This window comes from Microtus ochrogaster, linkage group LG4 (genome assembly GCF_000317375.1).
Source record: "Microtus ochrogaster isolate Prairie Vole_2 linkage group LG4, MicOch1.0, whole genome shotgun sequence".
NCBI classification, from domain to species: Eukaryota; Metazoa; Chordata; class Mammalia; order Rodentia; family Cricetidae; genus Microtus; species Microtus ochrogaster.
The window spans coordinates 7,391,478-7,458,398 of record NC_022030.1 but is presented as its reverse complement, the minus strand read 5'-3'; the positions used below and the strand labels follow the sequence as shown (position 1 = coordinate 7,458,398).

The window sequence follows — 66,921 nt, the reverse complement described above, 5'->3', positions numbered from 1 at the left end:
CACTAAGCAAGTGTTTTGATATTGAAGTATGCCCCCCACCCCTCTCTCCACATATACCCAAATCCACACAAACATCCCATTAGCTCTGTTTCCCTGAAGATCCCTGGCATATCCAAATATGCTTAATACATCACAAATTTAGAAAATTGGCAATTTCATGGACTTAGCTACTATTAATATTTCCCTAAACCTCAGAAATCTCTTCTGAACAGGTTGGTTGGCCTTCCCCTGCTGCGTGGCCCTCAGGAGGTTACAACCTTCACACCAAGGGAAACAATGATGGTAATTCACGTGAAAGCGGCTGCTTTCCCTCAGTTTCCATCCTCAGGAAAAGCGGTTGTAATTTTTGTGGATAATGCCCATCTTTTGATGGCAGCAGGAAGGGGAAGTCTCATGACTCTGTTGCTTCAGCAACCCAACTTGTGATCATGGGGAAGTCAGCCTTCAGACGAGGAAGGACAGAGAAGCATGGGAAAAGCACATAAATATCTGTGAACAGGAACGTCCTTATTCCTTATAGCAAATCCCTGGAGCAAATCCTGTCTAATGTCCAACAGTTCTTTCCAAGGAGTGGTGTGTCTCAACACAGACTTAGTCTCACTGTGCCCTTTGCTTTGCAGCCTGACACCACTGTTCTCTGCAGCCAGTGTTACCTACCCCCAAACTTCCGTCCTCTCAAGTCTTGCCAGAACTAGAGCACTGTCCGACACAATGGACACTTAGCAGGGTGGTTTCAAACCCTGACTGGCCTGGTCAACAGCAAAGGCAACAGAATCCCTCCACTCCCACTCTCCGGCCCCTGACGTCGTGCTGTTGTCTACCGGACAGCATGTGAGATAGATTCCTAGAACTGGAGATACTGCTTTGCCATGGGTAATTTTCCTGGCACCTGCCAGTGTTCTTATTTCCCTCGAAAGCCAACTCTGCAGCGTATTTCAGCCTAACATTCTGTCTGGCTTTTCCAGCTGAAGACCCACTACATTGTTAGTGCAACACTTTGGGCGGTGACATGTGGGACTGTGCAGGTCTAAAGCTGGGAGACCTTTAAAGAGAGGTGGTGGTACGTTGTTGAAGGAGGAAGAAAACGATGGTGATCACATGATCTGGACCACCACTGTTAATCAACAGAATTGCAATTTTTCTACAACTTACCAACTTACTTTCTCCTTCCTTCCTTCCTTCCTTCCTTCCTTCCTTCCTTCCTTCCTTTCTTTTTTCTTCCTTCCCTCCTTCCTTCCTTTCTTTCCTTTCTTCCTTCTTTTTCTTTCTTTATTTTCTTTCCCTTCTTCCCTTCATCCCTCCTTCTTTCCTTCCTTCTTTTCTTCCTTTCTTTTTTTTTAAACCAGGAAATACACTAATTCTATTAGAACAATAGCAACCCAAAGTTTCCAATTTCTCAGAAGGAAACTAACATGCAGCCAGGGCCACCTGGAAATTGTCACAAGACATCTCGTGTCACATTACTGTTCTGATGGCTCCAGGCAACACCAAAGGTCAATCAAGGACAACTACCACCAGGAATGCTGAGAAGCCAGGTTTTTCACTGGGGGCAGCTTCATTGTCAAGGCCTCAGCCTGAAGACCGAGAGTATGCAAGTTGTGTTTTGAAGCCTTTGCTGCAGAAAGACTATATATCAAGGCAAGGGCAGAACCTCGCTTCTCCAATTTAAAACAACAAAAGAAAAAAAAAAACCAACCACAATTATGAATTAATCTAGGACTATTTCTTCCATAGTCTGCCTGGGTGCTCTATAAAGGACCATTTTTTTCATCCCTACCCTCCTGGTGAAGGAAAGAACGGCTAACAAGAGGGTAGGACACTAACATCTGGTCCTGGTGACACTCTGGGGCTCCTTCATGCTCTTTCTGCCTGAGCAATAGGTTGTAGCATGATCAATAAAAACCCAGAGACAGAAATTGGGGTTCAACCTGAAGATCAGCGGCTTGCCTGATGTTCAGAGACCAGCTACACTGGTCGGCCTTACAGACGAGGCAGGGGTGACACACACCTTTTATCCCAGTAGCCACACTAGTTTGCCGCCGTAGAAACTGGGTGGTACATGCCTTTAATTCCACGGGCGCATGCCTTTAACCCCAGCCCTAGAGACGAATATAGACAGGAGGAGACAGCTCTCACACACTGTCTCGTTCTAAGATTCCTAGAGGCGGGACAGCCAATTCAGACTAGGGTAGAGCTAAGAGTCAGTGGCTGGCTGTTTTGTTTTTCTGACCTCCAGGCAAGCTTTATTTATTAAAACACAAATGAAATATCTTTACAGTAGGTATCTATTTTGGTGGCTGCAGCAAGTTGAAGGGGAAGAGATGGTGTTTATAGAACAGATCTGTCCTAGGTTTCCCCAAATTGACAAGCCTCTCTCCTTCCCCTGAATGGTGAATCAGAGACTGTGGGATTTCCACAGATCCCGGAGCAGCTGTCTCAAGATCCACAGTTACCCTCATCACAATTGTGCACCAGGGTGCAGGGCTCATGAACCACGCCTTTGCCATCACCTTTTCAGTTTTCCGGCAGCTGGCACAGATGGTACAGGCAGCCGTCTCCACTAAGTTTGGCACCTATCAAGAAACCGAGGCACTTGCCAGGACACCGAACACAGGGGAGTCTTGGAAATACAGTATCTGTTTATCTTAATTCCACCTTAATCAAGCAAAATTTAAGGAGCAGTCAAGGTGCATCCAGAGGCGGATTTTCCATCATGAACGGTACCCGCCGTTCACATCTAATCGGTCACAGCAGAGGCTGCTGGCGTGGGAATGCAGCCGAGTTAGTGGCCTACCAGTGGCCCGTCAGCGCCTTCCATCTCGTATGGTAGAAGAACCACTCGCTCTCAGCAATGGACAGCCCAGTCTTCACCTAAGGGTAGGCTGCCTGCAGACTTTGCTCTCTTTGTTACTTCTCTGGCTATCACTAGGTGGATCTCAGAAGTCTTTGCTCCTCCCTGCTGTAAACCTTATCAGTTTCCATAATACGTTCCACGTTCAGACAGAGCTGTTGGTTTCAAGGGGTGCCCCAGTGATTGGGGCTTTGGGCTTATGACTCAGAGCCAGTTTAAGACTGCTGACCTGTTTATGGTAGGCAGGAAATGCTCTATTACCAGGTTGGTGGCCTTGGCCTGTCACAGAGGTCTCCATTCCTTTCTGTAGCAGGTGGCTTTGCCCAATAGCATTCGTCAGAATCTCATCTTGAGTGATGAATGTTGAGCTTAGGTAGACAACAAAGGAGGGGGCTATGGAGAAAGTGTGCTGGGACCTAGAGCTGGAAGAAAGTGACTGAAGCTATGACCAGCCGATGTAGTGGCCGTGATTTTTCAGCACTTTCTCTCTCCCAGATTGGCTCTCATTTTTTTTTTTTGGTTTTTCGAGACAGGGTTTTTCTGATCTACGAAGGCAGAGCACAGCGACTGAGCAGGAGGCTCCACAGAGGTGGACCAAGGCCACACAGTCGTCAAATGGTGGACCTGCGATTGGAATCCAGATAACGTTTCCCTCGCTGTTGGTTAACGCCTGTGTTCTGTGGCAAAGAAACTACGCAAATACCTCATTAGGAAATGACACCCCTTATCTTGGACCTTTTAGAGACACAATGGGCATTTTTGCATCCCCAAATGATACATTTTTTTTTTTGCACTTACAAAATAAAAAGAGAAAACTCCAAATCACTCCTTTTCTTTTTGTGTAGGGTTGTTGTTGCTGTTGTTTTTAAATGCTATGGTCGCATTTAAATTGTTCCTCCATATTTTTTTCTTTTGGCCTAAAAAGAGAGAACTCAAGCACACATGCACACACACACACACACACACACACATACACACACGCACACACGCACATGCCCCATGCGCATTTTGCTTTATTTTGAGAGAGGACTTTGCTATTCTGGTTAAGTATGAATTCCTGGACTCTCTTCCAATCTCAGCCTCCGGACCAGCTTCAAGTCGACATCACCACACCCAACTGTAGTCCTCTACCAAACTATGAATGTATTCTATCCCGAAATGAATGACTGAGGAGCTCTGTGGAGGGACGGTGCTTGCTGGGTGAGCCAATACAGGAGTTGCCAAAGACAGAAGCAGAAAGCATATCCTGCTGGCGCCTTATCATTTGCAGTAAACCGAAATGTTGAGCGGCAAGCATGCTTTGCAAATAAAGGAAGCACACAGTTAAAAAGACCCCGTCTTCTCTGCCACGGTTTGGCAGTTGCAAGGTGAGAGGAGAAACTAGTTTCAAGATTAAGTTCAAAGGTCCCTTCCTATGCAAAGGATTTCCTGACTGCTCCCAGCCCACTGCGTTAGAACTGACAATACCCTGTAGAGATCTCACCAGAGGTGCGGGCAGTGTCTACTGTAATTCATAAAGTTGCAGCAAATCTTACTCTTTATAAATAGCCCCTCCCCAAAGACTGTCTTGTAGTCTCTTGAATGACAGCCAGAATTGCCATCACTGTGTTAATGTCTTTTTCCCACAAGATACGTGTCTATGAAACAAATGCTTTCAGCATCGTATAGACATGGCCTTCTCACTGCCCTCTGATTTCGGGTAAAAAGTTATGTAAGAAATATAGGTTCACACACACTCAATGTAGTAATTCTCTCATAAAGGTTTATGTGTTGATATATACACATTCTCAGATCTTCTACAAACTTAGAGGTTGGTTTGGTGGCAGTACTGTGTATGTGGGGGGAGGGGGGAGTGTCTTTTCCTGCCCACTATATGTCTCATAAGAACCCTCAGTAGGAAAGAATAAACTATGGAAACTGGAGCCTGGGTGTTCTTATGCTGTTTGCTGACATGGGTGGTTGGATAGCAGTGTTGTAAGAGTAATAAAATGGGAGGGATATAACAATGTCTGGTCATTTGTCCCTGTGCCTGCAGATTCAAGCAGAGTCTTTTCCAGCAGACAACAAACATTGAACAATGAGAGACCACATCATTGGTGACAGTTCAAAGATTGCTTTGCTCAGGGAAAAATGAATTAATTTCTGCTTTCTTTTTAAGACTCCCACTGGCCAACACCATTTCTGAAAATTCATATTGCAGTTGATTAAGAACTATTTTAGGGTCAATGCATTTATTTGGAGTGTTAGTCCCAAACTGATCAAATACTGATGTCCATAAACTAATTTGTTAATCATGCCCCAAAGCCAAGTTAAAAAAAAAATCTGCCTAGATGTAGGTGAAAGGGAAGAGTGGAGAGAAATTTTAAAGCTTTGCAAATCAGAGCAGCTCTAGCTAGGAGGAGGCTCTTTGTCTGCAAGCAGTGAGAGAAAGAGAACAACGCCAGGCACAGGAGTGCTGAGTTCCCTTTCTGAAGTGGAGAGGGGATGGGGGGTTGAGGGTGATGTGCACTAAAACAGGAAGTAATGGGACACAGGGGACAGACTGTTTGCTTCTTTAGGTCACTCAGTTCTTTGTCACAACACTTTTTTTCAACCCACTATTTTGACCCATGCAGGGAATAGTCTCGAAGCGCATGGGAGCTATCCTTTTGGAAGATTGACCACATGGCTGCAAATCATGCTCACAGCGCTCTTGAAACTGCGAAGCTCCAACACTCCAGGTGCCCGGGGATGTTACAAAGACATAAGGGAAAGCCAGAAGAAAAAATAACCAGAGAACTAGTCTCAGGGAGTTCAGAGTACACAGCAGGTTCGCAGAGCCTTCCAGCCCACCGCAGCTAGGACACCTTGACAAGGCCTTGTTCTTGCCCCCCGGCCCCCGCCCCACATCCCACCCAAACCAGGGATCTTCTTTGCTTGCTAATTTTCTACCCTCTGTGCTTGAGTGGTAGCCTCTGCTTCTGTATTTTCTTTTTCTGCAATGTGGTTTATATCCCAACTCTTTCTCTGAAAGAGAACTTACTTAGGATGGCCTGACACAGAGTGAGAAAAAATTTGGCACAATGAATGGAAAATCAACTTGACAATGGCTTCAACCAATAAACATTTGTTTGTCAGAGACCAGCTTTGACAAGTATACCACTTACCAGGGTAGGGGCATGAGAATTAGAAAAGTTAGTAAAGTGTATAAAGACAAGAGCGGAAATAATAAAACAGAAAACATAGGATAGTACCGGGAGTTCCAGTGAGTACTGAAATCGCCCATGTTTAATTTTCATTTGCTTAAAATACCCCTGACCCCAAAAGGTAAGAGCATAATAAAAAACTGTGTTAACATGATACAAGGAAATGAACATCTGTTGCTATAACAAAACAAGTCATGCTCACACCCTAGACCAAAACATTCTGTAGGTAGGTAGAATCCATTGTTATCTCCTTAAGGGAGTAGGAACTTAGTTGGCTCCTTAGACTTTGTTTGGGGTAGAAACATTTATTTTCTTCTCTGTGGCGTGGCAAATGTGCATATGTGAATGGTCATAGACATTGACACAATGCTCAATACTAACACTGATGACTCAGGCTTCCAGTATCCACAGTCTTCCATTTTTGTACTTGGTGTGTCGGGGGGCGGGGGGTAAGGATGCATAAGTGCATGCATGTTGCAATGGTAAAAGTAAAATTCTGCGGATTCCCAAGTGAGTGCAGCTGGCAGCAAGCCCTGAGACCACGCAGCAGCTCCCTGAAGTGGTGGCAGGGGGCCACGAGTCCCAGGCAGGGGCCACGTGGTGGGTGAGAACCTCGACGGGGCAGCCAGTTCTACAAGGAGAGACAGACAGATGAGCATGCCACAAGACCATGGTCTCCAAAGCGGCTGGTTCCAGGCAGAGAGCCATATAGCTGGCGAGAGACACATAGATAGCCATGCCATGCAGAGTGAGGTTGGATATTTATTTAGTGGGGAATCGAAGGAAAGGGGAGAAGGGGGAAAAGCAAAGAGGGACGGGGCGAGAGAGGAGAGAAGTGGGGAGAAGGGAAAGATAAAAGCTGCCTCTTGGAGAGGGAAACTGAAAAGGAAGGGACTCAGGCTGGAAGCTGAAGATCAGCTTGCCTCAGTGGATGGGGGTGAGGGGTGGGCATGGCTTGTCTCTTAAAGGGACAGAGCAGACCATTACACATGTATATGCTCATTTGGGTGTGCAAGTGAGCATGCATGGTGTTCACTGGCATAAGGAAGCCAGAGGTAGATTGTAAAGTCTTCATCAATTATTCTCCATGATATCTTTTGAGACAGTGTTTCCCATTAAATCTGGAGCTCATCAGTTTGGCTAGAATGACTAGCCAATGAACTCCAAGGATCAGCTCCATCACTGATGCTACAGACAATTTGCTGACTGCGAAACATGGGTGCTGCAGATCTGAATCAGGCCCTCACGCTTATGTGGCAGACACTTTACCAACTAAGCCATCAACCCAGCTGCACTTCCATTTTAGCTGTGGATTTGTTTTCTCCTCAGACTTATTGCAGGAGGGTTGCCCATTGCCACTGCCCAGTAGATATGACTGTGTGGATCAAGCTAGCATGTTCTCTTGTTACGTCTGTTCTTATAAAGCTCTCCAGTCATGCAATACAGACTCTTGCTTACAGATCATTGAGCAAAATGAAGTCATAGGGCTATATTTTCCTACCCCTAAGGCTGGAAAAGGAACATTGAGCTTTTAGAGCCACAGTATCAAGACAGCTGTGAGGACAGGAGATTGAAATAACTTAATGAGATACGCCTGACATGTGCCACAAGGCACACAGCAACTCTTCATGTAGCCCTCTAAGAGAAACCATATGGTAGGTGTCAGTTTCCAAAAGAAACCCAGGGCAAGTCACACTCAGTACCTGGGGCTCCTCCCAGCACCTCTTATCTCACCCCAACCCCAAAGCTCTCCGGGGCTGGGCTTTCCTGCCCACCCTCAGCTTCTCCTTCCTGTGTAAATCAGCCATTTGGGCCACTTGCTCTCTTAGTCCTCTCTGTTCTTCTCCCCTCCGTCTCTTGGTTCCTGACTGGCTCACTTTTGACCTTTGGCTCTCTTGGCCTCTTGGTTCGAGGCTCCTTTCTTGGTCTGCTTGTCCTCTCCCCCATCTCTTCTCTTCTTCTCCCGATCTCCCCACTTCTTTCTCCTCTTACGGTCCGTTTCAGCATGGACCCCTACCAGATGCCTCTGGCTGTGCTCTCCCTCATATCTACAATAAAACACTTCTCCTCAACCATATCTAGGGATGGTCATGTCCTCATTTTCATTCAGTGGGTGACTTGCCTGTCCCACAAATAACTGACTTTAAGGCAGGGGGTCAGATAACAGTGTGACAAATGAGAGAAATATGAGTACCAAAAATAAATAATGCTTTTCTTAGCATCGGTATGATGTGTAAACACTTGGAACTCCCACCAGTGACCCAGTTATATTATAGCCAACTATAAATTAAATTATATATGATTCCACCCTCTATCTCTTGGGTTTTTTTCTTCTTTTGTTTATTTGATAAAGATTAATGTGCTGTTAGATACTTGTCCAGGGGTAAGAGAAGTGGCAGTGAGGGAAACAAGGAGTTTGTCTTTCTGGTAAAATTCCTAGTAACTTTCAGTCAAAAGTTTATCTTTCTAATAAAGAAAGACAAGTTAAAGAACTGTGTGTGTGTGTGTGTGTGTGTGTGTGTGTGTGTGTGTGTTACACATTTACCCACCTATGCATTTCTTACATTTCATATAAAATCCCTTTTTGTGTTCCTATAATCCTGCTGCATTCTCTGGTAATTATAAACACAATTTCAATAACTATTTGTGGCGACAGTGCCGCCTATATTTATACAATTTGTTAAAAAAAACATAGGGTATATATACAACACGCGTACTTTGGGTGTATATAATTTGTAGCGAGCTCTCCAGATGGTGATAAAGACAACATCAAACAGAAAGTTAGATAAGAAGCAGTGTGCAGAGGCCTGGGGAAGCTTGTGGGGTTAACGGTATTGGCTATAATTTATAGACTGGGGAAGAGAATGTGAAACTCTGTGCTCTAGCTACAGGCTCTCAAGCACTCTGCTTTAAAGGGAAGCAGGCAAACACGCCTGCCCTGCTAAAGGGGAAGGAAATGCCAGCGCCTAGGCACAGTGTGTATTGCTCATTGTTCTCGCTGGCTCATGCTTTATTTCTAAGCTTTTAGCTTATTTTATTTGGCTTATTGATTTTTTTTCTAAGCCATGCTAAGTGTGGCCATCAAACCATAGCCCCCATCCTGAGCAGCAGTTCCATGTCCATTTAGCTTTGGATGATCCACCCTCACCTCAAATTTGGTTTCTTAGTTTAAAAATCTACCTGAGGCTACAGAGGGGACCATCATATAGTTGGATATTCCCCAATGATTAGGCAGTAGAAATTGCCAAAGAAGCCAAAGCACTGACTGTTTATTCCTTTCTGTATTGGCTTCACCAAATTTGTATAATTGGATTTTTTTTATATAGTTTATTTATTTTTCTTCTAATCTTATTAGCTTGTAGAACTTACCCCTTGTCCCACCCCAACCTCCTAATTTAGCAGGCTACAGCATTGTAATGTATTTAAGAAAAGATTTCCTGGACTATACGTACAGCTCAGTTGGTAGAGTACTTGGGAAGCATGCACGGAACCCTGGGATCGCACCCCAACATTCCAGAAACCTGGTGTGATGATGCATACCGATAATCCCAACACTCAGGAGGTGGGACGATCAGGAAGACAGGATGATTGGAGGCTTAAGGCTACTAGTGAGTATGTAGCCAGACTGAGATACATGAAGCCCTAATTCAACCAACCAGCCAACCAAACAAACAAATAAACACCTTCTCAAAATTAAAATCTAGACTCAGCCACCCCCAACTCCACCCTCCATCCCCCACCACACATACTTAGGATACTTTAATCTCATTGTTCTCCTTGAGAACGGGCTAGGCTGTGGTACTGCCCTTTCAATGCATGTCCCTGGGTGGACACAAGCTCCATGGGGGGTAGGTGCCATGTCTGCTTTGTTCAGGTCTGTATTTAAGCTCATAGCTATCTTGGGTAGTCACAGAAGCACTCGACAACATTCAGTGAATGAATTAGCATCTTCCATTTCTGAGGAACAACAACAGTGTTTCCGAAAGGATGTTCTGCTTTGGGCGTGTGTGGTGTGCTTGTGAACCTTTGTCCAAACCCTTCCTCGTCCGATCCCCCACCTGCCACCAGGAGGGCTGCTAGGGATCACCTCAGCTGCAGTCTTTTTTGGGGAGGTGCTTCAGCTAACGTCGTGGGAAGCCCCAAATCGTGTTTTCTTTTGGCTTGTGTTCAGGACTGCTAAGGCATGGTTTTACTTCTCACACCCAACTAGGACACCCCTAGTAGGTCACCCCAACTCCAGGTGCAGCTCGTGAGGTCGGGATGTCCTCACACAGCAGTTCTTGTGCTGCTTCTTCCAACCTCCCTTTTACAGGGGTTTATCCCAGCAGCAGCACCTAAGAGATGTTCTGCACCTTGCTTCCCAATTCCTGTATCTACTACAACAAAGTCTGCAAATCACGTAGCGTGGTCTAGCCTACTCTACACTGCTAAACAGCAAAGTGCAGTAATTTCCCCTCCCACCCACGCAATGCCTAGAAATGCAATGTAGATCATAAGCAAACCAAAGGAAATCGGCTTGCAGATGGTATAAAGCCTTCCTATTCCAAGGAGCATGGTATTTGCTGTGTACCTTTTCCAGAAATGCGGAAATATCACTCATATCTATACTGACATTAGAATCTAAGAAACACTAGGCTGTGAGACGAACATATATAGCATGCTTTACTTGGTAATTCCTAGTCTGCAGTTTGCTTAAAGACAGGGCTTTCGTTCAGCAAAGACTGACTGAATGTCATGCAGAGATTTCAGCCTTGTAGAGCTTGCATTCTAAGAAACAAAGAAAACCAACCAGTGTGTAACTGCAGTGTGTGTGGGAGGGTGGAAAGGTGTCATTGAAAATAGGGTAGGATAAAGAGAATGGGAGAGTGGCTTGCAGTCTAAAATCTTTGCAAAGACAGTGATAAGCAGAGGACAGAAGCGGGTGAGGCAACTTGTTTGAGGATGTCTCAAGTAGTGTCTTTATTAAGGGTAAGGACACTAAGTGGACGTGAGAGACGCAAAGGGGCTGATCTCCTGATAAGAGACTACGTGACGATTTGCCATTTAACAGTTATTTATTAAAATGGACATGCACTTTTTTTGTGTGTGGTAGTTGCTTGTTTTTTCTAAGAACGAAGTGCTTACCCCAAGCACATTGGGTTTGCGTTTTGGGTGTCTGCACAAACAAAAACCAGGGGTTCAAGTTCCACAGACAAAACTGGCAGGAATTGGAGAAGGCTTTTTTTGAATTCTTCTGAAACCTCGGGCTCCAAGACGCCTAGATGGTAGATGGATGAGATATACATGGTGTCTGGGTTGTGGACCAAGACAAAGCTCTGCAACAAACACAGAAAGAGGAATTGCAGACGGTTGTGTCAAGTTGAAAGAAAATGGTAACTTTTGGAGCAGAGTTCCCCAGGATCCCAGAGGCCAGGTCCTGAATAGAGAGAAGGCACGTAGAGCTTCCAGCCTCGGGCTAGTCTATTCCTCCAACTCGCCTAATCTTTCCGTTCAAGCCCTGCTCCGCCAGCCAGACCTCGCCCTTTCCCGGCGTCCCAGTTCACTTTTGACCTGTCTAAAACCCGCCTAAGACCCGCCTTCTCGTGGAGACCCCGCCCCCTTCCCCACGCTCCGGTCAATGCTTACAAATCGCACATTGTTCTCGTACCTCTGCCCAGACCCCGCCCTGACTCCGCCCCCGATGGGCCGTCTCTACCTTTGCCTCTACTCTTCGTCCTGCCAAGGCTCCGCCTCCCTCTAAAGTCACGCCCCTCAAGGGCTGGAGCCTTTGACTTTGGTCCCGCCCATCCCTCCAGACCCGCCCCCTATGGGTTTAAGCGCTACGCTGGGCGGACGTGACGCCAGGCCCGAGCCTTGGGCTGCACGGGGACCTTGTCAGACCTGCCACTTGCTCAGGAATGGACCCGCTGGTCGCAACCAGCAGCATGATTCTGCTGGTGGTCCTGATGCTGTCTGCGGAGGCCGCGAGCAGAGCCGTGACTAGCACCGAGGATCCAGAGACGCCCTCGGGTAATGACTCCGAGCCTCTGCGGGCAGGGTTGGGGCTGGAGGTCAGGCGGGAGGCCGGGAAGTCCCTTCTAATCGGGCTGTGTCGCTCTGGGCAAGGCAGTCCCGGGTCCGGGGACTGTAGGGGCGCAGGGCTCACCGCGGTTTACACGCCACTCTTGCCTCTTCTTCTTTGCCAACGCAATAACGCAAACCTTTAGTAACTAAAGTTTAATCTGTTATAGTTAGTTTCCAGGGCAGCGTTTGGCATTGTAAATACAACTCACTGTTTACAGACTTATTTTCCGGGTGTTGTCCAAATTCTTTGTGTAGGAGAGAAGAAAGATGTGCCAATTGATAGTGATTCTGGTGTGCTAGTCTGGTTTTTAAGTATGAAACTGTAGGGATTTAGGGGTTCTTCCTATAGAGCAATTAATTCCTCAGAACCCTTGATTTCACCCGCTAATCACATTAGCCACCAGGGAATACATGCTGGGGATAGTTTTCCATGAATAGAGCTCGAGAGAGAGCTATGAAACTTGACATCCGCTCCCTCCCAGTCGCTAGTCTTAAGTGCCCCAGATGTTCCCAGCTAGCAGCTTCTGGAAGGCCTGGAGATACCCAACCCCCTTTAACTCCCAGGCGCTCCAGTTAGGTGTGCAACATTCCCGTTCCGCCCTGCCTTGACTTCATCTTCAAAGGCTAAGCAAAACTAAACACAATAGATAGGAAATAGCCACCTAGATGTCAGTTGGCAGAAGAACAGATAAAGAAAATGAGGTGCATATACAAAATGAAATTCCATTCAGGTATAAGGAAACAGGAAATAATAATTGCAGAAAAATAGAATCAGAAATAGTGTTAGTTGTGTTAAGTGAAATAAGCCAGATTGAGACAATTCAGAAAAAAATACTATGTTTTTTTTTTTACCATTTGTAGAGCTAGATTTTAAGTGTGTGGTGTCTGCGTGTGCTTGTGTGTGTGTGTGTGTGCGTGTGTGTGTGTGTGTGTGTATGTGCGCGTGCGTGCGTGCGTCAAGGAGACCATGAGAGAGGAGAAATAAAACAATAAAAACAGGGTAATAAAACACATGGATGGGACATGAATGCAAAAGGGAGGGTTCTTGGGGGAGGGAGGTGACCAGAAACAGAGGCAGGAGCAACTGGGGGACAAATTAGAAAGTATGATGACATGTATGTAGTCTGTATGAAAATACTGTGTGAAAATCTATTACTTTGGTACTTTAACATTTTTAATTAAACAGAGAATACAGTCAGCCATTCAAGAAAATGTCAAGCAAACCAATCGTTAGTCATCCCTTAGGATAGGCATGGTGCCAAGGGCTAGGAAGACAAGTTTGGTTAGGACTTACTGGGTGCTGGCAACTGTCTCAGCAGAAGGCATAACAGGTCTGTTTTCCCAGTCACCTCTAATGTAGTGGCGGTGGTAGCTCCATCTACAGTGAGGCACACAGGGCTGCCCAAGTGGTAGAGATTACGTTCTTAACCACCCTGCCAACAGCCATTACCCAGGGCAAGCTGCCTGTCCCCGTGGGCGATAGCAGCACACCGCGATAAGAACTTGAACTTACTTAAAGGCTGCTGGGAACTAAGATAAGAGTCCTAAACCCCACCTAGGGGACTCTGGGAAGATTTCACAGAGAAAGTAAGCCCAAGCTTAGCCCCAGAGGTCTAGAGAGAATCTCATTTACAGAGATGGGAAGTGCCATGTTAAGCTAGAGGGATAGTAAGTGTCTTATCATAGACTGTGTGTCAGGACCGCAGGACGAAGCAATTGAAAGTCTTGTGTGTAACAGAAAGGGATGGAAATGTGGCTTTAGCTGAGAAGTTTATTGGCTCAGAGAATCCAAGTTAAGCAGAAAATGAGAGCGATCACCTTGGTTTCAGGAAGCTAGCACTTGGAACACAGGAAGGCTGCAGCTTACCGTTTCTTATTTCTAGAGGCCTGGCTATGGACAGATTACCTATTTGGCAATAGTGGTGAGTGCTTGTAGCCTTTGGGTTTTAAAATATTGCAACTTCTACCCAAGCAACATCCCACAAGGAAGGCTCTGATTTCCCTAGCTTGACTGGAGGCCAACTGGTGTAGGAAGGACATTGTTGGAAGGTGTGGTATGGGATTTTCAAAAATAGAAGAATAAGGTTCCCGACAGAAGTGAAGGGCCTGCTCCAAGAAAATAATGCGCCCCCTATTCCTGGTGTGATTGGTGACCTTGTGCAGGTTTAGATAATGCTAGTTAAGAAAAGCCAGACATCATATAAAGTAGTCTGAGGAAGAAAACCCATTAGGAGGCCAGAGCTCAAGGTGGCAGAGGGATTCCTTGAGGAGTGGCTGTGTAATGGAGGGGAGGCGACCTTTGAAGGAATACTGAGAAGGCAGAGTCCCTTGGACTCTGGCTGTGGGCAGAGAGAATGATCCAGCTGCCTGCTGGGGCAGCGCCTTAAATGGAGTGCCAGGCACTTCCTTCTGCTGAGGTTCCTCTCTGTGACTTCATGGTTTTCAAGTCTTCAAATCCTGCCCTCTGTGATAAGTTCTGCTCCCTTCTACACTGTACCCTAGCATTTTATACTAATTTTTAATACATTATTATATATTATTTATATATTAATTTTATAATATAATTTTAAAAGTTAACATGCAAAATTTAGCAACATGCAGAAATCGTGTAGATGTTTTGTTTTAATTGTGCAGGTAATCAGAACGAGATTTTGGTTAGTATGAGGTGACTTCAAGAGAGAAAGGAATTGGTTCATTTGTAATTTTCTTATTAAAGGGGCATCTTTATTTTAGATTCATAAATAATAAGAATACAAAATACCCATTTTAGTCCTGACTGAGTTATGGAAGGGACATGATGTAATGTGTTATTCAGGTTTCGCGGTGAGCCATAAAGCAGCACGATTTCAAGAAGCAGATTCTTGTGAAGTTATCAGAAAGCAACCATCTCCACTCCGCTCATATGTGGAGGCAATAGCCCTTGTGTTAGTAAGCAGTCACAGGGACGTTTAGTGAAAACGAACAAGGCACTGTGTGCTGTTATCTTTACTTACCTTCCCTAAAGTTTTGTTTTCTCCTTCCTAAAGTCTGTCCCATAATCCTGCCATTCATGGGATGGCTTGGAGAATACCTGAGCTGTGCCCTGTAGAGTCTGGTATACAGGAATCACTATCACTTAGAGTGTGTAGCATTACTTTAACAGATAATAGTTAATGTTAAATTATTTTAGTTATGTATGAAAATCTGTATTGGCCTTTTTTTAAAAAAAAAATCATCAAGATCAATATAAGAAATTTAAAATTTGCTCAGAAGTGAAACTCGTTTTTCTAGCATTCACTTGTTTTTTATTTTGTTTTTAGCAGAAAAGGCCAGTTTGCTTTTTTTTTTTTTCCAGTTCCCATTTTTTTCTATTTTTTCAGTTTAAGAATAAATTATCCCAGGGGCTTCAACCATAGTTCAGTGACAGAACACATGCCTGGCATCCACAAGGCCCTGGGTTCAGTGACTGAAATAAAGGAAGTGGTAAGGGGGTCTGAAGACACCCCTATTCAGCTTAACCCACGACCTGCTGCTGCCTCCCCAAACAGAAGCTGAATTGCATGAAGGAAAACAGCTCTTCCCACAGATTGGGAATGGCCCATTCCAGCGGGAGAAGGTAGTCATAAATTTATTTTGACAGAAATAACAAAACCTTGGTATTTTCTACTTATGTAGATTCCTCATCCCAGTTCTCAGTTTGCAATAAGGCATCACCCTTGTGAAAACAGAGGTGTCTCCGTGCAGCTCTTCCTATCTGCAGGCCAGTAGACCTTTGCTCTGAAGGTCAGCCATTTGGAAAAGGGCCCAGATGTTTGATTTCATTATGACCTTTGGTTTTGAGTTGAAGGAGTCTGGGAATTAAATAATTCAGAGCCCTTTTTCTGAAAACAAGTTCCAGAAAATGTCTGTTTTCAAGAGACCACAAAATCTGTAAGATTGTTTTAGTCTGTGAAACTATTCTAGCGTCATCTTAAACTCCAGAGATAATAATGCCTCTTTGATTCCTCCGTGTGTAGTTTTACTTAGACAGTGTAAATATATCCCTAATAGAAGCTTGCTATGAACCTTAGTTACTTCAACCACTCTGCACTGTAATGTAGAGGTCAGGTGATAAAATCTGAAACTTACTGACGAGTGTGACAGTTGTCGTGTAAGTTTGGCAAAGACAAAAGTGGTGTCTAGTAGCCTAACCACATGGTTTCTCTTCTGGTTGTATTAAACCACAGGTGATGTCATTTGGTATAATAACCAAAAGTGTCTCTTTAGTAGTAAGTCATGCTATAATCCGTTGAAACTTCTTCCTACCGCCTGTTTGCTTGATGTGGGATATATAGTGATTTGGAGGCCAGCCTGGGCTACTGTCTCAAACAAGCAGGTCGACACGCGTAGATAGTATTTTATTATGAGGAGGGTCATCACACACGATTCACACTCTAAATTCTTCACTATGGTTGTAAGCCTATCTCCCCAAGGCTGCTCTCCTGGGCGACATATCTTAGCTGAAGGTCAAGTCCAGTCTCTTAGCAGTCTCTGATTCAAGGGTCAGGATCCTGGGAGAGTCTCTCCCTCCTGTCACAGGGTAGATCAAGCTGACATCTCTCCCGATGTGCAGAGCAGGGCATTGCTCTTAGTCTCTGCTTATATGCTGCCCAGTATGAGTTTTGGAGTACTAGTCATGTGTCTGTTTTCTTGAGTGAGTGATGTCCCTGGATTCTGGCTGTCAGGTGCAGTCTTGGGTGGTGATCCTGACTAAGCTGTTTTTATATGTCTAAAAGATGTTTGTTTTTTACTATGCTCATTACATCTACAGTGTGATCCTGTCTCAAAAAAAAAAACCAACCAATCAATCAATCAACAACAAAGCACCCGATGCTGTACAAGAGTGTTATTGCTTGCGGTTTTAGGTTGTATAACTCAGTGGCTTCTTCCTAAATATAAATGAACTTTGATAATGTTGAAAGTATTCAGAGTGGCTTCTATGTGCCTTTTCCTCAAGGGATTTCATATTGTATATGTACAGTTAGAAACCTACTTCTATTGGGAATAGTTAAAAAGAGGATCTTAAGTAGTAGAGAGATGGCTCAGGGGTTAAAGATGCTTGCTGCTCTTGCAGAAAACTCAAGTTTTGTTCCCAGCACCCATATGTAACCATGTGTAACTCCACTTCCCATGGATCAGGCCTCCACAGGCACCAGGCACTCCTGGGATGCGCACCTACACATGCAGGCAAACACTCATGCACATAAAAATAAATCTTAAAAAACTTAAACGGTTTTAAAAGGAAAAGCTCGCTGTTAGAAGTTGGAGGAAGGGGCATCCTTGTGCCATGGAGGAGGAGGCTTAGCAGCTTTCATGGTGTGCAAGTAGAAAGTGTGCTCCTGGTCCTGTGTGATCAGCCCAGGAGGCTCCCAAGCAAGGCGTGGAAGGCACCACCTGGTCTTTGCTCATTTCTTATCAAAATGTGAACGCTAGCAGGCTAACTATGGAAAAGTGGTTTAAAGGAAGTCAGGATAGCAGATCTTTTACTGAGGTTCCTGATCCATTTGCAGTTTTGTGCAGGGAGAGAGATGAGGGTCCAGCTTCATTCTTCTGCATGCAGCTGTCCGCTTTGTCCAGCACCGTTTGCTGAAAACGCTGTCTGTTCCTCAATGTGTTTTTTGACCTCTTTGTCAAAACTCAGGTGACTATAGAAGCATGGGCTTACATTTGGATCCTCAGTGCTACTCAGTTGATTAATGTCTCTGTTTTTATGCAGGAAGTATGCTATTTTTATTGCAATAGTTTTGTAGTATAGCCAGAACTCAGGGAATGAGATCCCTCTAGCAGTGTTTCTATTGCTTATGATTCTTTGGGCTTTCCTGTGTCTTTTGTGCTTCCATATGAATTTTGAGGTTTGTTGTTGGTTTTTTTTCTTTTTTTGGTTTTTTTTTTTTTTTGTTGTTGTTGTTGTTTGGTTTTTCGAGACAGGGTTTCTCTGTGGTTTTTGGAACCTGTCATGGAACTAGCTCTTGTAGACCAGGCTGGTCTCGAACTCACAGAGATCCACCTGCCTCTGCCTCCCAAGTGCTGGGATTAAAGGCGTGCGCCACCACCGCCCGGCGCTTCTATATGAATTTTAAGATCATTTTCAGTTTCTGTGAAGAATTGCTTTGGAATTTTGATTACATTGAAGCTGTGCATTGCTTTTGGTAGGATGGCCATTTTCAGAATATTAACCCTACAAATCTATGTGCACGGAAAGTCTTTCATCTTCTGACATCTGATTTATTTCTTCATTGTTTTAAAGTCTTCATTGTACAGGTCTTTTACTTCCTTGGTTAGGTTTATTCCAAGATAAATTGTTTTGTTTGTTTTTTAGGATAAATGTCAAACGATTCAAAATCCCATCCTGGTTGGGAGAAGGGATCATGAAGACCTCCTCTCACTAAGGAGCAGTTGACAGCTCCTGGGGGAAGGAGAGCGCCAGTTAAATTCAGAGATCTCACCCAGCCCCCTCAGGCTGTACAGGTTCCCAGCACAAGGCCCTACAGCCAGGCACAGACAGGCAGCCTTAAGGGACTTAGAGCTATTAAAAAACAAACAAACAACAAAACAAAAAAAACAGCTCCAGAAGTTTAGCGGGACACAGGGTGATAAGGGATATGGATGGAGGGAGTGGGGGATAAATTTGATCAAAACATCATGTGCATGTATGCAATTCTCACAGAAAGAGCACGGAGAGCGAGAGAGAACTGAGGGTTTGCTGTTTTCAAGCTCTGTAGAGGCTGCCGGTGCTGAAACCGAGAAAATGACTTCTGAAAGTAGTTCAGATTCATCATGAACACCCACCTCCACCTGACCTGGTTTTTTTTTTTAATATCTCACAGGCTGATCTTGGAATTCTAAACACTCCCATTCAAATGCCACTTAAATGCTGGCATTATAGGTGTGCCCCACCACACCTGGTTCACTTGGTGTGTTGGTTTCGTTTGAGATTTGTGTGTGTGTGTGTGTGTGTGTGTGTGTGTGTGTGTGTAGTGTGTGCACGTGCAAGCTGTAGTCATTGTAGGCTGGTTATTTGGTATTAATGTTGAATTGTTCTTAAGAGGGGGAGCAGAAGCTTTTATTTATTCTTAAACCATGGTTTATTAACTAGAACCTAGGCTGTTTGGGAAGGCAGAAGTCCAGACACACTCTCTGAAAGAACACCCTCCTAAGGGAGCCCCAGGTTTCCATACTGTGAGTGGCCGTGGGCAGTCTTCAAGAAATCAGGAAAGGAAGGAGCCAGGCAAGAGCAGTGTGTTTAGGCTTGCCCTCAAGGAAGCTGCTTAGAAAACCAAAGCTTATAGGTGCTGATGTCCCAGCATGCATCTGTGGTGTTTCTGGAAGCATAGTAGAAAGTTTGCAGTTGTCTGGCAAATGGCCACAGAAAGACCAAGCAAGTCCTGCTGAGTGCCTGGATCTGGAGACAGCCACCCCACTCCCCTTCTTCATAATCTGTCTTTGTCATAAGCTTTACCCTATGTTGATAAATAATATGGAAACTAGATATATTTTCAAAACAAATGTACTGGGAGAGAATGAAATACAGTAATCATAAAGCATTTTAGAATAAAAGCATTTCCCCCTCCAAACAGTAAAGAGCTACTTAAAATTATAAACATACATAGCGCGTTTCTCCAACTGTTAAGCTCTTGCCCTTTGGAGCTGGATATTCGTTGCCATGGTGCTCCTCTGTCCATAGCATTGTTGGATCCTCAGCAGCCTCTCTGACCTTTGCCCTTCGGATGCCTGTGGTGGACCCTTTCCCAACTTGTCAGGACCAAAAATGTCTACAGACATTGCATCCTGTCCCCTTGGGGACAAAAATCATGTGTTTTTGTAAGTCACAACTTAAGGAAGAAGTACTAGGGGGAAAATGGCAGTAGGATTTGTGACCTTTAATGATGTGGCATGGGGTGCGGGCATTGGAATATTAGCCTGCAGCCTCCCTCATGCTAGGCAACCACTCTTTCACTGACCCACAGTCCCCTAGATAGAAAGATAATGCATGTGTTAAACAATTATGAATTAAAACAGCCTAGCAGTCTGGTCTTAAATATTAAAAATGTTTATTATAGGAGAAAACATCTGGTAGGTGTTTCCAAGCAGGTATTTTACATATGTAAACTAATAGGTGTCCTAGTTTCATTTCCGTTGCTGTGATGAAAACTCCCTGGCAAAAACAGCTGAAAGGAAGAGAGTTAATTTGGGCTCACAATTCCAGATTACTGTCTGTCATCAGGGGGAAGTCCAGGCACAGGGAACTTGAAGCAGCTAGCCACATCATATCCACTCTCAAAGCACAGAGAAGGGAATTAATGTGTGCATACTAGTTGCTTAGCTTCCAAATCCAGGAGCTGTACAACCCACTTTTAGGTTTCTTCACGTCCACACAGCAACCTGAGCTATGCAATCCTTCACTGAGACTCTCTTCCCAGATAATGTCTAGGCTGTGTCAAGTGGGATAATTAAAATTATCACAATGTCTCACTCAACAGAAGACAAAGTCCAAAAGAGCTATCTAACAGATAACTAGGAAAGGACCTAGGTTTCTTAATGATTTGACCTGGGGTGTAATTCTTGATCAGGACAAGCTAAGTAAGCATAATTCATATCATTATATTGAAATAAAAATATAAGCATGGGCCTGGGTGCTCTTAGAGCACTCGCGGAAGATGGCCAGGTGTGCAAGGGAGCCACCTTACCTGCGCACATCTTCATGCATTGATGGGCTTTAGCTTTTTAAGTCAGTCATGCTTAATGTCCAGGTAAGATGGAGTGATCTTAAATTTGGGGTCACATCTTTACATTTGTGGTCATCCACCAGCCCTCTCCCTGTGACTCTTGGGAGTCCTCCCCACAAATCTTTCAGGAGTGGTTTAAAGGGAGAAAAGGCACAGCCCAGGAAGCAGTGTTGATGACACTGTGGATGACCAGTGTCTGCTTCCGTTGTTGCTAGGCAGATTTCCGTGTGCTGTTTAGAAAAGAACAGCACACCTTCCTCACCCCCCTCCCCCGGAGGCAGTGTTGAGAGCCTGCTGGCATTCTTGAGTAAGAGTGTGGCCAGTTCTTCTGTAGACACCAAGAGCAGTCTGCGCTGGCAAACACTGAGAACTCTGTGATCACAGTGAAGCGAATAAATAATTGTTATTATGGTAGGCAGTGTGTTTGTTTATCGGAGCCGTTCAAATGTTGTGGGGGTTGTCTTAGGCTGTGTTTGTGTTTCCCATATATACTAGTTCATGTTCCCACTGCTGTTTCAAAATACCCAACAGAAGCAACTGTTTTGACTCACAGTCTGAGGGCTGCAGTTTGTCCTCGGGAGGAGGGGTGGCAGCAGAGGGTAGGAGTCAACTCAGTCACACTGAACCCAGTCAGGAAGAGAGATGATGACGATCCCTACTTCTTTCCCTACCTCTGTCTTTTTGTTCAGTCTGGGACCCCTTAGAACAGTGGTCTCAACCTTCCTAATGCTATGACCCTTTAATACAGTTCCTCATGCTGTGGTGACCCCACCAACCATAGAATTATTTTCATTGCTACTTCATAACTATAATTTTGCTACTGTTATGAATCACAGTGTATTTTTTTTTTAAGATAGAAAGTTGCCATAGGGGAATCAACCCAGGGGTTGAGGACCACTGTCTTAGAATGATGCCTCCCACATCCAGGATGGGTCTTCTCTCCTCACTAACTTCTCCAGAAACTGCTGTCACAGAGACCTGCCGAGGTCTCTAGTGGGTGACTAAATATATTCAAGGATTAACATCGAGGATTAACCATCACGGCTTACATCGTGGTGATGTTTGCATAGCCTAAAGTGAATCAGAAGTCATCTGCGCATTTTCAATAGAACATGTCCTATGAGTTCGCTCTGATTGAATGGCTTCAGTAGCTGCTGCACTGCCTCCACTTCCGTGTGCATGTTGGACTAACATGCCGTTGCATAAGGCTTTCTGTTGCCGATGTTAGTTTCTTACTGTGACCCCTTTTGGTTTTGAATCTCTTACAGTGCCTGCACCAACGAATGTTCTGATTACGTCTTATAACTTGAACCCTGTCCTGTGCTGGAAATACCAGAATATGCCACAGACTCCCACTTTTACTGCGCAGATAAAAAACTATGGGTGAGTATTGCTCAGTTATTATTTCTATTCGGTTTTAAGCCGGATCCTTTCATAGTCCATGCATCTCTGTGGTCCTCCAAAATCCCTCACCAAACTTTTATCGGCTGTCTGCAGATGTCACAAAATGCTAAGGATCCAGATTAGCCCTACTCGATGGTGAAGCCGAGAAGCACTACAGCCATCCAGGATTTCTCTCTAGTCTCTGAGTAAACTAAGGTTTGTTAGCTGTTAGCAAGGACTAGCCACATGCAGTGCAGTTAAAGTCAGGGACAGCCAACACCACCTGGACAGTGGCTTACCAGTCTTTTGGAATAAATACTCACAAGTCAAGTCTTGGAAAACAAGAGTTCAGTGTGGATCTGTCGCCTCATGATTTAATAAGGAATGGAGGTTAACCACTTGATAGGCATGCTACAAAGGCAACCTTTGTATCTGCCCTTCAGATCACAGTAAATCCTTCTCCCAGGCTTGGTATCATGCAAACTGGTAATTTGATAAAGATGTTAGCACTAGCGCAAAGGTCTATCCCGAGTGTGTTCTTTTAAGTAACCTGTGGAGCAAAACCGCATGAAGGCATGAGTATCCTGTTCAGCACAAGTCCACAGATATTTCAGGAGCTGTTTGTTACTATAACTCTGTCTCGTTAGGGTTTCTGTTACTGCAGTGAAGCACCGAGATGAAAGCAACTTGGGAGGAAAGGGTTTATTTGGCTTACACTTCCATATCACTGTTCGTCACTGAAGGGAGGTCAGGACAGGAACTCAAACAGGGCAGGATCCTGGAGGCAAGAGCTGATGTAGAGGTCATGGAGGGGTTCTGCTTACTGGCTTGTTCCCCATGGCTTGCTCAGTCCAGTACCACCAGCCCAGGAGTGTTCCCACCCACAGTAGACCGGGCCTTCCCCATCAATCACTAAGAAAATACCCCACAGGCTGTGTCCAGGCTCCTGTTATGGAGGCATTTTCTTAGTCAAGGTTCCCTCTCTCAAATGATTTTTAGCTTGTGTCAAATTGACATAAAACTCTCCAACACGGTCGCTTAGTAAATTGACAGAAACATTAAACTCTGAAAACATTCTGTTTGAAAACTCAGGGAGACAGAAACCCTAATAATAATTAATATGAATGTAAATAGATCTGGCTCTGGAGAAAGAACTTTTATCTGACAAACCTTACTATGCGTACCTTGGCACTTTTTTTTTTTTTTTTTTTTGTGGTGCTGGAGATCAAACCCAAGGCTCTACACATGCTAGGTAAGCTGTCTACCACTGCACTGCACCGCCATCTCCCATGCTGCATTTGTGTTTGTTGTATGCATGAGTGTAGGTTTGTGTGTGTGTGTGTGTGTGTGTGTGCACGCGCATGTGTGCACACATACATGTGGAGTGTGGGGACAACTTCAAATGTCATTCCTTGTTTATTTTTTGTTTTGTTTAAGGTAGGTTCTGAGGCTTGAACTCAGGTCCTCATGCTTTGCACAACAAGGACTTGATTGACTGAGCTGTCTCTCCTGTCAGCATTTGTTTTTAGGTCTGTTGATTCCACGTTAGGGTTAGGAACTTACCCGAAAGACACACTGTTCTAAAAATACAACTTGAGATTTAATAGGAGATTGAACACATGACTGCTATAAAAATGGGTTACTGTATTAGCTTTGTAAAATATGAAGAAAATTTCATATTTTATGAACCTAAATGTAGTGATTTCCAGACTATATTGTTCAATGAAAGAAAAGTTAAGGTCTGTGCACTGTGCCCCGCTGGGGAAGATGAAAGAGATGGATTGTCTGTATGGGTGCTGTCTTACTCTGGAAAAAGAAGGGCAGGGAGTGAGAACCCTGAAGCCAGGAGATCGGCTTTCTGCAGGAATGGGTAACAAGAAATGTGTGGAAACCAACTGGAAGAACCTCATGGTTCTTAGAGAAATGCTGATTCTAGTGTTAAGCCAAAAAACAAAATAAAGGTTTTTATAGGGATTTGAGGGAGTTTGATTTGTTAGATTGGTTTATCAGGTTTTTGTCTTTGTGGGGCTAAGGTCCAACTTGTTCACATAAACAACAAACACTGTACCTCCAAGCAACAGCCTCAGCCTGGGAAGACTGGAAAGTAATTAGAAAGTCTCCCTGTGACAGACACAGATGATGGGGACATGTCCAAAGGATCTTGAAGCCATCTTGAAGTAGGTTCTTACTGGTGAAAGGATGGGACAGCTTAAGCAGCAATATCAATAAGAGCATGATAAATTGAAAACTAAGAAAGAAAACCTGTATCTATATTGTCATTGACTAGTAATGAAGTTGGGAGAATGAAAGGTTCTTGTGTGGACAAGGAACTTCTAAAGTGTTATGTTTTGGCAAGTGAAGCTGATACTTTAGGTGCTGTCTTTCTATGATACCTGTAAATTTTACTAGAAAGATAAATTTAAAAGAAAAACCTGACCACAATGAAGAGCTTTTGCAATATGTCTGATTTTGTAATTGACTCACATTTGTGATTCATAAGGGTTTAAAAGTGGAGTCTGAAACTTAAATATGAAATGTATTATGTGAGTTCTATCTCTTACAAAAGAATTCACAGTGAAGGTTATATATGCCTTATCTCAAATGCTTGGGGCCGGGAGTCTTTCATATTCTGACTTCTTAGATCCTGAAAGGTTTATATATACCTAAGTAGATACCTAAGGGGGGCCCTAAGTCTAAACATGAGACTTAGGTCATATATACCTTATCCACATATAACCTAAAAGTAGCAATTGTAGTTTTTATGGTGTTTTGTTCATTTTATTAAAATATAGTTTTTTTGTATTTGAAAATTTGGATTGAAGAAAGAGCTTAATGCATGTCCCACAAACTTTCTGTCACTCAGCTGCTCCCCTAGTCTATATGATATTTTGAATAACGAATTTCATGCGGGAAACAAACAGCTTTGAATGGTGTAGCATCTTTTCTCTGTGACCTCAGATGGCTGCCCAAAAGGCTTGGACTTTAGAGTCATTTGGACTTCCAGGGTTTTTTGGAGTAAGGGTGCTGGGCTTGCACATCCAATTCAAGAGTAAGGGTTTCTTTCATTTGGCTTCTCTATCTTCTTCTATTTCAGCTCTTCCGAGCACATGCCAGGAATCAAAGCAGAATACAGAGGGATAACTGAAGTTTGTGTGGTGATAAGATTCATCGTGTGTCTCTCTTCATTTTAGGAAGGGATGGATTGACTCCTGCACCAACGTTTCGGGTCATTGTTGTAATATCTACGGACAAATTGAAGACCCAGAAGCATCTGTTTGGGCCAGAGTTAAAGCCAATCTTGGGCAGAAAGAATCTGCCTATGCAGAGTCAGCAGAGTTTGTTTTGTGCCGACACGGTAAGTAGTTTGTGTACACAGACAACTCCTTAAGATATCTGTCTATCTGTCTGTCTGTCTGTCTATCTACACGGTAAGTAGATTGTTTGCATGGATAACTCCTTAAGATTTCTGTCTATCTGCATGTATGTCTGTGCACCACATTTATGCAGTACCCTCAGAAGCCTGAAGAGGGCATTGGATCCCCCTGGTACTGCCATTATAGGTGTTTGCTAACTACCATCTAGGTACTGGAAACCAAACCTGGGTCCTCTGGGAAAGTAGCCAGTGCTCTTAACCACTGAACCATATCTCTAGCCCTACATGGATACATTTTAATTGGGAAGTTCTTACACTTCTATGTGTGTTTGCTTTATTGACAGTTGCCACAAGTGTCTAGTAAACATATGACAGAATTTAAGGAGCCAATGTCTTTGCCTTCCAGGCCCCACAAAACAGCACTCAACTGGCCTTTCCTTTGCCATTTTTAAAACCATTTAGCATCCAGTTCTTTCAAATCCTGATCAATGCAGTTCAGCATGGTTAGCCATCAGCCTTTTCCTCCCTGACTAATGTAGAATTTATTTCAAAGTTAGATCCCAGAGGACTTGGCCACTGGGTTCATTCCTGCTACCTCCCTTAAGTCCTTGAAGCATAAATACCAACATAATAATACATTGACATAATACGTTAGTACATTAGAGTTTCAAGCTGGCTATGGTAGCCCATACCTGTCATCCAGCAGGCAGGAGACTCAGGCAGGAAGATCAAGGGTTAGTGAAGAATTTGAAGCCTTCCTGTCCCAAAGAAACAGAAGTTCAGAGTTCTTTCATGTGTCTGAGCCTAAGGTTTTCAGTTTTTTGCCATGCCAGCATCTTACCCTATGGTTCACTGGTCTCGGCTCTCACTGCAATTTCAGAATGTTTGGAGTCAGGTCTCATCTCTGGGGCATCCCACCTTAGCCTGTGCCCTAGTCCACTCACCCCCATGACATCCTTTCCAACTTCCCTTCCTTCCTAGCTCACCCCCTGTGCTTGGTTATGTCCATGCCATCATGCCTGTGGCGCCCACTTGCCTTGATTTTGCTCCAGCTTTCTGGGCATACCCAAGGCTTTCCTAGCAGCCCCCGCCCCCTTGCTTACTTTAGGTATTCCTATTCTCTGAGTTCATCTAGTACACGCCAACTTTAGGTCAGATTTGTCTGCCACAGATTTATCAAGGACCTACCATGTCCCAGAAAGTATGGCTGAGATACACTGGAGAGTCCACACCAGACCTGGGTGGAAGACAGTATGTGTGTGGTACGTGTGGAAAGCACAGGTACATGTTCACCACACAAGCCCCATACACCAGAAACACAGAGGTTGTGCAAAGACTACTTGAGTCCCTGGTTCTGATTTTCATGGTAAAAACTGAACCATTAGCAGGCTTTTTAAGAACCATCTTCCAGACCCCCACGAATGTTAAAGACGCTGGGTTCAGTTAAGAAGATAGCTAAAGAACTTGCCGGGAGGTGGACATGTGGCCCTATGATTAAGAACACTGGCTGTTCTTCCAGAGGACCTGGCTCAAATTCCAGCACCTACCTGGCAGCTCACACTTACCTGTAACTTCAGTTCCAGGGAACCCTGGGACTGTTCTAAGCTCCACAGACACCAGGCATGTATGTGACGTGTAAACTCACATGCGGGCAAAATACTCACATGCATTAAATAAACAAATAAACAAACAAACAAACAAATAAGGGCCTTTTCAGAATCAATTTTTAAAAAACAGGGTCCTTAAGCTACAAAATAAATATAAAAGAGAAGGTATTTGCTTGAGTTTCTATTTTGTGTGTTTATGTGGGGGCGGCGTGCTGGGGAATGAACTCTGGGCCTTATGTTGCTAGGCAAGTGCTCTAACTTCAAGCCACATCTCCAGCCTGCTGTTTCTGCTTTTTATTTTGACACTAATAGCTGTTGAGTTTAATGGTCTTCCTGTTCTACCCTGCTAAACGGTAGGCAGTACAGGCGAGTACCACCAGCCCAGCCTTTTCATCTTCTGAAAACCCACGTTTATGACAAAGTGTGCCTTCCTAAAGACAAAGTCAGAGGTGAAATGAAATCAGCAAAGCAGGCTTTAGGCAAGAGCTTACTGTCTGAGATTTATTAAACACTGTATTCTTAGACTTTCTTCTAGATCTTTGCAGAGTTGTTCCCATGTGTCCTTTGATTTGGGTAAATGTAGTAGCTATGCTGGGAGGAATGACACTTTCCCTTTCTTCCCAGGAAAAGTTGGAGCACCGGCCCTGGACATCAGCGTGAAGGGAGACCAGCTCGTGGTCAATGTGTTCCACCCTGCGGTGGTTATAAATGGAAAGCAGTATGGGGTCATGTATGACGATGACAGCGCCTGCTACACGTTCTCCTACACCCTATATGTGCGAAAATTTATAAATGGGGAGGTGTGTGTTTCTCTTTTATCTTTTTAAAAGATAGGAATCATTCTATTGCTTGTGCGAGTTGTTGTCATAAACTGTAATGCAGGTGCACTGCTCACGTGTGTGTGATAGGATGTGTAGGGCATAGATTGCTGGTAAGAAAAGAAAACCTACATAGATGCTATTGGAGGAGCCAGTATGGAGCTAGTCGCCAGCACTGGCCGGACGGTGCAGTCTTCTCCTCGCCTCTCTAGGATGTCCTCTTCTCCAGGTATCTGTTTCTCCACTCGAAAGACGGAGACCATCCAAGGATGTTTTTTCTTTCTTCCTTACTGATAATATGCAGTGTATAAAATAGTATATAGCTATGATTTATTTCTGAAAGCTAAGCTAACAGTATAACTACAGTGATATAATTACTTTACTCTGGCACTGGTGTAGAGTCCATAATTGATTCAAACTGTTCTCCTTCCTTTCTGCACGGTGTTGTCATTTAGTCATCGAAACCATACTGTGTGCCGTCTAAGGACACAGAACTACACAAGTGAACCGCACAGACAAAACTTGGGATAATCCCAGTGCAGCAGAGGAGGACGTGGGCAGCCTGCAGGGATGGAATAGTGGCTTTCAGTGGAGGGGTCAGAGAACCCTCCTGGGAAAGGAGATGGCTGGAGTCAGTGCTAGGTTTGGAAGCTGGTCCCTGCAGCTATATGTGGGGACATCATTTGAAACATAGGATGTAGGAAAGGCAGATCTCAGCAGAGCACAGTTGGCATGTGGGGACAGCACCAGGGGCCAATGAGCTTGGGGGAGGGGTACAGGGGGCATGTGGAAACAGCAGGCATTGGACAGGTTGACTTGTTCTTTTCTCTTGAGTAAGATGCTACTTGCCCCATGGCTCATTGGAAGCTCCATACACTTTCCCATAATGCCCTTCACCATTCCCATCTGGCACATTCCCGCTTACTCTTTGGGTTCAGGGGTTGCTATCTCCTCTTTGCATTCTTTCCATACTCAGCAGGTTATTTCATTTTGGGTGATCTGGTTGGTTTTCCCTTGTTCCTTATAGGATTCATCTTACAGTGCTCCTGACTTTCTGACTTTCTTAGCTCTTATCCTCACCGAATTGTTATTAAACAATTATTAAACAAAGGCATATTAAACCAGCGCTGTAATACACATGTATTAGTCACCTGACCAAACACCCAAGCCAGCCAGCTTGCAAAGTGGGAAAGTTTATTCAGCTTAGTTTTAGGAGACACGAAGGGTGATGTTTGCGTCCACTCAGCTCTGGTGAGGGCAGCAGTCGGAGCACATCACTGCAGCGTGTGTACAAGTGATGACCACTTTTTCTCCCTGTCTCCTCGTGCTGAGAACCAAACCCATGACCTCATACACTTAAGGCATGCACCATACTATATACCACGATCACAAGAGATTTCACCTCAAACCAGAGCAGAAGCATGGAGGCCATGGCAGGGTCGGGACACAGGGCATGATTCCCAATCCACTTTAAGAACATGACCCTGTGAGCTAGGACCTCTGTATTCACTATTTTCTCATCACCGTAACCACAGATCTGACAGAAATAACCTAAAGATGTAAAGGTTCATCTGGGCTCTCAGGTTCTGAGGATTCAGTCCATGGTCACCTGGCTTCATATGCTTGGACAGGACATGTTGAAGCATGAGGCAGGAGTGGCCAGGACAAGGCGCCCTCAGGGGCTTAAACCCCAAATGACCCACTTACTCCACTTAGACTCCACTTCTAAAACTTTCCAGAACTTCCCATAATATCGCTACCATCTGAAGACCTAGGCCTTATTATATAAGCCGGTGAGGGACATTTTATACACAAAGCTTAACCCATGGGGCTTGTCTCATAGTGGTCTAGGCCAGGTATACCCTCAGTCCGAGACTAGCCCTTTAATACACGAGTCACACTGGATATCTAGCCAAGCTCCAATCCCGCTTTTGTGTGTCCAGGCCCTATCGCGGGTGACCATGTGCTGTAACTAGTGGAATGAACGAACTGTGAGTGCATAAAGGATCCCTTGGGGCATTATGATGCACTTACCACACAGTGACCCTGCAGCTTCATATAGCCACTTCCTTACACTTTCTATAAAATGCTTTCCTTCCCCAGATGTTTCTAGTGCTCTAAGAACTGGATAAGCAAGCATTGGCTAGTTCCACAGCCCCTGAACCCTTAGAATCTCCAAGTCTCAAACAATACCTGTTCCCATGGAGAACATTTTAACAGATGTATCTCCTCATGCTGTGTTGATATCACTGGTTGACTTATTATTTAATATCAAAGCTGATTCGAAGTTCATATTCATTCTCTGCATGTTTTCCTTCAATGTTTACCTAGGATAGTGCAATGATTGTCCCCCTGAGATTAAAGAAGTCATATACTTTCCTGTTGTTTTTCTACGTAGGTCCTGTATACAAATCATAAAATCGATATGAACAATTGCGATGAAGATGGGTGCCAGTTCAACATCTCAGTGTCCGCACTGGATTCCAGATACTGTGTTTCAGTAAACGGACACTCAGAATACTGGGACATTATGACAAATAAATCGGAGGACGTCTGTGTTTCCCTTGTCCATAACAGCAGAAAGGGTAAGCACTTGCCTTCCCCCAGCTGAAGACAGAGTGCTAACTCAAGTGCGGCAGTGTGCAAGAAACGAGATGCTTTACAACTTACACGCACCTTTTCTTTTAAAAACATCCAACATCCTTTCCCCAGAGAAGCTCCTAATTAAAAACAAGACAGTTTCTCTGGCATTGAGATATACTACAGCAACTAAATTAGGAAGCCACCAGATGAGTGACCCGGGAAAGGAAAGATACGTAACAGATTTATAAAATCATGCACACAGGTGTCTGTCCTTCGAATAGTCCCTGAGAACTGTACCATGGAGAGACTGGAGTTCAGGAGAGTCATAGCAGATTACTTTATCTTGGGCTGGTTTTCACCTCTGCAACAGCCATGCCTTGCCCCACTCTGAATCTGAATCTTGTGAAAATAAGTAAAAATCTCAGAATCTATTCACTTAGAATACTAGCTTCCACCAGTCCAAGAGCTAGGACTGTTGTCAGCATCGTGGGCCTGTAAGATAGCTCCCCCATCTCCATGTGCCTGCCTCTCTAGTGCACCCACCAGCATATTCAAAACTTACCTTGACTTACGACTTTCTTCTGTAAAACTCTCAAAACCCCCTGAAGCTGCTTCCACATTGGAACATGGAATTTTGGATGAAGTAAATCTGTGTTCCTGGTCTGTGGTCACTCATAGTAACTCAAGAATAAACTGTCTCTTGTTCTCTTTAAGGTGAAAGCTCTGGTTTTTATGTCAACAATAGTAAAAATGGGGAAAAAGTGCCACATGTTAAGCACTTCACATTTCTGACCGAAGGTGAGGTACTCTTCTGAGCACGGGTTCCCCTGTGACAGTGCCCTGAAATGCTGCTCAGTGTCTGTCTTTGTAGCTAGGCTTTCTGTTGCTGTGATAAAACAACATGGCTAAAGCACCTTGAGGAGGAAAAGGAACCAGTTGTTTTGCTTACATTTCCACATCATAGTCCATCACTGAAGGAAGTCAAACAGGACAGGAACCGGGAGGCAGGAGCTGATGCAGAGGCCATGGAGGGGTGCTGCTTACTGGCTTGCTCCTCATGGCTTGCTTGCCCTGCTTTCTTATAGAATCCAGGACCATACCAATTTGCCAATAATACATTAATAGAAAAAAAATCACTAATTAAAACCCAAACAAAACTCCTTACAGTTTACTAGAATACCAATGACATGTGTAAACTAAACCTATCTGAACACTGACCATTTATCATGGCCCTATATATTTATAACTTTTGCTAACTTAATAAATGTTTTGTGACAAGATTTAACCCTTCTGCTGAGATTATGTCAGTAATCCCTTAATGTAAAACATTGCCAATATGCTTCCCATTTACATGCTAGCCATCAGAAAACAGTAGATAGATACAGTGATAAAAGAATGTTTCCATGTTCACATAGCCACTAAGAATGCTGTCCTTGTAATGGATTAAGTAAAAATGCCATGGATCCCTAAGCGGCTGCAGCGGCGGAAATGCTGCAGGTCCCCAAGCGGCGGCAGTGGGCAGCAGGTCCCGAGAGCAGCCAGTCCCAAGCAGGGATGGCACAATTCCCCAAGTGGCTGCAGTGGGTCACGAGGGGCAGTGAGTCTCACAAGGAGAGATAGATAGATGGGCATGCCACAAGACCACGCTGCAGGTCTCCGAAGGCGGCTGGTCCCAGGCAGAGAGCCACACAGCAGGTGGGAGACAGAGACATGGATAGGCACACCATGCAGAGTGAGGTTGGATATTTATTTAGTGGGTTATGGAAGGGAAGGGGAGACGGGGGAAGAGCAGAGAGAAACAGAGGGGGGAAGGAGAGAATGGAGTGAGACAGAAGGCTCTTGGGGGGAGATGGAAAAGAGAGGGGACTCAGGCTGGAAGCTGAAGATCAGCTTGCCTGGGCAGACAGGGGAGGGAGTGGGCAAGGCTTGTCTCTTAAAGGGACAGAGCAGACCATTATAGTCCTTATGCTCAACTTAGTTTGGGGCCATTAAATAATATGAGTATAGTTACCTTATCAACAAAATTTAGCAGGTGATAGGTATCATGAACTGACTTTATGGCAACACAGGAAGCACTGACCTAATAGCTTATTGTCTGCAGAAATCCCAGGATCTGTTGTATTGGTTGTTATCCTCAATTATTTCTTTTCAACAAATTTAATATTGATGCTGTTGATTTTGTATCCTGTACCTTTTCTGTATTCATTTATCATTTTTTTAAATTTTATTTTATATATATGGGTGTTGTGTCTTTGTGTTTGTTTTATGGGCCACATGTATGCAGTTCCTGAGAAGGCCAGAAGAGGGCATTAGATCCCCTGGGACTCTATGATTGTAAGCTGCCTTGTGGGTGCTGGGAATTTAACCCCCAGGTCCTCTAAAAGAGTAGCCAGTACTCTGAATCACTGAGCTATTCCTTAAGCTCAATAGATGTCTTTTTTGGATGATGAAAATCTAGGCTGAAATTTTAGACCATATGTGTAAAATTTAATATTAATAACTTTTAGGCCATTCTATGAAAACTTCCAATATGACTTAAAACAGTGCAGTGCGTTTTGTGCTAATGTGCATTAAGCTATTTGGAAAACAAAATCCTACTTTATATACAAAATTGATGCACTTATCCCAAATCCAATTTTGTAAAAAGTCTAAATTTAAAAACAAACAAAAAAAAAAGGATTTAGTGGTCACATGGTGGCAGCAACTTAGCTATTGTTTTGTCCCTGGTCACATGTAGGTCAGCCCAGTGGGATTTCAGTGGGGCTTCTGATGCAACACTCATAATCATTATTTTGTGGGTTTTTTTGTTTTTTTTTATTTATTGCTATTGTAATGATGTAATATTATAATGATTTATATAAATGATATACATAAACAAATAATGATATATTTGTTTAACCACGGCCCATAGTAGACATGGTATAAGCGTTCGTTAAGCAGTGACATGTAATTATTATTCCAGAGAAGCAGCTGTAGAGCAGAATTAGAGTCATGGGATGCTGTTAAGGAAATACACACTGTCACAATATCTAGACTACTGTTTATTTTTTAGAAGAGAGGACTCTGGGAAATGCTGATGATGACTCTTTGAGAATAAGAGAGCGAAGTAAGAACAAACTACACAAAGGCTATGTGAGCGGAGTACGAACAAACTACACAAAGGCTATGTGTGCGCACACAATCTTCACTGCTGTGCCTGCTCCTGTGTGGGCCTGAGCGTGTGTGTGCTCGGCGCCGCTGTGTTGTTACAGGCACAGGAGTCTTCAGATGTTTAAGTGGTGAGGAAGGAACATGGCTGAATTGTTTTAAGAGTTACCAGCAGTGTTGCTGGAATGTATTTCTCCTAAGGTGGGGCATTTTAAAAATGCCTTGTTGAGTGAGGGGAAAGCATCCCTTGGTCACACCCTGCTGTAAGGCTGTGGAGAGGTTTAAGAAGCTATTTCAGCTACCTTGTGTCCGGGCAGTGTAGTCCCAGGGTGCTTCAGAACTGCAGCCCCGGGAGGAGCCTGACGTCTAGCTAGGATGTACAGCGCTGTGTACTCAGTCGCATCGCCCAGTTCTGTCCAGTGTTCTTTCAAGTGCTGCTGATATGAACATGTGCATCTGCTGATATGAACATGTGCATCTGCTGAAGAATGGCGCTAAGATTCTTTGATGCAGAATAGAAATATTCTATTTGTTTGTTTCTTTCTTTTTAGATTCGATTTGGATTCTGGTTGTTGCTACTCTAACCCTCTTTTTAATTGTTATCCTGGTATTTGCATATTGGCAGATGAAGAAGAATCCATGTAAGAGAAAAAGCATAACGCTACCTAAGTCCTTGGTAATGTATTTAATTATTTATTTAATTATACACGCTCACATTAATTTGAACCTTCTTTAGCGGTCCCTCCGATACTAAGTATCATTCAGAAAAATGCTGTATGTGCTCTGATGAATAGTATTCTGTTTAATCTTATTATAGTACTCTTCACTAAAAACGAATCTTTTGATCTGCCATACACCCAAGCCATATATATTTCACTGTGCACCAGTGAAATTTCTGTATAATTTCCAGGATGGAAACTGACACATTTGGTAAGGAGCTAAAGGTCCAGAAGGAACAGTAGTACAATCAGTGTAAGTGACAGTGCACAGAGGCTTGTGCATGAGCCAGTGAAGAGCTTGCCCACTTGGTGGATGGGGGTTGGTTATGACTCTTCAAGAGGCAATGATGCGTTAGCCCTCAGGAGCAGCATATGGGAGAGCCAGCCTACAGCCCCCAAAACTTGGCTTCTAAAGAGCTGCAAACATGCAAGTATTTCATCGCAGCCGGCATATAAAAGGCAAGATGGCCCAAAGTGAAACTATCACACTTGACATTGAAGTGTAGGCACACTCTTGTCTCTCGACATGGTTTAAAGAACACGCAAGGGGAATAAAATGATGACACATTGATTCAGAAATGACAAGAATAACATCTGTGATGTGCAGAAGGCGCGGTGGGATTGGCTGCAGCAAAGCCGTCTTTAAGGTGGCAGAGAACTATCAACAGTGAGGAGACAGTGCATATATGTCCCCTATACGTCCTCCTCACTAGTAGGTAAGCAAGAGACCACCATGTTTTAAGCCACACCCTCCTCACTGGAGCAGGAAAACGAACCTGACCCTGCAGCAGTGGCGGCAAAGATTAACTGTATGCCCCTTGCCAGGAAGCTGCCGGCATGGCAGCCTTTTACATAATCCTTCCAATCGTTTATCCTGAGGAAATAATTTCATAAATAAGAATGTGTGAAAGATTCTAAATGTTCTGTGCCTTTTAAAGAAAACATCAAAGAAATGCCAAGTCACTGGCATGAAATTTGCATTGCACAGACACATAGAAGATGGTGTGCAAAAGGCAACGTGCATTTATGAGATGCCTAATGACGTCATATTTTTAGTCTTAAATAAGTTCTATTAAAAAAGAAAGACAAGGGCTAGAGAAATGGCTCAGTGCTTAAGAGCATTGGCAGTTCTTCCAGAGGTTCTGAGTTCAATTCCCAGCAGCCACATGGTGGCTCACAGCCATCTATTTTGGGATCTGATGCTCTCTTCTGGCCTGCAGGTGTACATGGAGATAGAGCACCATATACATAAAATAAATAAATCCTTTAAAAATCATTTTTAAAAGAGAAAAGGCCACCTGGGTGTGGTGGCTCACATTTAATCCCAGCATTTGGAAGACAGAGGCAGGTAAATCTCTGTGAGTTTGAGGCCAGCCTGCGTTCCAAGCCAACAAGAGCTATGTAGTAAGACTTTGTCTCTAAAAAAAAAATAAAAAAATAGAAAAGTCAAGGCACTTGGTGACACACATTTTATGTCCTAGCCCTTGGGAGGTAAAAGCAGGCATGTCACAAAGTTCAGGGTCACCCTCTGTTACATAGTGTCTTCAAGACCAGTCTAGGCTACATGAGACCTTGTCTCAAACAAACAAAAAGATCAAGAAAAAGAATGCAGTGAGCTTATTTTAATCATGTTTAATGAAATAAGTCATTTGCTTTTTAGGCCTTTTCTTTTTTAATAGGCATTTAAGCTCAATAATTTTCTATCTTTACTTGCTTTCTTTCAATTTAGCTCTCTGTTGTAAAAAATGCCACCTCAGAGACAAAACCTGAATCCAAGTATACCTCACTTGTCACATCGTGCCAGCCAACTGTGCTGGAGAATGAGACCGTGGTCTGTGAAGAGCGCCTGTCCACGGTGGCCCTTCCAGGAGACCCAGGAACAACAGAACACGAAAAACTTTCTAGCGAAGCAGAGACTATGATCCCCGAAGGAAGCACTGCTGTGGCCCCCGACAGCCCTCCAACGCCAATACAGAGAGGCAGTTCTTCCCTTTTGAGTAGTAACCAGTCGGAGCCCTGTAGCCTCACGCCCTACCACTCCAGAAGCGGCTCCGACAGTGGCCTCGTGGGATCCGGCAGCTCCATAACCGACTCCGAATTCCTCCTGCACAGTAACCCGGAAACAAAGACACCAGAACAAGAGCCCGAGCCGATGAGGAAGGCCCCCACCTCCTTTGGTTATGATAAACCGCACGTGCTCGTGGATGTGCTCGTGGATGGCGGCGATGGGAAGGAATCTTTGATTGGGTATAGACTCCCAACAGATGCCAAGGAGCCATCCTGAGACCACCTGAGTCCAGCCGACGGCGAAGGATCGGATTTTCCTCCGTGGTTTTTCGGCTTTGATTTCATGAAAAGGAGTTGTACCTTAGCTGATACTAACGGCATGGAACGTCTTGATTTAGATCCATGTGCAAGGACCCTGTGGACACTGCGGAGTTTACTCTGAAAACTTGGAGACTTTTTAAAGGACCGTATCATTGCTTATGAGCTCCTTTCTGGGTGCGTTGTCAGCGGTGAATTTTCCTCTTGTTAACTTTGCTTCCTGCAGTTGCTGCTTCTCTGTCCTTAGCACCTCAAGGGACAAGTTGGGCAATTTTTTTTTCATATCCCTTCACAATTGTAAGTTCATGTATATAGTATGTTTAAAGTTTCACTTTGATGGGAAAGCTGAAAGCTCCTCAAAGTTGGACTTTGAAGTTTACTTCAAGCTGACAGAATTTGATAGAACATCTCAGTGGAAGTTTGTACATGTTTTTTTTTTTTTTTTTATGGAGCATTACTTGTTATTTTTAAGTAAAATGTTTTGAAACCAAAACTTATTTGGATATTCATTTATCGACGCATGAGGGCAATCTTTTATAGTTAGTTGATGTGTTTTATACATTACTTGTTGCTACTCATTAATGCTATAGAATTATTTTCTAGTTTATATATCTAAGCTACAAAGTAATTCTAAAAGTAATCTCTTCCTTTAAAATGGGTGGGGAGTGGAGGGCTGCTCAGTTGTTAAGAGCATTTGCTGATCTTGCTGCAGAGGGCCGGCGTTCAATTCCCAGTACCCACACGGTGGTTCACAAACATCCATAACTCCAGTTTTCCAGGAGATCCAGCACCTGCTTCTGACCCTGTTGGCACCAGGCACAAATATGGTATACAGGCATACATACAGGCAAAACATTCACACATTAAAAAAAAAAAAACTTACAGAATGGGACATTTCTATAGTAAATAGCCAGTGAGGAATAGCCTGTTCCAAGTAGTTCCGAAAGAAAAGCAGGTCTCACTGGAGAGCAGGGGTCAAGGACGCTTTCCCTGCGCAGTGAAGGAGGAAACCTTGAGACGAGTGTTGTACTTAACACGTGGGTGCCAGCAGTTTCGGTCTTACAGGAATTATTGTGATCACTAAGACAGTAGAAATATAGCCCCTGCTTAGAAAGATTGCATGACTGTGGCACAGGACAGTCATGGGGGCCTGAGTCTAGATCCTCAACAACATATAAAAAGCTGGGTGTGACTGCACCTGCCTGTAGCCCCAAAACAGGCCTCACCTACCAGCCAGCCTAGCTGGAAACTGAGCATCAGGTCCAGGGAAGGCTATCTAATAGGTAAGCTGGAGAACATGAGGAAGGTACCAGAAGCCCAGCCCTGGATTCTGCCAGTGCTGTTACCACGCTCAGTGCCAACTTCCTGTACTAATTACTTTGTGTTCATGTGACCCAAAACCTCACAAGAAGCAATATGGGTAGAAAGTTTGTTCTGGCTTACAGGCTGAAGGGCTCCAGCCCATCGCAGCATGGAAAACTCAGTGGGAAGAGCAGGAAACCTAGAAGTCACGTTGTACAGCAGTTGGGAAGCAGAGTTACTAGAAGGGGGGAGGGGCAATTTAAAAGCTTCCAGTGACCCACTTCCTCCAGTGACCTTCCACCTCCTAAAATTATACAACCTTCCAAGAAAAGTGACACCGGCTGGGTGCTGTATGAACCAAAGACATGACCACGCCAAGATACAGTTCAAGGGAAGGTTTTATTGTAGATATAAGGAGGAAAACAGCCAGGGGCATCTGGAAGCAGAGGAAAAAGGACCAAGAAGGGCCCAAGAGACATCAGGGAAAGCGTAGCCAAAATAAGGAGAAAGTAGTAGCTGGGGGAGGGAAGCTCCCGGGCCCGGGGAAGCTTACGGTAGGAGGATAGGTAGGCCAGAAGAGCTGGGAACAGCATGAACTCTGCAGCAGGTACTTGTGATACTGAGGGAGTCTGGAAGCCAGCCTGTGCCTTGGTGTGCTGATAAGGACCTCAGATAGCCATTTGTCCCTTCTGCCAGTGACAGGGAAAGTGGTTCCTTTGGTGGAGGGGAACCAGCTTCGAGTTCCTGAGGAATGCTTACTCTTGTCTAACCATCAGAAGTTGGGGAATGAAATTTCCTTTGGATATGCCAGGCACCAAATGTTCAAACTCATGGCTGACAAGGAAGGTTTTCACATAGTGAGAATAACCTGGAACGTATCCTGTGCAGCGCGGGAAAGTGAAGGGTATGACAAAGACAGCCAGCTGGGAGGGAGTGGGCCTGGGCTTTGGGGTGAGCAGCCGGAAAGCCACCATTAAGACAACATGTAAGCAGGCACGAAGGAGGTGAAGCAATGAGCTTGTACCTCTCAGGAATGCATTCAAGAGACTGGGAGAGAGTGCGCCTGGCGTGGCAAAGGAATGTCAGGAAGGTTGTGAAGTCTGGAGAGCCCTAGAGAAAGTGGAGAGTGTGCAGGGCATGAATTTAAGAGTTAGTTGATGGAGTCAGCTCCTGGAAGGTCTGAGAAACAAATGTTTGGTTTTCATTCTGATTGAGATGGGAAGGTTGGCATGTTCTCATTTCATGTTTAAAAGGAACACTCCACTTGGTGCACAGGACAGTAGTAACAGGAAGGCTGGTCAGGAGGTCATGGCCACAGCTCTGCCAAAACATCATGATAGCAGGGACCTGATGGTCAAGATGGAGGAAGGAATGCCCAGTGCCATTCAGATTCCAATGAAAGCTCTTTCCAGGGTCCCCAAACACTTGAAGGCCTTAGGAAAGGACTTAATGGTTTCCAAGGTCACTGAAGGACCTTGATCAAAAACAATCAAAATAGGCTCCCTAAATAGGACCGGAACAAGGATGGCAACAATAAACACGTTAATGTGGATAGTAGAAGGCATGGAAGGCCTCAACCCTAGAAAAAGACTAAGGAAGACCGGGAGGCCAAGAAACAGTCTTCCCCAGAGAAGAACATGCCAATGGTCAGCTCTGAGAATATACACATACATGAAGCAGACCACACAGACATGACATTCTTTGGGAAAAAAAAAGCAGTTAAAACATTTCTCTTGTCCAGAAAAATATAAAGAACAGATAGTTTTAATTTCATGACGTCTTATTAAGTTTTGTGAAAGGAGACTTCCAGATGCCACACAAATCAAGTGGCCTTTATTGGAAATGCTTAGGACTGGAATTCCTTCAGCTTTTGGAAATGTCCTATATTTTAGAATGTTTGCATATACACGAATACCTTAGGAGTGGAGTCGGAGTCTAAACACACACTTCGTTTATGTTTTATTTCTGTCTCAGTTTGTACACAGAGCCTGGAGGGCTCGGGCTGGTGTTTGTAGAGCAGCTGCCTTCCACCATTCTCCATGGCGTGAGCCTGGAGCATCTCAGCACTCCAAACGTTCCACCGTGGAATAGGTTAGAGTTCTTTCGTATATTCAGAGCATGGATGTTCAACCTGTCATGTATTGTTGTTGAAGGTCCAAATGACCAAAATTAAACTTAGGTTGCACAGCGTGCTTATTGATTGTATTTGCATAGCAAGATTCCTTCTTTTCTGAATTCTCCTCTGAAAACAGTTTTGAATTGCAAACCAATTCTTCCAGGATTCAGAGCTGCTTGAAGGTCATAGGCATTCCTTGGGGGAAGTTATGAGGGTCTGGTAAGTAAGAAAAGGCAACAGGTGTCCCAGTTTGCCACTATGGACATCCAAAGCTCTGGTGCTGGAATTGTGAGGACAGAATGAGAGAAGGGTCTGGAGAAGAAACCAGAGGCAAACGCCATCTGAGTCACTGTGGATGGACACCACCAAAGTCACCCTGAGCATCTGGTTTTAAACCCCACTCTGAAGGAGAAAAAGGGACACATACAGGGCCACCTAGCTGCAAAAGACTATCTCGACCCTATCATTGCTGGATCTGCTGTTGAGTTCATTTTTGCCAACTCATGCCTAGAACAGTGCCTGCATTTAACAGGCTAAAAGGGATTATTTTCTTGTTTGTGTGAGTATTGCATTCTTCTTTGACATCTTCCTGTCCCTTTAAGGGATGAATATTCCAAATAAAGAAAGACAGTGGCAATTTTATAATCATCTTCACACTGTGAATTCATCCAGATCTGATTTTGCTCCTCATTCCAGGACTGTTTGCTATAGAACTTTGACCAAGTACTCTCAGTTTCTCTGTGCCTCAGTTTCTTCATCTGAAATGTCAAGATAATAATACCAACCTCCTAGGCTAAGAGATAGGCACACAAAACCCTTAACAGTGTCCCATGATTAACAAGTGTTATTCTTGCCTTTCCACGCCCTTCTATTTTGAAACAAATCATGCCATTTTAAGCTGCCATACTTCAATACGTACCTCTAGAAAAGAACAACAGCAACAAAAAGAGTAGCACCCCATATCACATCTAAAAATAAGTTTTTTCCCTAGGAGAATTATTGATCTTTTAGAAGCCACAGAAGAAAGAAGGAAGAAAAAAAGAGAGTCAAGTTTGGCCAAGTCAGGGGCTTGGGGACATTCTCCAGACACAGCACAATGGGGACACCTGTTGTCATAGCCACATAGACTCTCCCTCTTGAGCAGTGGAAGGTAGGAAGGAAAGGACAGAAAACGTGCCTAAAGCTAGCATTTCATGACTGAAGGAAGGAGAACAGAGGCCCCCATTAACTGATTAATGTTCGTTTCACACAAGATGACTTCAAATTTCATTTGCAACATTTCTGTACGTGTTCACTGGCTGCCAGGTTAATGGGGAAAATATAATTGGTCTTTTTGTCAACTTAATGAACAGTTAGAGATGTCGGCTTTCACAGTTGTCATTTACACAGGTTGTCACTGAGACAGCTCGTGGAATGGCGGCCAGGAGGGTTTGGTTTCTGTAGTGTGGCATGACGAAAGCCCAGGTTATTGAGAGAATTTAGTCCTCAGAGACATTTTTTTCTTTCTATGCTTTGGATGCTAAGGATTGAAACCAGAGTGGAGAACACGCTTGGCACTGAACTACAGTCCCAGCCAGAATTCAGTTCCTAAGAACTTTTACATAACTTTCCCCTTCCTCCCAACTTCTTATTTGTTTTACAGAATCAGTAACTCCATGCAAAAACCCTAATCTCACTCGCCGCTATTCAACATAATACTCTAAACTCAGGCATTTCCCCTTCCCCTTGAACTGGAACCAGGAGCCATTTAATTGCTTCAAAATAAGATTCATTGGTGGTGAAGACATTGACTATCACATGCATTCAAATCCAGACGCTCACCTACCATTTAATAATCAGGGCTGGTACAAAGTTTATACCATATAAATAAAAAGGGCAATGTCAGCAAATGAGGAAGGATGACACTAGGGAACTTGGAATGCCAAAATCATGGCAAGGGGACGTAGCCTACGCTGCAGGACTCTACTTCAAAGAGGCAACCTTTTAACCAATGACAGCTTCACTCACAGGAGGGGGAGGCCTGGATCACAGGGAGGCGACAGACCTGATGTTGTCGTCACACATCTCCATACAGTGTTTTTATAACGCACGCGTGACATCTATCCTCAACCACCCTGCTGTCTGTCCGCAGCACCCTCCTTCCTGTAGTTCTGCTGTCTTCCCTCCTCCAGCTCCCTTCAGCTCTAGCTCCAGCTAATCTGTGGTGAAGAATAGGGGAAGACATCTCCCAGTGCCTCCTGAAACCTTTTCTTTCTCATTTAAGATGGAAAGAGAGAGTAGACATGGGTAGAAAGTCACAGCCCAACATTGGCTCAGTGCTATCTACATCCCTGACCCCTCTGGAATTCAGCAACAGAACTTAAGGGGCATCTCTGTCTTATCTGCTGCTTAGAGCAACGCTTGCTCTTTGGTAGGGCAGCACGTATTTGCCAAGTATGAATGAGCGAGTGGATGAATGAATGCATGAATGAATGAATGCATGAGTGAATGAATGCATGAACGAATGAATGACCATTGACTCCTACCCAGCAGCCATCACCAAAGGAGCTCTTCTAAGAATCAAAATGAGTCTACAGGCGTACTGTTAGGTTTCAAACCCAGGACAAATTGCTGGGGTGCCTATTTAACATATCAAATAGACCTGGCTGACAGGTTCTCCCCATATTCCCTCAATCCCTACCTGTTACAGGGTCTTCCTGGCTGACATATCCTGTTCCCTACCTGAACTCTCCATCCCCAAGGGCTGGGATGCACTTACCGTGTAATCTAGCCATGTTGGTACCCTCTCTCTTTGTGACTTTGGGTGTCCTGGCTGCTGCACCTGGTCCCTATCTCTCCTCTCTTCTTTCCCTCCCCTCTCGTCACATGGCTCTGGGTCATGTCCACTCTAGACTCTCCCTGATGTCCCTGCCTCTGGCTGTGCTCTTCCACATGCCTATGATTAAATTTCTCCTCCAGCAAACCCAGGACGTTCCTTTCCTTTTATTTCTCTTCCCTTTCCCTCCCTTCCTTTTCCTTCCCTTCCCCTTCCTTCCTTCCTTCCTTCCTTCCTTCCTTTCTTCCTTCCTTCCTTCCTTTCTTCCTTCCTTCTTTCCTTCCTTCCTTTCTTTCTTTCTTTCTTTCTTTCTTCTTTCTTCTTTCTGTCTTCTTTCCTTCCTTCCTTCCTTCCTTTTTTTCATTCATTCGGTGCTAAAATCTGAGACCAATCATGCTCCCTTTCCCTTTCTTATTTCTTTTTTTCATTCATTTGTGCATGGAAATCTGGGAATGGCAAAAATGAGCTCCCTTCTGGGAAACTCAGCAGATCTGAGCCAAGCTGCTAATCTGACTTTTCTAAGGCATGTATGGATCATGTGTTTCTGTTGGCTTCTGCCAGCCACAAAACCTGATTCCAAATTCTGGAGTCTGATTCTTCAGCTGCCGCCTCCCTCTCTCTGCTTTCTAACTGCTACTCTCTGGCCTCCGGCCTGCGTCACCCACACAAACATCTCCTTCTCTCCAATGCTCCCTTCTCCTTCTCTCCTGGATATGTGTCACCACCAGCTGCCTGCTCTGTTTACTGTGGATATAAAAATCACACAGGTTTTCCAGGAAGGCCCTCCCATCCTCACTGGGCTCCAATTACAAGGGCAAGAGATGCCTTTCTTCTGTGACTTGGAACATTTTTCTCTCTGACAAGTTTTCTCTTTCTTCTTGGGGATGTCTTAGATGGAAATTCTTGTTATGACTCTTTATCCACCTCAGCTGGCTCTGGGCTCTGGCTTGCTACACCTGTCTGGGTCTCTACTACTGGATCCCTTTTCCCTGCTCCCTCTTAGCTTTTTCTAGCCTTCCTTGAGGAACTACGGCCTGCCTGCAGTCCCACTAAGTCACCTGTCAGTCCTGCCTGCAGCCTCAATAAGCCATCTGTCAGCTATGCCTGCAGTCCCACTAAATCACCTGTCAGTCCTGTCTACAGTCCTACTAAGACACCTGTCAGCAATGCCTGCAGTCTCACTAAGCCTCCTGTCACCTCCTGCCTGCAATCCCACTAAGCCTCCTGTTAGCTCCTGCGTTCCCAGAGCTTCATTTCTCAGCCCCCTCCTGGAACTTGAAGGAACACCCTGTCCCTGGCACACAATGTTCTACTTTGCAACTATCTTTGTCTTCGTCTACAGGCTCATACTTTATTACCACAGATTGGCCTCGGTACAGAACAAAGGCCTAAATTGGCACAGTTGATTTTCAAATTCTCACAGGTTGTAACAACTTCTGCTACCACAAAAGTAAATGACCCCAAAGTCTCTTATCTCTAAGGTTCCACATCTTCTCACTCTTAAAATATTATCTCTATGATTTTTCTGTGCTCTGCTAAGGAAAATGAAAACTCTTAAGACTATGCTATAAACTCTGTCTCAGGATTTATAAATTCATTGGGTATGGTTTAAAATATGTAAAATCTGCCACAAAAATTTTCCTTAAAGCTTATAACAAAAGGCTTATAATTAAACACTATACATCGGAATTCTAATTTGCCACAACATACGATATATGTGATTCAACTCTGGTTTAGAATCTATTATATAGGTAACTTAGATTTGACTATTATATAGGAAAATTGGTGTTTTTAAATAGTGGCCCTGTGGCTCTCCTCAATATTGGTTGATGAATCATCAAGATGTAAGCAGCCACATAACCGGCAGCCATCTTTACTAAGGTTAAAGGATACTTGCACTATGACTCCACCATCTTAAGATGACCACACGGTTTAAAACAACAATGATAGAACTTCTCAGTCCTACTGAGCCCTTAGTTTCTCATCAGGTCCCCTTTTAAACTAAGGAAGCAACAACAGGTCTCTAAAATATTTTGGATTGGTCTGGACTTTTGCATGGTGACAAAATTTTAAGGTTATAAAGGTCAGACTAACAAGAGCTGATTTATAATGTATTTCTAACTACTTATGTCTTTGCTAACTGTTCAACACCATGCTGCTAAAACATTTAGATAAGTAACCACATATGTTTAATAAATAAAGTATATTTGATAAATAAGGTTTATAACTTCCCAAGGTCTACTTAGATTCACAGTCATATTTGTCTAGTTCCTTTGTCTTTGGCGATTTTGTCAGTCTACTAACTTGTAAACTGTTCACTTAATGACAATCTTTATTTGGCCTCTTATGTGTTTTCCAAGTTTAAAAAAAAAAGATATGCTTAATAGATAGATGGTCCTCAAACTCTTAAGAGATCTGTTGAACATGCATTTTTAATGTTTAAGCTTCCCACAGAAGGCGATACTGCCCCCTCCTAGCGGGAACCCTTAAGGTCTCCAAGGAAGACATATGGGACACAATGACTCCACCTGGATTGTGGTGAGGCTAACCCTGCCTGAAACCGCCTCGTGCCCTGCCTGCCACCAGCACGCTCCACAAACTGGACAATTTTTTTATTGTCTGCCCTATTTTGTCCAGTAAAAGTAAGTTCAGCATTCCCAAGTTCCTTTACAGGAAAAATTTCTGAGACCTGGGTCTGGACAACCAAAGGCCTCTGCTACCCTGTATGACATCCAGAGTGTTGCATTGGTACCTCCAGCTAGCCCCTGCATGATCCAAAAAGTCCTCTCTCTCTCTCTCTCTCTCTCTCTCTCTCTCTCTCTCTCTCTCTCTCTCTCTCTTTCTCCAAATACTTCCTGTTCCAAGAGTCTCTGAACAGAAGAAAAGCCCCCAAAAGTCCAATTCCTGACGGCTACTGCAGCTTCCTCCCCTGAAGTTTCCAGCTGACCAAGTCCCTACCTTAGCGCTCCATTTTCGACCACACTTGGGCACAAACCCAGCTTGTGGCAGGCATGCCATCACCCCTCACCTCCAATGCATGGGGTGCAACTTCTCTGGCCTTGATCTCTGGGATTGGAGAATTTGCCTGGGAGTTGCTCTGCTCAGACATCATCATCATCATCATCATCATCATCATCATCATCATCATCATCATCATCATCATCATCATTATCATCATCATCGTTTCTACCCCAGCAATGCTTCTTAAGCATGCGTGGGCAGCCCGTTGTTCCTCTCCGCAGTCTTCCTTTATGTGGTAGCTGGCTCCTTGATAACGAGACTGGAAACGACCAGTTATGTCCTCTAGAAACCCGGGGAATTTAGTATGTGGTTGGAAAGAGGTCCAGCTGGTCGGCTCAAGGCTACCACACTAAGAGGAAGAGACCTGGTGAGCCGTCCTCATCCACTCAGACCATGACCCAATGTGGACCGGACTGCTCAAATACGCCTGTTATTCTACTTTTCCAATTCACCTTGATCTTACTGCATCAGTGGAGAAACTTATTTGTGGGGGAGGCTGAAAACATATTACAAAGCTCAAGGACTTCTGCCCCCAAAGAACCCTGGGAGCCTAGGATAACCTGTGTAGGTAATGGATCACGATTGTTTTAATTGATACATAGACCATTGAGATTATACTTCAGGCTATAATTTATCCTTCTCAGATCTCTGATAACATTGACTAACTGTTGTATCTTTGTCAATTTAACATCTGCAAGTACCCAACTCCACCACCGTGCCCCCCCCCCCCAGGTTTCAGCTCCCTCCTCAGTTCTCCTGACATAGAAAAATCAGGCCTTAATCACCTGGAGCTTCTAGGCCCCCAGCTGAGAAAGACAAACAGTTTATCTTGCTACCAGACTCTGAAAAGAGATTAAACTCACAAAACAAGTTTCCAAGTGACTTTTTACTATTCCTTTATTTAAAGGAACTTGCTTTACAGTGCGGGCTCTCAGTTACCAACCACCCATGTCTCATGGTAAATAACTGGACTAAAAACGTTTAAAGTCTATGCACGTTATAAAAGTGTAAAAAAGTGATTCAAAGTACATAAGAATGAAAAACAATGTTTCCATCGCTATGCTATTGTTAAGCTAAGACTTCAAAAGTTCAGAGTTTTGACATAGTCAACAGAAGTCTGACAGGCTCTTAATCTAGCTCTGGCAAACACTATTATAGTCACAAGCTCAAGATTTTAAATTTCCTTTGGTTGTCTCTTAGAATAAGTGCTTCTCATGCTAAAAAACGTCTGTTCAGCCTGTGTACACCGTCTGGAGAGAGGGAAGAGTATTCATATTTTTAACCCCAAATAATTTTTGTGTCCCTAAGCTTGTACTACAGTTCAAAAGTCTACTGCCCTTTCTACAATGTGGATTTTAATGCAGATTATAAGCAGTGGTAATGCTAACCTATCTAAAACTTTTGTCTCTATTTGTAAACTTAACAAAGCAGTTCTTGTAAGCTTCAGGGAATCTACTTGGATCCATCTTTCAGTGTCAGATAGATTTCACATAACTCCTGTCAATCAGCAGCCTAAGTTTTCCTGCCTACTGCCTATTCCTGAGGGTGGGCTTTTCCCCATTTCCCTGATCTTGAGACTCGCCTCCCCAAACTACCAGAACTATGGCTCTATGGGTCTAAAAGTTTCGAATGTACACCCTGGTAAAAAAAATTTTCCCTAAACTCCTTAACTTTTCCTCTTTCTTTAGTCTGTCTGACCCAGCCGATTTTAAACCAGCTACAGAATTCTCCAACAACTTGCTCTCCCCAGATGGTCCAGTCCCACAAAGGGCTCCAAAATCCTGCCTGCGTGTCCCTAGCCTTAGGATGTCCCACAAAGCGTGGACACAGAGTGAAAGAGCCTTCTCTTGGCCAGCCTTCTGGCTTTTCTGCCCCACCCCTACCCACCCCAGCATCAATGCCCCAATGTCAGCAGGAAATACTCATAGAGAAGAGCACTTTGCCCTTTATTTACTTATTATCAACAAAAGCAGTTAGGTTTCAAACCCAGGACAAATGGCTGGGGTGCCTATTTAACACATCAATGTGGACCTGGCTGCCTGGCTCTCCCTGTCATCCCTCAGTCCAAGCCTGTTGCACGGCCCTCCTGGCTTGGCACACCCCACCACTACCTGAACTCTCCATCCCCAAAGGCTGGGCTGCCCTTGCCATATAATCCAACCATTTTGTACCCTCTCTCTTTGTGACTTTGGGCATCCTGGCTGCTGAACCTGGTTCGCATCTCTCCCCTCTTCTTTCCCTCCCCTCTCCTCACATGGCTCTGGGTCATGTCCACTCTGGACTCTCCCTGTGATGTCCCTGCCTCTGACTCGGCTATAATTAAATTTCTCTTCCACCATTGCTAGGAGCAGCCATGTTCCTTCCTTCTCATCTCTTTCTTTTTTTTCATCCATATACAATGAAAAAGAAGCCAGAGTATGTTTCCTCTTTTGACCTCAAGAGCCTCTTCGAAGCATAAAAAAGCAAAACAAACAAAGAAACAAAATCCCCACAACTTCACTTTGCTTATATGCATAATGTTTAGTGCCTCCAAAAGCACAGGGGGAATTTGTTGGTAAAGCAATGTAATGGAACTCTAACAAAGAGCCCATGAGTTGGTTCAATCTGACTTCACAGAGTTGTGAACCGGATTTGATGCAGCTCAGACTGATGGCCCTCCACAGTTACCCTCTTCGGTCATCGTTTACTATGGCAACTTTGAAGATCTTCCTTGAGATTAATTGCTGGAAACCATGGGGTAGAACTGGGAAAGGAAGAGAATCTATTGAAATGTGTTCAAGGCCACCTTGGAGAAGAAAAAGTTAACAGTATAGCAGGGAGCTCTCAGGAGAGTTAGGAGCGCCAAGGGGCCTTAGGCATAAATATCAGGGAGAGAGAAGCTCTCCAAAAAGCACTGCCTACAACCCTTTGAACAGCTGCCAGGCACTGAGGCTGCTACAATTGCCAAGCACATTATTCTGAAGTCCTCCTGGTCCCCCAAACACATCCGGCCTCTTAGAGCCAAATTCCCTCAAGATTCATTCAACTCACCTTGTATAATTCCTGTCCCACCCTGTCCTCAGGATTTGCTATCAAACTGCCAGATAAACATTCAGCTGTGTGTGTATATATGAACAGTTCAGAGATTCAATCTCTCTCTCTCTCTCTCTCTCTCTCTCTCTCTCTCTTTTTCTCTCTCTCAATGTCATCAAGCGATTATAGGCACAAGACACAAAACCCTAAGTCACATAGTCAGAACATATACATATGTGTGTATACTTATATATGTAAATATGTGTTAAGAGATTCCTAATTCTTAGTGTAAGAAAAATAATGTAACAAAATGAATTTCTTTTAAGGAAACATTTGCCATTGGTTGAGCCCACGGAAGTGACGGTCCACAGTTCCCTCTTCTCAGGCGTCTCCTCACTGAAAGGAACACTGGTCTCCAGACAGGCACACTGAAAGGAACACTGGTCTCCAGACAGGCACACTTGCAACCATGATGCTGAAGCTTTACTTTCTAGGCTTCCTCATCAAGTCCCTCCTGACCATTGGAATAGGTAAGTACTTTACTACTTTCTTTTAACTGGCTGGTTTTGAGTCTGATCAAGACAAGTTTAGGAATGGCTTGAATGGTTTTCTGGACTCTGTAAGGTCACTAAATGGTCCCAGGAGACATAGGGTCCGTTGCTCTCTGCATCCTGACTGAATAGCGGGTACCTGAGTTCATGGCAGAGGGACCACTTTCATGGTAGAAAACAGATCATGGTCTCAACCTCTGTGTGTGTGTGTGTGTGTGTGTGTGTGTGTGTGTGTGTGTGTGTATGTATCTCTTTATCTCTTGCCTCTCTCTCTCTCTCCCCCCTTCCCTCCCTCCTAATATCAAGTGATTAAGAGCACAAGACCCAAGACCCTAAACCACATAGACAGAACCTAGATTTCACATGCCGTTTGTTACCTAGAAAAACAGGTATTTTACCTAACACCCTATCCAAGACTTTTCTTGTCTGTGGAATGAAGATTCATAGGTTACTGGGGAGCCTTACAGTTAGTGTAAAGGCTGAGTATTTGAAGCAGCCTCCCCCACAGAACAGAGGCCACAAACAAATGGTGCCTACAGAGAATTCTTCAAGAATGTTTTATCAAGACAAACCTCTCAGAGAGGCCCCTGGAGTCCTGAGTCGGTAGATGGGGACGCTCACTTAAGTGGCTTAGGTAAGCATTCACAGTTAAGCAGTTGTTTTATGACTCTGCATTAAAGCGACCCCAGTCCTATCTGACAGAAATAAGGGAACTAGAGTAGGCTATTCCTCTTGTCCTTGGTAGCAAGGATGCACTTAGCAGGAATTCAGGGGCTGGTAAAATGACCCTGCTTCCCTACTGTACTGCACCTGTAACCCGGGGCATGGCGTGACGTGTAACTTGCCTGAGCCTGTATCCTCATCTGCTAGGGCAGCAGTAATAGTATCTCTTATGCAGTTGTCCGTGGATACTTTGAAAAGAATGAGCACAGCTTCTGATGGATGCTTCTATATGTTCACTAATAAGAGTCAAGAAGGAAGGAATTGAAGGAGGCAAACGCTTATAATTATTGCATTACTCTGCCTCCATCACCAGCCCCTCTTGCCCGGAACTTTATTTTCAGTTTTCAGTAGTAAGAAGCAGGCTATAGAGTCAGCCTGGGTACAAAATCAGCTTTAACGCCTGAGCCTGGGTAGATCCCTTCACTTCTCCAAGACTGGGTCTCTAGACCAGTCGAGGAAGACTCAGACGGTATCTTTGTTATCAAGGAGGAGTTGGGCAAGTTCAATGAGCAGATGATGAAAAAGCCCCTCGGTGCTTTGTGCACTGTGAGCTGTCACTGAGAACAGCAAGGACAGTGAAGTTGTTAGAAGAATCCAAGGTGAGCCCAAAGACATAAGAGACAGAGCAAGGAGCCAGCCATCTTCAGGTTAGCAAGTCAACTCTGGGTGGGTCTTCAAGAAATTGTGCCTGTCATCTGCTACTAATTTTTATGTACTAACTAGGATTAGGCAGGTAGTGATCTGGGCACACAAAATAAGGCATGGGAATAGACATCTTCCAAGTCCATACCAACATTCATGCATTGCAGGAGACCTTCAAAACACACACAAAAAAAATTGGCAATGTCAACACCATAACAGCATTCAGTGGGTAAGAAGAAATATCCAAGGAAACCAGCCTTTCTCCTTTGTCAGAAACTTTGAACCCTGAAATACATTTTGTTATTAATCCCCAGCCTCTGTAAGATTAAATGCAGGTAAAGCTAGGTCACCGTGTTAGATGATTTGAAGAAGGAAATGCAAGAATCCTGTCAAGCAAAGTCTTGCCCTCTCCTGCCTATGACTTCACACCCTCATCAGAGTCCACGGTCTTGAGTGTGGGCCAGTGGACCTGAACAACTCTAAGTAGGTACTTATAGCAAGTAGACAGGCAATGGGTTTTTGTTTGTTTTTTCAGTCATTACATCCCATTGCTAATTGGGTATAAACTAGAGTTTATGCTCTCTATTCTTTTCATGAGTTTTAGTGTCTTTACCCATTGGGGAGTGCTGAAGGGTGGTGGTGGTGGTGATATCATTAACTTTTTTTCTAGTACGGAAGACATCATTCTGCAGTTTTACCTCAGACTACAGGAGTAGCGCAGGGGCAGAGAACTTGCCCTGAGTTCATGCACTAGAACTGGAGAAGGGAGGGGCTTCTCACCATTATACTGAGGAGTCAGAAATATTGATTTTTGACCCTGCCACCACTGCCTTCCCTTCGAGTGACTCCCCGGGGCCTCCTGATGCAGAGATTTCATGAAAACCTTCTGCCGCTCAGAGCAGCAGTCATCACAGCCATGCCCACCGCTGTCCTTTTTGCCACTTTAGAAACTCAGCCGACCCATGGATCTCTGAAGCCTCGGAACGTCCAGTTTCAGTCCAGAAATTTCCACAACATTTTGCGATGGCAGCCAGGGAGCTTCCTCACTGGCAATGGCAGCGTCTACTTTGTGCAATACAAAATGTAAGTAGATTCGGTTGGCAGGGGCTACCAGGGGATGCGCTTTAGAATGCAATGGAGTGTGAGGATCTGAACACCTTTGGATTTTGCTTTATTTGGCTTTTTGAGGAGTTCCAAACAGGAGGGTTTAGAAGAAGCGGAGGTAGGGACAGAAGGTTGTCCGGGGACGCAAAGGTACGATAATGTGCGCAGGTAAGTCAGCTCCAGGGAGCTCAGGATAGGAGTCCTTAGGCATCAGGCATTTCCAGCACATGATGGCTCTTCAAGTTGTCAAATGGATGTTGGCAGCCACTCACTCAGCCCAGAGCAAATTAAGACACTCAATTAACACAAAGCTACTGGTGGTTGAACTTGAGGCAGACATGGGAGAATGTAAAAGATATTATTAATTTGGTAAATTTGTCTTTGGTTAGGTTTACGGTCTACCAGATTCTTTGTAAGTATTAATGATTTCTGTGAGCGTACACACACACTAGGACACGCAGCAGCATGTTCCTCTTGTCGGATCTTCATGCTTGCTTTGCCGGTTCAATGCCAAAACTCAGATGTAATCAACTCCTTTCCTTTGTCAAGGCTGAGAAATAGTTGCTCCTGATTGGAGGGTGACAAGTATCCAACCTACACATTCCATAGGGGTTTTGAGATTCTCCTCCTCCTAAATAGTTTGGAAACTTGGCTAAGTAAAAGGCAAGAGCAATTGCAGCTTAGCTTTCACGGTCTGTAGTAAAAAGTCCAAAAAATCAGGTGTAGATACGAGCCAGAATAATGCCTCTTAATCCATAAATCCATCCAGGTTCCTTTAGTTGGAGTGGCCTGGGAGGAGAGCTCTTTGCTCAGATTTTCCTCTGAATTAATTTTAAAAAACAATATCCCAGGTTTTTTTTTAATTTCCCTCCGTAAAATGAAGCAATATTTTCAGCAAAAGCTTCTCTGTTTCCAAACAAGGTTTGGACCAAGCTAGAGAAGTTTGCGGCCGTGGTTGCGGCGGTGGGAAATAGGGACCGGTGCTCTATTCACATGCCCCCTGCACACAGTACAAACAGGTCCAAAATGAGCCTGAGTGTAGCCAAAGAAATAAGAGGATTTGAAACTGTTCCACCATGAAGCTAAGATTCAACCTGAGGCCTCACAAAACTTTAATCTGTAATTCTTTAAGTTTACATAAAATTCAGACCTCGGAGGGGTGATTCCTGTCCCTATCGTATTTTCAACAGCACAAGACACACATGTCTAATTTTGAGAACTTTCATTTGTTTGCATGGCTTATAGTTAATTCACACCTGAACTATTTTTAATAGAACACACACAAAATCTTATCATAAAGGAAACAGAAAAACTCAGTCACAGCAGATGAGCTCCTGTGACAATGACAATGTGTCGTCACTAAACGATGATCCAAGCTCATCCGATTGCGCCGTGTTTGTGTTGCTGCTTCTGTCTTCATCCTGACACCATGAAGCTACTGTAATTACGTGGAGCGTAGAGGATAGGGAACAGCAATATTGCGCACTTCATGGAAGGACAAAGTCAGTCCTTCAACCAGAGCCCTTCCTCCTCAGCCTCCTGCTTGCCACACTCCGTGGTCTTCCTCTCTCTCTTGTGAGCAGCAGGAAGGTTTGGTTGTCACGCCACCCCATGGGCTCAGGTTAGCCTTTTGCTTCACCCTGTTTTTCCAGCGTTCTTTCTCCCAGGTCCTTAGTACCAGAGCTCCCTAAGGAACCCTCAGAGCAACTTCCACTCAATTGTCAAGAGCTGGGCTATGTGTGTTCATTCGGTAAGCATCACCGGAGAAGGCATGCGGCATGGTTGAGGCTTCAGAAGTGGGAAGAATGTGGATGGAGTACGGAAAACGGAAGCCGGTCCACATACCAGAAGAAGCACACCGCTGCACACCAAAGGAAATAAGCCCTTGTGTTAGTGACACAGAAGGCTTCAAAGCTCACTTTAGCATTCAGCAAGCCAGTGCCCTGGCTGACATGAAAGGACTTTTATAGATTCTTGAAGATAGCCTAAAATTTCAATCTGTAGAAAGAGCAACACACTAGAAAAACTGGCATCCTCAGGAGGGAGAGAAGAAACTCACGTTTGTGATTTCCCTTCTGTAGGTATGGGCAGAGACAATGGAAGAATAAAACGGACTGCTGGGGGACCACAGCGCTCTTCTGTGACCTGACCAATGAAACCTTAGACCTGTATGAGCCGTACTATGGGAGGGTGATGACAGCCCGGGCTGGGAGCTACTCTGCCTGGAGCATGACACCCCGCTTCACCCCGTGGTGGGAAAGTGAGTTTCACTTGCCATTTCCTTTCTTCCTTTTAACAACCTCTGGGTGCTTGGCCAGGTCCTGTGCTCTGCTGAGACCCATACTGTCATCCTGATGGAATCCTCGGGCCTACACTAGGCACTTGTGTTTATAACCTGTTTGATAACCCTGGAAATCTGGGTCAGAGTTTCAAAGCTCCAGCATCTTGCTTACACAGAAACCTTTCAATCTATTAACCCCCAAACACTCAGAAACAACAATCATTTCTCTCTTTATCCCAATGCTTTCTCACTTCACAGATCCTGTCCCTCTTATTTACAGTCCGTGTAAAAACACAGGGTTTCTCTGTAAAACAGTCCTGGCTGTCCTGGAACTTGCTCTGGGGATCAGACTGGTCACAAACTCACAGAGATCCACCTGCCTCTGCCCTCAAGTGCTGGGATTAAAGGCCTGTGACACCAGCACCTGGCACATTTGAAATTTAAAAAGAAAAAGATTTATTTTACATATAAATGCTCTATCTGCTTGTACAATTTTATGCCAGAAGAGGGCCTCAGATCCCACTATAGATGGTTGTGAGCCACATGCGGTTGTTGGGAATAGAACTCTGGTCCTTTGGAAGAGCAGCCAGTGCTCTTAACTGCTGAGTCATCTCTCCAGCCACATATAAATGTTCTTAGTTCTAAGTACAAATACTGTAAGTCGGGAAGACATTTGCCAACCATGCTAGCAGTATTTATGAGAACATATCCCAAGACCTGAACTTCCTCTGGTTAACGTCTGTAGTGATGGTTTGGCTCCCCTGGTCTGAAGAGCTTGGGACTCATCTGTCTACCTCCTCTAAGTGATGCAATGTCCACTTAGACTTAAACTTAGTGACTTAGGTTCAAAATGCTAGATGCAATGGAACTCAGGAGAAAGGTTGCTTTATTTATTGATTGATTGGTTGATCATCTTGAGCTTTTTACTTGGGAGATGAACAAAAGAAATTAACAAACCCACCTGTACTCTTTAGCATCTTTTCTGGGCAGGACTTGAAACTCAAGTCAGTCCATGAACAATTCTCTGAGGTAAAGGAGGAAGCTGCACGATTGAGCTGGTTTGCACCATTCAGGGGATGTGTGGGTCATTTCTTATATTTAAGGTTAGAAATCGGATCAAGTTCAAATATTTATCAATGTCTGACCCATCAGATAAGAACAGCCCAAGACACCGGCTCAGAGCAGTGGAGACTTTTGGCTGTCCTGCTTAGATAGGGATGGTATCACCTAGTTAACAAGGGTTTAGGTTATTTCTATAGTCCTCCTCCTCACAGAGAAAAAGCCTTGCGTGGGGGGGGGGTTCTTTTGTAGCTTCCCAAGTAGAAGAGACACCCAGCATCTAAAACAGTTCAGCTGAGCTACCTGAAACCCTTGGGAGGAGTCCCACTCCCTCCTCTGACTCTTCACTCTCTCCTGGCCCTCTTCTCCCCCAACTCCTGAGGCAGTGCAAACATCCTGTGTTGAAAAACAGGTTTCCAGGACCTGAGGACAGTATGTTCCTAGACCCTGGTGTGACAGTTAATGAGTCACCTGTATGCACTGGCACTCCCAAGACCAGCTCTGAGAAGCATCCTGTTACAGCTCACGGAGCTCCGACTCCTGAGGTCTGTCTAGAAACAAATCAGTTAATAAGGAAAATTGTTACCTTAAGTGCCATCCGGTGCCAGGTAAGACTTCAATTACACGGTACCATGATTCTTTGGAATAAAAAAAATATATATATGGGTTTTGGATATAGGCTATAGCCATATGAAAAACCATCTCGCCTCTTCTATAAACTGACAATGCAACTCCTCCAGGATGTTGTTAAGGGGAAAGCTTTTATTGTAGATATGAGAGAAAGAACAGCCAGAGGTATCTAGAAGAGTTCAGAGCAGGTGAGGAGAGAGTAGTGGACCAAACATGGCCAGCAAACTAGACCTGGCCATGGGAGATGCAGGAAGGTAGAGGAGGGAGGAAGGGGAGAGGTAAGAAGGGGAGGGGAGGGAGGAAAGAAGGGAGGGAGGGAAGGAGGAAGAGAGAAGAGACTAGAGAACAGAGAGAAGAGGAGAGAGAGATGAGAGATGAGAGAAGGTGGAGGAAGTCAGGGAGGGCACAAAGTTATGCATGAGAAAATGGATAACAGGCACTTGTGATACCAAGGGGCCTGAGGCCAGCATGAGCCTTGAGGCATACTGATAGGCGACAGAGATAGCATTTGTCCCTTCTGCCTTTTGACATCTGGGGAACTGGAGTTTCCTTTGAACCTGACATCTCCCTTGTTCACACAGCAAATATCTACACGGTACTTACTGCACATTTGTCTGGTCCAGAGGGAATATGGCAAGCAGAGCAAGCAGATAAGTCTCTTCCCGGAGTTTTCTGTTTGGTAGGGAAGACTCATATGGACGCAGTAGCATACTCACAAAATGGTACCCATGATGGGTGCTGTAGAAACAAAATGAGCTCTATGAGATCTTAGCCAAGGAGGGACCTGGCCAGGGGTGTTTGGAGAAGTGGTTCTGGGAAAGGACACTTGAGCCGATCTCAAGATGAATAGGTGTTAAACAAACAGAAGGAGGGGGAGAGCATCCCAGACAAAGAGAACAGCATTTGCAAAAGCCCTCTTACAAGAGGAAGCAGAACCAGTGTTAGGGACCAAAAAGCGGTTGGTGCAGTGAAGCAAGACATGCCGTGGGGCAGCGTGGAAAGGGAGCCAGTCAAGGGAGCTTTTCTTTTAAGGAGTTATGGCTTCCTTCAGAAAAGGAAATAGCAAAGCAAGCACTACAGCACCAAGCAGGGTCCCAAGTCTCACAAGATGTAATTTTGATCAGACTGCCCAGGAGACCGCGTTGTCAGGCTTGTGTTTTGTAAAGATCAGTTTGACTATGTTGGTGGAAAAACGTAAAGAACACATACATAATGCAGGAAGGGGAAGCGGTAGGCTAGGTTATGGTAACAGGCTACAGGAAACCAGCTGTGGCCTGCATTAGGCTCATGAAAAAGACTGTCGAAAATCTAACATTGGATGGACAGGGTGAGCGGTTGGATATACTGGAGAGGGAGAAGAATTCATTAAAGATGGCCTCTGTGTCTATCTCTGGTACAGCTACATAGACCAGAGATTATTTTGGGATGCAATTTCATGAGAAAAGAGCAGTTTGTGGCATATTGGGTAATCACGAATATGAGTTTAGTTTTTACCACATTGAATTTAAGATGCCTGGACCCACCCCCACACAATGTCTGTACAGATCTAGTCCTCAAAGCTAAGGATGCCTTCTGTGAAAGACACAAATCTGTGAGTCATTTTCATATCCTGTAATGGTCATCTATAAATTTGGATAGGAAAAGTTTATTGAAAGACAGGTACTGTTTTGTGAGACTAGACATTAGGGTATTTCACCAAAAAGATGACCCAGCAAGAAGAATTTTAGAAGATTTGTAACAAATACCCAATGAGACAGGGAGATTAACAATCCGGTGTGTTCACAAGCACCACAGGGAGACAATGTTTCCAGGACAGGAGTGTCAGGGCTGGGGACCTAGCTTATGTAGAACATAGAAGTACCTGTTTTCTATCCCTGCACAACAAAAACAGGAGAGTTGCCAGAGAACCTTAATCAATCAGCAGAAATTTCTAAGTCTGTACCCCCTTCCACAAAAGGTTAAGAACACTGGTCTTTAAAATTAGCAATAGAATTAAACAATAAGAATATGAGATGGTGAATTGAGATATTAAAAAAAAAACTAGGCCCTGGATGCTCCGGATTATGAGGCTATTTCTGTAAACATTGCTTGGGCCTCAAGGGACAAACACTGTATAAATGTTCCAGGGAAGAAAAAATGCACAATAGCATTTTGTAAATACAGAGCCACACTAGAGAAAGGGTGTTTGGAGATGCCAAACGTGATAATAATGTTAAATTCTTGTCTAGGAAAAGTGAGCCACTTATAATAATGTCCCCCGAAACTAAACAGGACTGTTCTCCACATCTGCATGTGATGGCGAGGGCTCTCTGCTCAGGAGGATTCGGAGCATGAACTGCACAAGCAAGATTGAATCCTGTGGCTCTTGGATGGGTGAAATGTAAACCCAGGGAAATTCCTTTCTCTGCAAGCAGTCAGATAAAAATTCTAGATGGCTGAAAACTCAGTTTACTTTTGGTCCCAAATTAAGAAGCCAGGGTGGGAGGGTGTGTATTAAAAACTTAGCTCTTCCAAACACTTAGAAGTTTGAAAAGAAAAAAATGATAACACAGTCAACTTACAAAATATAAAAATCTCTGAGACAAAAATTGTGGATTCAAGCTCAGGTCTGCTACAGCTGAAGAAGAAACTCACAGACTAGAAACAGGTCTAAAAAAAAAAAAACAGTCAAATAAGCTATTTTGAAGAAAAAAATAAAAAAAATAAAAGACGCTAAGATGCATGGCAAACAGAATAAGAAAATTTAGCAGATACAGAATCAAAATTCTAGGAGAAAAAGTATAAACATATCTTTCTTGTTCTAAGCCCTCCCTCTATATAACTTTTATACTTAAGTTTTCTGACGAAATTATAGTGTTGACAAAATGATTGGCAGACATTCTCTCAATATTGAAAGAGACTGAAATTCAGTCTTTTACAAATGGAAGAAAAACTATCTTCGTAATGATTTTTGACACACTTCTGAACACAGCAGTGATTTGGCGTGATGCATAGTGCCAATTTGTAGCAGTTCGATGTTTAGAATGCTTTATCAACACTGCTAATTTTTTTCTCCAGCAAAGCTGGACCCTCCCGCCGTGACTACGGTCCCAGTTAATGGATCTTTGCTGGTGCTTCTCCGTGCCCCAGAGCTGCCGTACAGAAACCGAAAGGGAAACAATACATCTACGGAAAATTACTATAACTTGGTATACCGAGTTTTCTTAATTGACAATTTGGTAGAAAAGGTGAGTTCAGAAGACTAGATGCCTGGGTCTTTCGTTTGCTTAACGAGCATTATGAGTCTATCCCACGACCTGCCTCTTTGATGTTATGTCTCCAGATCTTTCCCTGTCTTTTTATTCTTCCATCTTCCCTGAGAAGCTGAGTGAGTGCCTCTATCCGCATCAGAATTTCTATGTGCATGCCTTCCTGTGTGTAGTGCATGCAACCTTTCAGATGGTCAGCTTCCCTCCTTAGACTTCCTTGCATAGCGAAAAGTTAATATAAATATTTCATTCATTTTTCTGTTGCTAATGTTATTTTATTAGCTTTCTACTCCCTCTTTATTTCAGTAGCCTTTGAATTGCAGTTTCGTTTGGTAGTCTCTTTGGGGGGATTGATTGATTGATTGATTGATTGATTGATTGATCGATTGATTGATTTTACATCCCAGTCACAGTTTTCCTCCCTCTTCTCCTGCCAGTCCCTCCCCTCCCCACTCCCACCCTTGTTTAGCAGTCTTGCTGTGGTAGTTTGCATTAGAACGCCCATCATCAGCACCTTTATCTAGGTTCTATGGTGAACAGATGCCCTTTTTTGTATCCATCTAAGTCAGGGCTTATTTAGTTGGAAGGGGAAAAAAAAACACACTGAAACTGATTCAACTACAGAAGAAGAGGGCTAGTTCAGGAGGACACAAGAAGCCATCCATGACAGTCAGAAACAGGAAACAGGTGCTGCCAGACTTTCTAAGAATCAGAGAAGTAAAATGGGAGCTGAGTCTGCAGATTCCCTCTTTGTCTCTGCTCTCTCTCTCTCTCTCTCTCTCTCTCTCTCTCTCTCTCTCTCTCTCCTTCCTTCCCCCCTGCACTCCCTCCCTCTCTTTGACCAAGTTTGCCTGTGCAGTAACCCCTGCAAGTCCAGGCCATTTCCTGACTCAGAACTCATATACTTGAAAATGAGACTCTGGCCACGGCTCCAACCATCCTTAGCCTTCAAGGAGAAGTCATGCGGCTTGACCGCTTAACAAGTGGCTTTTTCCAGTCATGGCCCAGGGCTTTGGGGAAGGAGGCTTTACCTGAAGATCTCCAGCGATCACATACAAATCACTGATTTTAACGAAGAAGAAGCAAATCGGTACCTCACTGGAAACCATTCACTCTCTGATTTCTCTCCTGTGTAGGAGCAAAAGGCCTATGAAGGAACTCAGAGAACTGTTCAAATTGAAGGTCTGACTCCTCGCTCCGGTTACTGCATAGTGGCAGAAATATATCGGCCCATGTTAGGCAGAAAAAGCCCTAGAAGTGGGCGAAGATGTGTGCAGATTCCATGAGCAGGTCTGAGGCGCTGTACAGTGCCGAAACCAAACACATATTGAAGATGGGATGGCTTGTGCCTGCAACAGCTTGCTGACTTCTGTTTCTGTTTTCTTAGCGCAATGCCCACACACACCTTTCAAGGGTTTCTTTGTCAATACTTTCTTTTCTGTTTTAGTTACAAGGTAAATTTGAACTGATTCAACGGTTAGAATTTAAATAAGAGAAAGAGATTAGAGAGCCGTGATAGCTTGTGTCTTTAATTCCAGCATAGGAGAGGCAGAGATAGGCAGATCTCTGACTTTGGGGCCAACCTGGTCTCCTTAGAGAGTTACAGGCTAACCAGGGCTACATAGTGAGACCCTGCCTCAATAAAATAGGATAGTAAGATAAAGATTTTCTATAAAACACAGAAGTTTATTTCTGAATATAGCAATCCTAATAATAATCTTTTTGCTGTTAAAACCACAAAATAAGAATCAAGAAATAACAGGTATTTAATAAAATATAGTAATAATTTTTAGTGCATTATAAACAGACAATCCTGCTTCAATAATCTTTACCACAGATACACTGATTTAGTATTTTATGTGAATGACTATGTTTCTGTACATTTCTATTTTACATGAATATATTTTCATAGTTTTATTTCTTATGAGATATTTTTACTTAGTGACCAATGCTTTCAAAATAGCCTCTCGTGGCTCTGAACTAATCTCTAGATTAAGATTTTTTAACAATAGCATATAAATATTGAAGGAAATCTCCATAATACAATCTCTCTTCACTTAACACTTAATCTTAGTAAGATTACCCTTTCTGGTTTTGTTTTTAATATTGCCTTAGAATTTACCTGTATTGTCTAAATGAAGCATGTCTTTATCAGCAACAAAGACAGAAGAAGAACATAGGCCACACTGATAACTCAGCCATTCAGGCAAAGGGGTCTCTTTCTACTAGAATGACAGCTTGATTGAAGACAATTGAAGTCCATGGAGGAAACTTGGTTTGAAGCTAAAGGCACACAGGGGAAGCTTAAATTCTTTCAGGGATTATAATGAAAATCAAACCCCTGTAAACTCTACTGCCTCTCCTGAGCAAAGATCAGGTGCCCTAAGGTTCAGAAACTGGCCAGCTTCCCCTGGTTTAAATCTTTCTGCAGCTCCTTGAACTTAAGTTATCTATTAGCGAGGAGACATGCATGAGAAAACATCTGTGATCTTCATGAAAGATGCTCCAGAATCTAACTCCCAAAATTACTGTCCATGATGAGCGGCCACAGGTCCTTCAAACTGTGGGAGAAATGTATAAAGCAGCATCTGGAGCACTGGCCTGCTGTTGTGTGTGATCAGAAAACATTGGGGTTTTTTTTTACTCCTATTTTTGAACTATTCAATTTTTATTTCTCTTTGTGTCTTAGTACCTTTTTTGTGCTTTTGTACCTGGGGAAGGGCAATGACTTGAGAAGAACACCATCAGTGGGGCTCAGGCGCGTGCAGCGTGGTGGCAGCATTTAGGCTGTGAACTCGGTCATCTAGAGCCTCATAGCACGAAAAGCAGTGGTTGGCACATGGATGTTGTCAGATAACATAGAGTTTGGTTTTGATTTTGTTTTGCTTTGGGATTGCCTTCATACCTGAGCACAGCTATGCTTATGCAAGTGAGAAATGCTTTGAGAAACATTGCAATTTTCACATAACATGATTATGTTAAGAACATATTGCCGTATTACTTCAATAAATCTGACTTTGCACATTGACGTCGTCCTTGCTATTTGGTGTTAGTCTGTCTGATGAAATCCTGCTTAGTCATCTTGAGTTTCCAGGAGCTACAGCTACAAAGGAGCCCTGTGAGTGAGCCTCAGGCACTCATTGAGCATGTCCTGCCATCATTATTGTACAACTGAAAATATGAAAATACGTATTTGGTGCAAACATGCCTCCTGTCCGGCATCTGAAATCATATTGTACCCGAGGCTGATAATCCTGAAATTGACTCTATTTGATTGGTTTAGACATTTGCCCTTCTTTCATGCACATCCTGTGTCTTAGCAGGAAGCCCAGGACTCCTGCATGGCACCCCCAAAGTCTAGCTCACGTGTTCCCTCCATTTCCCTATCCCTGTTTGTCATCTTCTCCGAGGGACCAACCCACACTTACATCCCTAGAATACACACAGGGTAATCACCTGGTGGGACTTGTCTTGAGTAGGACAGTCAGGGTTCTTTCCAGCCATTAATATTGGGAGTGTAGGACATGGTCTATTGTCACCACTGGAATCACATACTGTGGCATCAGGTGAGCCTGAAACTTCCAAAGGCAAAGGTCCCAGCAGAAGGAGAAAGCCCAGAAGAGAAGGAAGTCCCCAAGGACATCAGGGCAGATGGGGGAGAGAGGATCTTTGATAATATAATCCAGCTGATTTGAGAACCAACCCTAATTCAAAACTTAGGGTTCTAAGTGGACAAATAAGTTCCTTCTTCTTCCTGCTTTAACTGGGCTTGAATTTCTGTCCTTTTCAATCACAATATCCGTGAATGAGATGACACAAAGGAGGTGGTGTAGGCTGTCTACTACATTTGCCAAAGTAATCTTTGGTCCATTGCCCTACAGGAGTGTTTGTGTTTATTCTGGTCAGAGCCTTCCAGAAATGATTCCAATCAAGGGTTTGTATTTCCAGCAAATTCTCAGCTCACTCTACCACTTGGTTCAGTCTTCTTGGCTCTAAACACAAGCACGTTTTAATTTCCACTCATTAGAACAGTGAGTCCAGGGTGTGTGGTGGTCTCCAGAGGTCACAGGCTGTGTGATTACGACACCGAAGACCAAGAGCTCTCTTTTGCTCTGTGACTATCATCTTCAGGAGCAAAATGTCTTTTATTTTTAAACAGAGAAGGTCTTGCTCTGTAAAAACCTAGGTTGGCCTCAAATTTATGATCCTCTTTCCTCCATCTCCCAAGGACCGACATTGCAGGCACAAGAAAACAAGCCCAACTCAAGTCCGTTGATTTCTTAATATTCTAAATTTATACCAGAAATGATTTTTGGCATCCTGAGACATGGCCAGGGCAGTGTTAGCAAACAAACTTTTACGGATCTCATGTATAATGTCCTCAGGGCTTGGTCAAATAGTTTCTTGCATGTTGTCTCTGCCTCTCTGTCTCTATCTTTGTGTATTTCATTTCTGTCTCTGTCTGTCTGTCTCTGTGTCTCTGTCTGTCTGTCTCTCCGTGTCTTTCTCCTCCAACAATCTCCCCTCTTGCTGTCATCTCTACTGTTTAAAGAATAAGGTGTCGTAAAGAAGCAGCTGTCAGTCCTCCTCAGATAAATCTCCGTGCAACTGATGGTGGTTACTGCAGAAGCTCACAATTCATGAAAGTGCAGATAACAGACGGCTGTGGAGAGCTCATCCTCAAAAGGGACAACTATATTACACCTCCTCCCCAAGGCTCAAGGACCGCCTAGGAAAAAGGGGTGGAGAATGTGTAAGAGTCAGAGGTCAGGGAGGGCCAGGGTCAAACAGCATCTTTTGCCGACAACAGTACCACTATACTCACGAAGTCACAGCGGCTGAGTTACCTGCATGAGACAAGTACTAGATCAAGCCAGTCAACAGTATGCACAGTGCGCAAGGCGCAATATCAGCCCTAACACCTAACTGAGGAGATACACAAGAGACGATGGCTTCTGAGGTAGAGGAAGCCAACTTTCTTTAAAGCTTTGGCACTTGGTAAATTGACCATGCTTCAGTGGATAGCATAAGCCAGAAATGATAAGTTATTAAATTATTAAAAAGGAGGAACCAAAGTTGAGGAGGAGGACTTAGAGGAGAAGTTGGGAAAGAATATAGTGAAAACATATTGTATGAAATTCTCAAAGAATTAAAAAAACATTTATTTCATTTTATTTATTTATTTATTTTTGAGATAAGATTTCTTTGTGTAACAGCCCTAGCTGCCCTGGAACTCCTGGCACAGTCTGAAGATCTGTCATTTATACCCAGGAACCAGGGAAGGAAGTCTGTTAACCCAAAGTGAGGTTCATGTTCCTTTAGATTTAGTAAGGTTGCTATAAACCTAAGCAAATGTTAACATAAAAAGATGTGACTCTGGGAATGTGAAGACTAAAAATGAAGAGAAATGTTTAATCTTTACCGTAATCCTTCAACCTAACAGCTTTAATTAGTTTCGTGGACTTTAAAATATTTTTTTATTTTACATTTATTTTGTGAGACTTAGAAAATTAATGAGTTATGATTTTATAATAATTACATTCTAAAAGGCTTTTTATTAGATTTTAATAAATGTTCAATGTTTGAAGATAAGATTTTTATTACCTGTGTGAATATGCAATTATTTAGGGACATGTTGCCTTTTTAAAAATGCCGTTTGATTAACAAGTTAAAAATGATTATTAACTGAACATTAAACCATTAGTAACCACTAAAAACATGTTTTCTTCATATATTAAAGCTCCATGAACATTTTTTTTTCAGTCTGTGAGCTCCCTGCTCCGAGCTTCATGGCCTCAATAACACTAGTCGCATTTCCAATTCTGGTGACCTAATTATGAATTATTAAAAGTATATGGAACTTATCTTGCGCACTACATCCAGTTGTTGACACATACAACCCATACTCAGAACATCTGTTCTCTTGACCCAGCTCTCAGGGAAACATTTCTCTCGTGTCCTGTCCTATGTCTGGAAATAAAATAGAGTACAGAACCGGGGATCGGGTAGGGATGGGGTGGTTCTCTGTGCCTGCCACACAGTGTGAGGACCTCAGTTCAGATTCCCGACACCCACGGAAAAGGCCAAACAATGTTTTAATTAATATAGTTTCTATGTTATTATTTAGGACTGAGAGGCTGGAAAATGAATGCACAGTCTTTACCTACAATCACGTATATGATAGTCAGAATTTATTACCCTGAGATGAGACCAAACTCTGTCAACAGGAATGGAATTCTTTGAAACACTTTAGGGATTAAACCAACTATTTCCATCTGCTTAAATATCAATACTTTCTGGAACACATATCAAATTTGACTTTACAAACCACTCAGACAGGAACAAGTGTGCTGAGTCACAGCTGTTAAATCAATGTTGTTGTTTGTAAAAAAAATCCAAACAATGACTAAATGGCCCTAAAAGAAGAACAGAGACATTCTCTGCAGAACTCTGCTGGAAAATAAAATGCATTTGAATGTTTTTCCTCTACAGTTATTTGATATGGAACACTGTAGAGTACCAAAAGCTTCTTAAAAATAAAGTGGAGAAACCACCACCACCCAGCTCAGTTAAGTTGTTTCAATTTTTTAAAGCCATTCATTCAAAGGCCTCAGTGGAGGAAAAGCTTCACCAAATTAAAATCAGAAAGAAACTAAAAACTGAAACCACAGCAGGAATGGGAGCATGCCATCACTGCAATGTAAAACAAGATAAACTGTCAACCTCTAGTGTGTTGGGGTCCCTGGGTAAGGGTCTCGCCCAAATCAGGACACAGAGGATGCAGAGTGTGAACAACTGCATAACAAGCTTTATTTTGTATGGCTTTTTATACAGACTAAGAAGCATTGCCTCAACTCTGAAACCCCCCTTTACTCACATACATGATCATGAGAAACTCTTGCCTGTCCTTGCAAGAAACAATACCTCAATTAATAACAGTAATAAAGATGAAAAGAAGAACATAGAAACAAGACAAAGAGTATACAGAAGCAAAGCACTCCTTTGTAACTGGTAGAGCGTGAAGAACTGAGCTCAAAGGCCACTTCCTTATCCAGGCTACAGATTCTGACAGAATGTTTGAGAAATGGGCAGAGAAAGCTTGCTTTCATCTATGCTTGGGTTGCCAAGCAACCGTTTCCCAGGTTCGTCTCATCTGTTTCAGGAAGAGCCTGCACTCTAAGCCAGTTCTGGGTCTCCACAATAAACAGCAATCATTATTTCAAAAAAATTATTAGTAATTATAAATAGAAGCTATTAGAAAGGAGCTCCGAGGAATACATGTTACAGAGTTATAGTAGGAGGGCACTTGTTTGTTCCTGGCTGCTCAGCCCCGAAATAATCACTCAGAAACTATATTACTTAAATCAAGCTCTAGCTTCTTATTGGCTAACTCTTACATATTAATTTAAACCATTTCTATTAATCTATGTATCACCACGTGGCTGTGGCTTACTGGTAAAGTTCTGGCATCTGTCTCCAGCGGGTCTACCTGACTTCTCTCTTACTCAACCTTCCTTCTCCCAGCATTCAGTTTAGTTTTCTCCACCTAGTTCTATTCTACCCTATCAGGCCAAGCCAGTTTCTTTATTCATTAACCAATTGTATTCACAGCATACAGA

At 43.7% G+C, this 66,921-nt stretch overlaps 2 protein-coding genes across 3 annotated transcripts; both read left to right on the top strand.

Moving 5' to 3' along the window:
* Positions 1 to 11,884: 11,884 nt before the first annotated feature.
* Positions 11,885 to 37,285, top strand: Ifngr1 (interferon gamma receptor 1). Of its 2 annotated transcripts, XM_026786488.1 has the most exons (8): positions 11,885 to 12,045; positions 22,112 to 22,226; positions 25,418 to 25,581; positions 27,831 to 28,006; positions 30,423 to 30,609; positions 31,322 to 31,405; positions 34,306 to 34,430; positions 36,203 to 37,285. In XM_026786488.1, exons 1-8 carry the CDS (start codon positions 11,934 to 11,936, stop codon positions 36,755 to 36,757), a joined length of 1,518 nt encoding a protein of 505 aa, XP_026642289.1. In that variant the 5' UTR covers positions 11,885 to 11,933; the 3' UTR covers positions 36,758 to 37,285. The 2 variants fall into 2 exon arrangements, with proteins under 2 accessions (XP_026642289.1, XP_005361026.1); XM_005360969.2 differs by lacking the exon at positions 31,322 to 31,405.
* Positions 37,286 to 49,533: 12,248 nt separating this feature from the next.
* Positions 49,534 to 60,588, top strand: Il22ra2 (interleukin 22 receptor subunit alpha 2). Its single transcript, XM_005361021.1, has 5 exons — positions 49,534 to 49,594; positions 51,823 to 52,063; positions 54,166 to 54,344; positions 59,112 to 59,281; positions 60,439 to 60,588. Exons 1-5 carry the CDS (start codon positions 49,534 to 49,536, stop codon positions 60,586 to 60,588), a joined length of 801 nt encoding a protein of 266 aa, XP_005361078.1.
* The last annotated feature ends 6,333 nt before the right edge of the window (positions 60,589 to 66,921 follow it).

Excerpts from the sequence above, each read along its gene's own strand:
- Ifngr1 (XM_026786488.1), top strand. The coding sequence starts at position 11,934 with ATGGACCCGCTGGTCGCAACCAGCAGCATGATTCTGCTGGTGGTCCTG. Across the intron at positions 30,610-31,321 it reads TGTCCATAACAGCAGAAAGG|GTGAAAGCTCTGGTTTTTAT; the intron begins GTAAGCACTTGC and ends GTTCTCTTTAAG. Across the intron at positions 34,431-36,202 it reads TAACGCTACCTAAGTCCTTG|CTCTCTGTTGTAAAAAATGC; the intron begins GTAATGTATTTA and ends CTTTCAATTTAG.
- Il22ra2 (XM_005361021.1), top strand. The coding sequence starts at position 49,534 with ATGATGCTGAAGCTTTACTTTCTAGGCTTCCTCATCAAGTCCCTCCTG. Across the intron at positions 52,064-54,165 it reads TACTTTGTGCAATACAAAAT|GTATGGGCAGAGACAATGGA; the intron begins GTAAGTAGATTC and ends TCCCTTCTGTAG. Across the intron at positions 59,282-60,438 it reads TTGACAATTTGGTAGAAAAG|GAGCAAAAGGCCTATGAAGG; the intron begins GTGAGTTCAGAA and ends TCTCCTGTGTAG.